Source organism: Primulina tabacum, chromosome 3, assembly GCF_025594145.1.
Source record: "Primulina tabacum isolate GXHZ01 chromosome 3, ASM2559414v2, whole genome shotgun sequence".
Taxonomy (NCBI): domain Eukaryota; kingdom Viridiplantae; phylum Streptophyta; class Magnoliopsida; order Lamiales; family Gesneriaceae; genus Primulina; species Primulina tabacum.
The window spans coordinates 3,906,475-3,963,703 of record NC_134552.1 but is presented as its reverse complement, the minus strand read 5'-3'; the positions used below and the strand labels follow the sequence as shown (position 1 = coordinate 3,963,703).

At 33.8% G+C, this 57,229-nt stretch overlaps 3 protein-coding genes across 6 annotated transcripts; 1 reads left to right on the top strand and 2 right to left on the bottom strand.

Moving 5' to 3' along the window:
- Positions 1 to 4,654: 4,654 nt before the first annotated feature.
- On the bottom strand, positions 4,655 to 41,239 carry LOC142539411 (uncharacterized). Of its 4 annotated transcripts, none has more exons than XM_075644848.1 (21): positions 41,138 to 41,239; positions 40,034 to 40,094; positions 39,874 to 39,933; positions 39,709 to 39,790; positions 39,306 to 39,383; positions 39,159 to 39,218; positions 38,910 to 39,014; positions 27,998 to 28,108; positions 25,214 to 25,255; positions 23,844 to 23,957; positions 23,639 to 23,712; positions 10,706 to 10,839; positions 10,518 to 10,627; positions 10,376 to 10,418; positions 10,132 to 10,223; positions 9,664 to 9,712; positions 8,156 to 8,226; positions 6,972 to 7,091; positions 6,460 to 6,551; positions 5,260 to 5,305; positions 4,655 to 5,055 (listed from the first exon to the last, which is right to left on the bottom strand). In XM_075644848.1, the coding sequence occupies exons 2-21, from the start codon at positions 40,051 to 40,053 to the stop codon at positions 5,023 to 5,025; spliced, it is 1,536 nt and encodes a 511-aa protein (XP_075500963.1). In that variant the 5' UTR covers positions 40,054 to 40,094; positions 41,138 to 41,239; the 3' UTR covers positions 4,655 to 5,022. The 4 variants fall into 4 exon arrangements, with proteins under 4 accessions (XP_075500963.1, XP_075500965.1, XP_075500967.1 ...); XM_075644850.1 differs by having other exon boundaries at positions 41,070 to 41,138; XM_075644852.1 differs by lacking the exon at positions 41,138 to 41,239 and adding an exon at positions 12,496 to 12,511 and having other exon boundaries at positions 10,706 to 10,790; positions 40,034 to 41,004.
- Positions 41,240 to 44,528: 3,289 nt separating this feature from the next.
- Positions 44,529 to 47,368, top strand: LOC142539410 (serine/threonine-protein phosphatase PP1 isozyme 9-like). Its single transcript, XM_075644847.1, has 4 exons — positions 44,529 to 44,856; positions 45,995 to 46,554; positions 46,619 to 46,798; positions 46,878 to 47,368. The coding sequence occupies exons 1-4, from the start codon at positions 44,667 to 44,669 to the stop codon at positions 46,899 to 46,901; spliced, it is 954 nt and encodes a 317-aa protein (XP_075500962.1). The 5' UTR covers positions 44,529 to 44,666; the 3' UTR covers positions 46,902 to 47,368.
- A 1,902-nt stretch (positions 47,369 to 49,270) lies between these two features.
- On the bottom strand, positions 49,271 to 51,956 carry LOC142539408 (pyruvate dehydrogenase E1 component subunit alpha-3, chloroplastic-like). The gene is made up of 3 exons (XM_075644846.1): positions 51,483 to 51,956; positions 50,410 to 51,187; positions 49,271 to 49,715 (listed from the first exon to the last, which is right to left on the bottom strand). The coding sequence occupies exons 1-3, from the start codon at positions 51,738 to 51,740 to the stop codon at positions 49,438 to 49,440; spliced, it is 1,314 nt and encodes a 437-aa protein (XP_075500961.1). The 5' UTR covers positions 51,741 to 51,956; the 3' UTR covers positions 49,271 to 49,437.
- Positions 51,957 to 57,229: the final 5,273 nt, after the last annotated feature.

The following is a 57,229-nucleotide window of genomic DNA, read 5'->3' as shown; positions in this document are numbered from 1 at the left end:
ATACTCGTAAATGTATCTCAAACCTGCCTTGTTTCAAGTTTTCCTCATCGGGGACTGAACCACGGAAAAATATAATCCTTCTTAAACACATTTAACTAAAATTACTATTAAACTTGAGTCAAATAGCATGTAATACGATAATATTGAATCTCATCATTCTCGTCAAACGATTCTGATTAAGAATTAATCAATGAGCCTTGGCGATGGTGAACATTATTGGTCACTCGTAAATATTATCTAAAGTTGTTGAATAAGAGATATATATATATTTGATTTTAAATTTCATCAAGTAGAGTTGTCTGTCCCACTTCTATTTTTCTCTTTTTTTCTAGGCTTACTTTAAGCATGTTATTATCTCCCAGAGATGCTGGTTTGTTGACCAAGAATACTGTGTGAGTTCAAAACAAATAAATTGATTTTAAATTAAAAATATTATAATTAATAAATTTGCACGTAATTTATATTATAGAATTATGGACCATGAGTTCTATTTTTTCATTGTGAAGAACAAAATCACCACAATAAAATACAGAACCAAAAGCCAACGTTGGAGATTTTATTTCAATTTAATTTTATTATAATGATTCTCATAATTAATTAAAATTTTCTGTTGTCCATTTACTTCGAATTTATTTTCAATTTCATAATTTAGATAAATAATTGACTCCTCTGGGATACACATTAATTAAATATATGGAAAAATATTATCCATCTGCAACAATCTTAGATTTTTAAAAATGAAAACATCCAACTTTCAATTATTTTTTAAAATAATTTATTCAATTGAAAATAATTATTTTAAAAAATTCAACGATCATAAATTTTTAATTTCCAATAAAATAGATAGCTCCCATAATTAATTAAATGAAAATAATAATCATCGAAAAAATAATTTAGACTACTAATAGACAACTCTAGATTTTTTCCCCAAGAGAATCATTTATTTCAGAAAAGTGGTAAATCACAAAAAAATTCCGAGTGAATTTCCATGAGAATATTGGATTAGATTAATTTCACTTTAGTTTGAATCAACTTTTTTCCCCTTTGAATCAACTTTTGTTACCTTATTCTCTCAAAAAAAAATAAAGGAATCAAATTAAATATATATATATACTCTCTATTCATCAGGAAAAAGCACTAAAAATAATATTTTGAGAAATACATATGGCTTTAACCCATTGACTTAAAATAGAAAAAATAAGAATAATTATCAGTAGAAGTATTCTTGATATATGAAAATTATGAATACAATCACGTTGCGTTTGGAAGAGATGATTTGATTTGAAAGATGAATTCGAGTGCATTTCAAATTTATTATAATTATCATTACATGTATACGGATTAGTTACTGATGAATTTTAAATCCACAAATATCAAATCATCCAAACCATCAAATAGATTTAAAATCTATACCTTCAAATCATTTCATCTGAGCGTAAATTGAAGAAAAAATATAATTTTAATAGTGTATGTTGACCTTATTGCAATCTTGGTAATTTAACTGGTCATATTTCGGCCATGTTGTCTTTGTTTTTTTACATTTGCTTTTGACGTTTAACGTCCAACGTTATATCAGTGTTCTCATGAAAAAAGATTAAAATTACTAATAAATAAAATATGCGAGATTAAAATTATATTTTGACAACACAAAAAACCAAAATAGCAATGTTGCAAACATGTAGAACGAATGTTATAATTTTCTCGTACACTCATATTCGACTAGAAATAGGTATTATGTTGTCTATATTATTATATTATTAAGTATGAGATCTTTAGAGTAACTACCTTAAATGATACCAAAATATTTAATTTCATAATCACCCTTCTTACCTTACTAAAAATTTGCTCAAATCACTCCATATTTTACACATTTCTTACCCTACTAAAAACCTTCTTAAATCATTCCATATTTTACATAGAAAAAAATATAAACAAAACTTCCATTTTAAATCGAACAACTCTTCTAAATTGAAAATAATTTCGTATTAATTGTTTAGTAATATTTGATCAAATTAAAAATAATAATAAGCGTGTGTATCTTTTACAAATCTATATTAATTTTTTTAGATCTATTTAGAACACAAATCATTGTTGCGTACTTATTGGTAGTATAATATAACTATGTCCAAAACTTAAAAGAGCTCGTGATTTTGTTTTAATTCGAAACTTTAGGTTGATGTATATCTATATTAAAATAATATAATCGCTCTAAAAAACTCAAGCAAAATATAGTTTTTTTTTTTTTTTGACGAGCAAGCAAAATATAGTTAAAATCTAAAAAATAAAACTCGAATTTAAATTCTGAAATTTTGCTAAGTTCTATTACATTATATTATATTGATAAAAAAAAAGTGAAAAAATACAGAGTACAGTTGAAGTTAGTTGATGACAATATACAAATGGATAAAGTCGGCAGCAGCACTAGAAAAAGAACATGACAAAATTAAATGTTGTTGATTGATTACTTTTTTCAAGTACTTGTTATTCATGTCATCTTATGAATTAATTTTGTGAGACGAATGTTCTACTTGAGTCCATAAAAAATATTATTTGTTTATCAAAAATATTAATTTTTATTGTAAATATAATCATGATTTATCCGTCTCACAAATAAAGATCCGTGTGATAGACTCACGAATAAAAATAAGTGAAATAGTCTCACAAAAGTTTCATGGCGAAATTGTTTGGTTCCTCTATGGAATTTTGACCTTTTTTGATACCTCACGTTGGTTTACCTAAAAAAAATTAATGGAAAATCAACCAAAATGGTTTTGATCCCACACAATAAGGATGACAAAATATAATTATATAGTTTAAAGAATTACCTAACTTTCAAACTGGACATGTTTTTTGCACTATTTTTCGTTATATAGATAAAAACGTCATATATATTTGTGCAAGATTGAAATTATTATTTTCCTTATATTTAATCTTGAAATGATTTCGATTATATATATATATATATAAAATGACCGGAAATGTTTCAAAAAAAAAGTAGACACATGACGTAGAAAAAGCTCATGTCCCTCTTTATCTCCGAAGATAGGGGCAGAGGGAATTTTCGGTGGAGCGGTGAAGGTTTTAGGTGCAATCTATATTTGGACTTTTTTTGTTTTTGTTCTTTTTTAATTCATTATATCAAAATATCAATTTAGTCTCACACTTTATCTACAACTCGTATTTAACCCGTGCGATGCACGGGATGATATTATTATTTTTTTTGCAAAAACTCTATATATATATATATATATATTATATGAGTGATGCTGAATATTGCAATCATTTGTATTGAAATTTTATTTATACAGTTTGTAGTACAAATTAAATATATCATAGTAACAAATCATATCATAAATTAAATTGATTGATATAATCAATGCAAAAATTTTAATATAGTTTATGTTTTCAATAGAGTTTAGTTTCAATTTGAATAAAAAATAATAAAATACATATAATACATAAATTATATTTGAATTAATATAAAAATGAATTAAATTCAAATTTGAACTAAATGAATTGATATAATCAATGCAAACAATAAATAAAATTACTATTTATTGCAGTACATATATTTCAATATTTATGATATATCTTTCTTTTTTTAGAAATGACATTTTGACGGTAAATTACTATTTTTAGTAAAATTCTGCTTTTATATATATAGATTAAGATACAATCTTCATTTAAAAATAAACTAAATTAATTATAAAAATGATTGTATAAGCACACAATACATGTGAATATTCGTGAATAATCATCGGTATCTCAATATATCAACACAGTTAAAGGACCTTAAATATATACTACATAATGTATAATTATTTAAGAATCTTTGAAAATAAATAAAAAACACAAAAATTGTCTTATAATTAATTTTGTGAGACGTATAAAAAATATTATTTTTTTATTATAAATATATAAAATTTTAAAAAAAAATCATACCATCATTTAATGATCGTTCACCCGCCGCTTTGGCCCACTATTTGTCAAAAAGCGAGGACACACATTAATAGAGAATACCAATTATTGGAAGCTGTGAATCATAAATCAATGACCATTCGATAATAAATTATTATTATTATTATTATTATTATTATACTTATTAATTTAACAGTTAGTAAGTAGGTGGCACCGCCATATGAACTCATCATTAAGATGGAAAAATAATATTTATCCCCCGAAAAAACATAAGAACTGACCAGAGTAAACACAAAATTTATGATGATGGGACGAATCTCCGATTTGACCGACATATTAATTAATTTTTATATCAAAAATATTGTTTATTAATGTAGATATAGACCGTTATACAGATATAAATCCGTAAAATCGTTATTTTTCAAATAATAACATTTCAAACCCTATAAAAATGTTAAAAAAAAAAAAAATCATAGAATCCCTTGTTAGATTAATGAGCTTTTACATCCCAAAATTTTAATTTTAAAAAATAAAACTCATACGTGTATATCCAATAAATTCTTATTCTAATAGATATTTTGGAATATATTCATTCACTTTGTTTTTCGAAAGTGAGGTATTGTGACCTCGAGTGATGCCAGTTAAACTAAACATAACGTTAAGGAAAAAAAAACATACAAAAAAATTTAACAAAAATATGCATTATATTTTCTCTAACACGGTAAGAGGTCATGAATTCAGACCTACCACAAACTAGAAAGTATGTTAAAAAATATGAACCTGTACAAACTTACAGAATTACAACAAAAACAGGAAAAAGAATATAAAAAATATTCATTTCTGAACTAAAAACACACACTCAGCATTCCTGTTGCAACAAAAAAAATCAAGAATGGCTGTAAGTTACTGCTTCCATCTATGCACCTAATCTTCCACTACACCACAGTATCAAGTCTTCTACAACAGTGAATATTCGTCAGTGGCTCATTTACAGACGGGGCATCCGTGATACATCTCGCAATAGGAAAGAATGGCGAAACCTCCGACAGTGTAGTAACAGAGAATTTGACAACAAATGTAAACTTCTGTACGTAGAAATACGAATCATGCCTTAGCCTTCCTGTTTTCATCCAAAGCCTGTGTCAAGTTGAAAAAAAAGATTAAATGAAAATCAAGTCAAACATTCAAATCCAAACACGAACCAATTAATAGTAGTATCTGCATGTACTCCATCAATGTATGGAGACAAGTATCAATGACTAATATGAAAAGGCCGATTATATCCCTTATCACTAGTTCTTCTCACCCTCATGTGGGGGTACAAAAGCCATGAAAGATTACCTTGCTCTGGAAAATTCTCATAGTCAGCACAACTTTCTCTCGCATTCTACATGAAACATATGGATCAGTTCTCATCAGAGATCACAAAACACTTAAAAAAGAATTATGTTCTATAAATTTAGAAATCCTTCCATTCAAAAAAGAAGTACAGCGGACAATACTAAAATGATTTTCCAATATTGAAAAAAAAAGTAAAATTAAAAATACATGTGCACATAGAGGAGCAATGAAGGTATAGAGCCTACTTCTTGACTGTTTTAAGTCCAAAATGACAAGGTAAAGTTAGAAGCAAAGGACAAGCACGACAGCTACCAAAATTGATATCCTATACAACTTGTTTCCAGAGTAGGTTCAGATTCTAAATTTATTTACTACCAGATGAGAAGCAATGTAACAAATTCCTGCATAAAAATTTGACATTTACTGGCAGAGGTGAAATGGATGGGAGTGGTTAACTATAACCCCCATCAATTTTAATAACAAACTTACGAAAATGAAACTAGGAGTAAGTTAAATTGAAACCCGAAAAATCATCATATGAACGTTAAAATCAGGATGACTACTAATAAGCAGCAAAAAAATTATGTTTATGTTTGAGTAAACTATTAAATGAGTCAGGACCACATGAGCTACAGGTTTCAAGTTTCAAATGTTGCCAATATATGAAAAACTATATTTATTATTGAAAACAACAGAAAGTTTCTGTAACTAATCAAAATTTTGCATCTGAGTCACCAAATCTTTAAAATTTCACGCTTTTGAGATGCCAGTTCAGAAACTGACCATCTTAATCAGTTCTTTTCCTTTTGTTTTAGTTCAACAATTTCCCTTTCTTCTGAATAGAAGGAAACTAAAAGAAAATTCCGTGTTCACTTGGGCCATGCAAATAACTGGATGAACTATCTCCCCTCAACACATTCAGTAAAATGAGGTAAATGAATAGGAGCACCCATGAAATGCCCCTCATCATCTCCATCCAGTGCAAATTATGAGATCGAAAACCACCTCCCAGAATGAAAATCAGCACCATTGAACAGGACAGAACACACATTTTCGTTGATTATACCACATGGTTACAGAAACAGAAGAATAGGAGCTCCTTAAGAAATAGAATGACAGGACCACTCCAAGATGTAAAGCTGTAATCATATGAAGCAGGTTTGAGCAGATATTTAATTTTTAAGTGAAATAGAGCATTACCGGATGTCACCATTAGTTGTGCTAAAGGGATATGATGAGCCATTTGCACATTTCAAAACAAATTGCGTGGAAGGTCCACTTGGTATTTTGATCTGCAAACAGAAGTGAAAAAAAAAAGAAAACAATGAAAAAGTTGCAGTCTAACAGGCTTAATAACAAATCTACCCACTGAATAGTCAGGAGATGCGTCAGTCCGTTTACGTTATTAAGAAAGCCCCAAACTTGATAGATATATCATTATTGTCCTTTCTACATCCATCAGTTTTACTTTGTTTCTAATCAGTGTGCAGTAATCAACCTGACCAACTTTGTAGCAAGAAGAAAGAAACAAACGCAAAATTTGCAACTGTGTATTTTCCAGTTATGCAGTTACTCGGTTGATAGATCTAATTGTATTAATGCTTAACTTCCACATATGTCCTGTTAGGAACATGAATAAATCAATAGAACTACTTTATGACTGCAGTTCAAAATCTTAAGATGGCTTCGGGTGATATAAAACAAGAGCATACCAATACTTCTTCAGAATATTTCTCCACAATCACAGCAGCCTGCGTTTTCTCAACCTTAACCTGAAAGCCTAAACGTCTCAAATATAGAGTAGCATGCTCCCAGTTCTCTGAGGAATCTAACTGTTCAATATTTAGAAGTCTGTGATCAGTTCAAAAAAGAGAAATCTAAAAAATAGCGAGTACAAGGAAACCAGACGCGGACTTGTGAAAATGAGGGCTTTGCATAAAATGGTCCAGAACATCATTTTGAAAGAGATTCAAAAACCTGAATTTTTAAATGTACAGGAATGGCAGGCTACAAGGAAATCAGAAGTAGATTTGTGAAAATAGAGCTTTACATGAAGCGGTCAAGCTTAAAAGTACATAAAGCTCTGATGGTAGCTTTATTTCAATATGTTTGTCATTTCAGACAATCTACACTTCAATGATTGGTACCATGTTATAATAAATATCTCACAATGTCCCAAAACATACCTAAGTAAATTTTCACAATTCCATTAACTTTGAAAATCAATAAAATAATTTAATAAGATACTCAAGGTTTTTGTTGTAAATTTGGGACTCAAGTTGGAAACTTATTACTTAGTTAAGATTTTGAAATCTAGGTTGGGATGTACTCTGTATCGTTTCAGTTTGGCTTGCATTAACCATGCACGCATGCATGAGGCATCCGTTCATTGGTCAGTAAGCATGTTGTGGAACCAAAAACGTGTCCTAGAGGAGGACACAAGTCCGTGATGATGCTTTATGAGTTGGGCCATTTGTTAAACAAAGACAATACACATGCACGTGCATGGGTCCCCCGTTAAAAGACAGATGGACTCGGAGTTATACACGTACTGGGCACGGATGTTGCCTTAGGTCCATGGTAGCACTTGGCGAGTTGTGTTTTTTAGTTGTGCAGGACCTGCACGAAATGTGGCTAAAATGTGCCTTGAGCAGCGCTTGAGCCACCGTATGTCACTATTTTTATCATGAAAATTTGTATATTTATCTAAATGAGGTTAGACCAATTGTATTAGAAAGTTTGATGAGATGCCTGAACTCCGAAAGGACAAGAATATGATGAGCAATCATCTTAAACCAGCGTTCGTAGCAGCAAAAAGATTAAATATATGAGATCCCACATTTACATAGAGCAAAGCACATTGAATTTATATTCATCAAGAAACTCAGCAACTTACAAGAATCATAACAAGAAATTTTGCTTGGCCTTTAGCAAGATATGAATCAATCTCCTCTTGCATCTCTTCATCTGCATTCATTTATAACACTCAATAGAAACACACAGGCAGAAAAATTAGCATTAATGAGTATAACTATTCACAAAAGTAGACCAACGACATCTCCTTTCTGACCTTGCAACCAAGATTTTGGTTTCTTTCATTATTTATTACTTTTTTGGGGTGTGGCAGAACAGGATGAGGATATATTTTATGGTATTTAAGTTGGTTTCAGATGAAAAGGTTGACCTTTATTTACCTAGCTATTTGTCATACAGTTACTTTGTCTTAAAATCTAATTGCAACTTATTATATTCATGTGCAAGTTAGCATACGCATAAAATCTTAACTTATAATCACAAATTAGAAGAATTACTTTAAAACTCAGCAGGTGAAAAAGCTTCTGAAACATCTTATTGAATGCAATTTTTTTCTCCGATTTAACTAACTAAATATCATGACAAGATAACAACCTGAAGTTTGCAAATCTATATGCCATAGACTCCTAAAAATTGATGGCGCTGAAAACAAAGACAATTTGCTAATACTTTCCGAGATAACATCAGGCAAAAGATGATAGAATACATACAAAAATTAGCCCATCTAAATTCAAACATCTTAGATTGACTAAAACGATGCAGGAAAGAAATTTTTTCCCACACAACATTTCCAAGTTTAATTATCTATATGGAATCTTCTTCTGGTTATAGAAATCAGAAGTGCTCATTCTTCCTGCAGGTTCACTTATTCTCAGAGGACAAGCTCCCTAGAAATATCAAATGCCTCCGTAGAATACATAGGATAAGCTGCCCATATTTACACATTTCTTTCAAGATCATCTAGTGATGTTTGGACGTATTCTTTTGGTGCGCTATGTAATTCACTTATATATTGTATTTTAGTTCTTGGGAAGTCTTGACCTAGTTCCCTTTGCATGCACGTTGCTTTTTTTATGTTAAATAAAGTCACTTTGCTCTTTCTGTTTCTAGGGGAAAAAAGTGATTACCTATTTAAGTACTCTAGATAAAGAGAGAGAAAAAGGGTGGATGAACTATAACTAGAATGTGAAATACGAAATGAGGACTTGCGAAATTTCAAATGAGAAGACAATAAAAGTTTAATCTCTTGAATAAATGTTAAGATCAAAGCTGAGAAAACACAGGCTAACCCAAAGGATTAAAAACCAGCCTAAATTAGGAAGAATAAAAGATTATTTGAATCATTATAGTTGAAGAATAAAGGAATCCAGTAGTGTCATAGAAGTATGCATGAAGCTGACTGGTAAAGAGGTTAGAATTTAGTTGAATCGAGTCAAATAGGAAACACAACTCAACATTTCAAATTTCAGCGAAAGCAAGTAAACCACAAATCCAATGCACCTGCCTGCGAAATTACTATCATTGATCAGCAGAGAGTCAAGATTTCAAGCACTAATATGAGGTGTCTTATTCCAATACCATTTCACTCACCACATGTTATTTTGTTGTGATCATTTGCTAAAATCCTGACAAGTTCGCCCTGAAAATCACATAAATTGAATCAGCGTGTGCTACAAAACTAGATTATAAATAAACACCAACTATTGACTCCACAGAAGTCCATGATTCATTGGGCAATATATGTTCAAGTTCATTTTTGTTTTCCCGTGATTCATAATTCTTTATTTGCTGTGTTATAATTGAGGTATCAAAAGATTTTTCTTAAAAAGTTAAAGAAAAGAATTGGAAGAAGAAATAATTTAATTTTTCACTTTAAATTTGGAGACTCAACCCTGAACATGTGGGAAGTTGGTGCAGGGAAAACGAAAAAGGATTATTGGGCCTTGAGGTAGTTCAAGGTGTGGAACCCACAAGGGGTTAGATAAGAAAGACGTGATTTCAAGTTTTCCACGGGTCAAACAGCTACTAACAGACCCTTGAAGTGACTTATTAAAGTACCTGTCGTCCTTGGTCATCCATCGGTATGCACTCAACAGCTATGATTGTATCGACATCATCAGCTGTCACTACGTAATCTGGATTGGTGGCACCTGTTACATAAGCAAGTGACCAAGGAAAAAGGTCGATTTCTTAAGCAAATCTAATACAACTTTTAATCAACACTATCGTCCACACCTATTACAAAATAGGCAATCACAGATAACAATTGTAACAGAAAATGAAAAACCGTTTGGACCGTTACCCTCAATATACTGCCTTGTGCCATCTGGATAATGACGAACCCACTGATACATCAATAAAAAGGTAACAAAAAAGTCATATACTAAAACCAAAAAAATTCATATGATAATGTAGCAACTAATTATTAATACCATTGGTCATACCTGAAACATACAGAGTGAAGTTCCACGTACAGGGAATCCACAGCCTAAGAGTTTGCATCCTGGTTTAGCATCCCCATTAATTTGAAAGTTCTCTATTCCAGGACCTTCCTCTGGGGGGAAGAATTTCATCATATGTCAGATAAAAGAAAGTATGTCCCTCTGCCAAGAGTGGCAAGTCGTGGTATTACCATCAGACACAAAAGAATCGACCCCGTTGTGTATTTTTGGACTGTGAGAAATTTGACCGGCTGTACTCTGCTCGACTCCAAAAGGATACGCATTTTTATTTAGCATATCGTCTACGATATGTCCTGCAACATTTCTGTAATTTCAATTCATCAGAACAAGGACATTTCTTTACGAAATTCTATGAAAAATGCCATATTACGAGCTATATAAGTAAATAAATAAGGTACACGTGTTTATGAGATGTGTCACAAGAACAAGGATGTAAACACAGAAATTTTAATTTGAAGATGCCGATGGCACGCAAAAGTTTCTGATTTTAAGCTTAAGGAACAAAAGAAGAATTGTTTGGACTCCATATTGAAAAGTAACTAAATTTGAAAACTTTGAATCACAATAATTTGGTGGAGACAGGAACCTTGGAAGCACTCGATATCCTCGAATGCCACTTCATCGCCGAAAAATGAACACATCGAGAACTCACAGTGCATGAAAAAAATTGGGAAACAAATGCCTTCAATTACCTATACAGTATATTAAGCATGACAGCATGAGATGTCACAATAACTACTTTGATATACCAAATGTGTGTGGCCAAAGACGTGATTTATAATTTTTTTGTTTATTCATGTAAAAAATGCACAAATATTGCACACATTGTCATGGAACATGTGCGTTCTGTGACTAATAACAATAACCAACTGGAATGGAAAGGAGGATAGGGCAGGTGCACTAGATCGGAATGCTGTTTCGACTGGATTTAAGCTTACATGTCCTATGAGGTAGTATGTAATAAATATCAAATTCTTGCACTGGTTACCAAGATGATTACAATTTCTTTCCATTTCTATGGTATCCGAAGTCTAAACTTCCAAAGGAAAGTATCAAATATCTTCAATGCATTTTCAAAGTGATTTATGGCTACCTGCTGCGACATAACAATGTTAATTCTCAAGTCGATTATAAAGAAATGACAAAAATAAGAAACTAAAATCACATGCAAGCAAACTCTCTTGCTTTACAAATCCATAACCATGAAATATAATCCAATATAAAACGGTCACGTGGAATGCAAAAGATATTTCTTAATTCATAGGAAAATATGTAATTCCAGTTAATATCGAAATATAAATGGCTGAACAAATTCAAAAGCGTGGAACTTGTTGAAGATATGAAGATATAATTAGAGATAATGGACATAACCAGATCATAGTAAATTAGGATAATCAGGAGATCACTTAATTAAAGAGATTACAATTCTGTTTCCTTTCTTTTGTTATCTTGGTGTGCCTATAAATTGGATATTAATGATCATAAATATTCAATGAGAGATAATGGAATTCATTATTTCCAGCAATTGTGTTCTTCCTCGTTTGACATGGTATCAGAGCCGTAAGGCTCGATCAATTCAGATCTAATACGCAAATTCATTTCCGTTGATTTAGTCTGATATGACAGGTCCTTCGATTTCTTATGATTGCAATTGTCAATGGCTGAAAGGCCGGAATTCCTGAAACCCTTCCAGCTGTTGGAGAATTACAGCAAATCTATTCTGTCTATCGGTTGAATGGAAAAAACTTTTAAAATTGGTCACAGCTCGTCGGGACCACATTGAAGGGGCGCAAAGGAAAGCTTAACCATCTGGTTAAGTTCGCTGGCTGGGATGAAGAAGACTCCCTTATTGTGGCTTGGCTATGCAATTCTATGATGCCTGAAATCAGCGATACATGCATGTTTCTCACCACTGTCAAGGAGATTTGGGACAGCATACGGCAAACATATTCCAAGAAGGGAGATGCTGCCCAAATCTATGAAATCAAAGTACAAACAGGCTTGGCTACTCAAGAAAATAAATTTGTAACAGAGTATGCTAATAATCTAATAAAAAAATTGTGACGAGAGATTGATCATTATCGATGCTTCGAGACCAGGTGTCCAGAAGATACAACAATAATTGAAAATTATATCGAACAAGATTGGGTTTATGACTTCCTCGTCGGACTCAATCCTGAATTCGATCAAGTCCATGTTCAAATCCTTGTGAGGGACCAAATTCCATCTTTGAACGAGGTTATAGCCATCATTCGATCAGAGGAAAGTAGGCACGGTGTCATGCTTAGACCTCAAAGTGTGGAGAGCTCCTCATTGGTGACTAACAGGAACAGTGACCATCTCAACCCTGGAAAGGCTACTGCCCCAAGAAATCTGTCCCCGGGCTCTAAAGACGAATTGTGGTGTCCCAAATGTCGCATAACAGGGCATACTCGTGATCGATGCAAACCATCATATAAGGATCAGGGCAATAAAGGAAAACAACAGAGGACTTGGAGCCAAGCCCATATGACTGTCCAGCAGCCTACTGAGCACACAGATACTCCACTTTCAAAGGAATTCAACAAGGAAGAAATTTAGCAGTTAAGGGCTTTCTTGACCTCTCTTGGGAAATCGCCAGGTACATGATCATTGACACTGTCTGGTAAGTTTCCTATTTCTATTGGATTTAATGCTTCCACTAGCCGTTTTGCCAACTTGTGGGTCATAGACTCCTGAGCCACTGATCACATGACACACTCATCACAAATTTCTGTTCATATACCCCTTGTCCTAGCACTACAAAATTACTACTGCTGACGGTTCATTAATCACAGTAGCAGGGTTAGGTGACATTGAATCAAGTCCTTCCATTACCTTAAAACAAGTGCTTCATGTCCCCAAACTGTCCACTAACTTTATCTCTGTACAGAAATTAACACTAGACTTGTCTTGCGATGTGATTTTTTACTCCTCTTATTGTGAATTTCAGGACCAAGCATCGGGAAAGACGATTGGGCGTGCCAAGGAAGGAGGTGGACTTTACTACCTTGACTCACCAAACAATCTGCCCAAGCAACCTAATTCTGCCTCTCTCTCCTCAAATCAAGAACAATCTGGCTTCAACATCATAGATTTGGTCATCCGTCCTTTCAAACTCTCAAAGTCTTGTTTCCTAGCTTATTTAAGGGATTAGATATTGAGTCTTTTTCTTGCGACGTTTGTGATTCGCAAAGCACAAGCGTATATCTTTTCCTCAAAGCAATAAAAGATGTTCAAACCCTTTTTATTTAATACATGGCATTTTTGGGGTCCATCTCCTATTCCAAATCTTTCTGGAACCCGCTGATTCATTTCTTTTATTGATGATTATAGCCGCATGTGTTGGATATTCTTGATAAAATGTAGAAGAATAATATTTATTTATTATTTAGATTTGATTAGATTTAGGTTATTCTATTTCCTTAGTTTGTTATTCTGTTTCCTTAGTTATTTAGATTTGATTAGATTTTTAGGTTATTCTGTTTCCTTAGTTTGTTATTCTGTTTCCTTAGTTGATGGGATCACATCAACTATATATAGTTGGACTGTATATTGTTATTGGAAGATAATAAGAAAACAGTCTGTATTGCTTCATGGTATCAGAGCCGATCTCGGTACCCTAGCCGCCTCTTTTCTTTCTTATTCGTCCGGCGAAGCCGTCCATAGCCGCCTCTTTTAATTCTTATTAGTACGGCAGCCCTCATCCCTTCTTCGTCCTTAGTCGTTCAGCCATACGCATGACTAAATACGGCACTAACTACGGCATGACATCGAATGCATCTTCCTCGGAAGTCACTTCCTTCGAAGTCAATTCCCCAATCTCCTCCATCCCTGACTTCTCCTCTAATATTGTTACAAACCACAAACTCCATGGCCAGAATTATCTTCAATGGTCACAATCTGTGTTCATGTATATTTGCGGTAGAGTGAAAGATGGACATCTCACGGGTGAAACTGCGGCTCCGCAGACTACGGATCCCAAACACCGATCTTGGAAGATTGATGATCACCTTGTTATGTCTTGGCTGATAAATTCCATGACTACTGAAGTTGGGGACAATTTCCTACTTCACAAAACAGCCAAGGACATATGGGAAGCGGCACTTGAAACATACTCAAGCACAGAAAATACCTCTGAACTACTTGAGGTTGAGACGAGACTGTATGATCTTAAACAAGGGGATATGAGCGTTACTCAATACTATAACACTCTCACACGCTACCGGCTGCAACTAGACCTATACGAAGTATATTCTTGGAAGTGTGTTGATGATTCTGCACTGTATAAGAAGATTGTTGAGCAGAAAAGGACAGTTCGATTTCTCCTTGGCCTAAATAGAGACCTAGATGAAGTCAGGGGGAGAGTCATGGGAATCAAGCCATTTCCTAACCTTAGAGAGGCCTTTGCAGAAGTTAGGAGAGAGGAAAGTAGGAAAAGGTTGATGTTAACAGAAAGTAAATCCGGAGTGGAAAGCTCGGCTTTATTCACCCACAATTCCTCTCAACCCAATAGGTCTGGCAAGGGACGGCCCTGGTGTGACCATTGCAAGAAACTGGGTCATGTCAAGGCTACTTGCTGGAAATTACACGGCAAACCAGTAGATTGGAAGCCATCCAACACTCGGGTTGAGAGAGAAACCCGTGCAAATAATGCCACCACCACAGAGATTAGTACCGAGGGTAGTCCTTTCACTAGAGAGCAAATAAAGGCACTGCAGAAAATGCTAAATCAAACATTGAGCCCCGGACAACCATCCCAAGCACCTACCGAGTCACACACGGTGCTTCTTGCACACCAAGGTATCATGTCCTACGCTCATATTGTCAAAAATAAATCCTTGCAGCCATGGATAATCGACTCAGGGGCCTCAGATCACATGACTGGAGACTCCAGCCTCCTAAAAAATTATCAGCCGTGCACGAATAATTCTGGAGTCCGAATAGCTGATGGCTCTGTATCACCTGTGGCAGGAATATGATCAATTCAATTGACAAAGGACCTTCAACTTTCTTATGTTCTTTATGTTCCAAAATTGAATTGTAATTTGATTTTTATCAGCCGACTTACGCGGGATCTTAACTGTGTGACTAAGTTCTATTCCAATCTTTGTGATTTTCAGGCAGTGGATTCGGGGAAGGTGATTGGCAGTGCTGAGATGCATGATGGCCTGTATTTGCTCAAAGGAAATAATCACCTCAGTAGACGAGTTCACTCACCGGGCCTTGGTCCTACATCAAATTCAGTCAAGTGTTTCCCAAATTCTGTGTCTTTTTCTAATTTAGCGTCTGTTGAAAGCCAAGTTATGTTATGGCATCTTCGCCTTGGTCATCCTAACTTTGATTATATAGGAAAGTTGTTTCCCCATCTATTCATTAATAAAGGTTCAAGCATTTACCAATGTGAATTTTGTCAACTTGCTAAACATACAAGAAGTATCTATCCAAGCTTACAATACAAACCTTCATCTCCATTCTCTATAATTCATAGTTATCTGGGGACCCGCACGCGTCAAGAATATTAATGGGGCTAGGTGGTTTGTTACATTCATAGATGATCACACAAGAATTACTTGGACCTTTCTCATGAAGGAAAAATCAGAAACATCCATGATCTTCCAAACATTTCACTCCATGATATCCACCCAATTCCAAAGCAAGATCAAAGTTCTTAAGACTGATAATGCTAAGGATTACTTCAACTCTGTCCTTGGATCTTATTTTTCCAAACACGGTATCATTCACACAAGTTCTTGTGTGGATACCCCACAACAAAATGGAGTGGCGGAAAGGAAAAATAGACACTTACTCGAAGTTGCCCGTGCTATCATGTTCACCAACAATGTCCCTAAGTATTTATGGGGAGAGGCCATTCTTACTGCAACTTACCTCATCAATAGGATGCCAAGCCGAGTCTTAAAATTTCAAACCCCCCGTAAGACACTTCTCAATGCATATCCTCACATTCAGTCCTTTTCTTCAGATCTACCACTCAAAATCTTTGGATGTTCTTCCTTTGTTCACATTCACCAACATCATCGCACTAAACTCGATCCAAGATCTCTAAAGTGTATATTTATTGGATACTCCTCCAACCAAAAAGGTTACAAGTGTTACTCTCCAATCACTCGAAGAGTATACAACACCATGAATGTAACATTCTTTGAACATCAGCCCTAGTTCTCCAAATCCGACTTTCAGGGGGAAACCCAGACTTCGGATCCTTTCCTAGATATCAATGATTTACCAGCCCAACAAATACCCGCTCCTGTGTATCTTTTCGAGCCTGAAATAGTTCCAGCACCAGCCCAACAAATGTCCACTTCTGTGTCCATACCTAGGCCTGAAATAGTTCCAACATTAGCTACTCCTACTACTGAAACTGCTCCACTTGATCTAAAACAACCACAAGTCGACACTCGAAACTCCGAACTACGTGTCTATAGAAGGAGAAAACCCATCGAGCATATACATGACATCATTCCAACTCAGAATTCTCAATCATCAGCACCAGACTCTCCTGCCCATGATGATTTTATGATTGATGATTTGGATCAGCCAATCGCCCACCGGAAACGTGTTAGAGGGTGCACTAATCATCCTATTGAGAAGCATGTTGCCTATGGGAAGTTGCTGCCTACTTACAGAACATTTATTTCAACTCTTGACAACATACAAGTGCCTAATTCTGTACAGGAAGCTCTAAGGATTCCAGCATGGAAGAAGGCAGTTGAAGAGGAGTTTAAGGCTTTAGAAATGAACAAGACATGGACTCTTGTAGAGCTGCCACATGGCAAAAACCCAGTTGGTTGTAAGTGGGTATTCACAGTAAAATACAAAGCAGATGGCAGTGTTGAAAGATTCAAGGCTAGACTTGTGGCCAAAGGTTTCACGCAGTCATATGGGATTGACTACCAGGAGACATTTGCTCCAGTTGCCAAACTCAACACAGTTCGAGTTTTACTCTCTCTTGCAGTGAATCTGGATTGGCCTCTTCACCAACTTGATGTAAAAAATGCCTTTCTGAATGGGGATTTAGAAGAAGAAGTTTATATGACTATCCCTCCAGGAATAGAAACCAAGCCAAACAGCAGGTTAGTATGTAAACTTAAAAAGTCCTTGTATGGCCTGAAGCAGTCACCACGAGCTTGGTTTGATAGGTTTGCTAAGGTTGTAATCGCTAATGAGTATCACCAGTGTCAGGCAGATCATACATTGTTCGTAAAAAGCAAACCAGGAGGGAAAATTGCTATTCTCATAGTATATGTTGATGATATCATACTGACAGGAGATGATTCAGAGGAAATTATCAGTCTCAAAAATATGTTGGCTGCGGAGTTTGATATCAAGGACCTTGGGAACATGAAGTATTTTCTAGGAATGGAAGTGGCTCGTTCCAAAGAAGGAATTATCATATCCCAGAGAAAATATATACTAGATTTGTTAAGTGAAACAGGTTTACTTGGATGCAAACCTGTTGACACGCCTATGGATCCTAATAAGAAGATGATCAGGAGTGAGGACAGCAGCCTTGTGGATAAAGGAAGGTATCAGAGACTAGTTGGTAAGCTCATCTATCTATCTCATACTAGACCCGACATTGCATACTCTGTCAGTGTAGTAAGTCAACACATGAATGATCCAAATGAGGATCATATGGAAGCAGTAATTCGAATTTTGAAATACCTGAAGATGACTCCAGGACACGGTCTTCTATTTAGAAAGTATAAAAATCGGGATATAGAAATCTACACCGATGCTAGTTGGGCAGGAGAACTAACAGATAGAAGATCAATCACTGGTTATTGTTCATATGTTTGGGGTAACCTTGTGACGTGGAGAAGCAAAAAGCAAGCTATTATTTCTCGCAGTAGTGCTGAATCAGAGTACCGTGCCTTGGCATTAGGAATTTGTGAAGGAATGTGGCTTCAAAGGCTGTTAAAAGAGCTCAAGGTTCAGACACAAGACAAAGTAAAGATGTTTTGTGACAGTCAAGCTGCCATCAGTATAGCCAAAAATCCTGTCCATCATGACAGAACTAAACATATTGAGATCGATAGACATTTCATATCAGAGAAGGTGAACAATGGAATTGTTCAACTCAGTTATGTTCCAACACGACAGCAGACTGCTGATATTCTCACCAAAGCACTTCCAAGAGCTGCTTTCAATGAATTAAACTCCAGGCTTGGTTTGCATAATATATACAACCCAGCTTGAGGGGGAGTGTAGAAGAATAATATTTATTTATTATTTAGATTTGATTAGATTTAGGTTATTCTATTTCCTTAGTTTGTTATTCTGTTTCCTTAGTTATTTAGATTTGATTAGATTTAGGTTATTCTGTTTCCTTAGTTTGTTATTCTGTTTCCTTAGTTGATGGGATCACATCAACTATATATAGTTGGACTGTATATTGTTATTGGAAGATAATAAGAAAACAGTCTGTATTGCTTCATAAAATATAAATCTGATGCGTGTTCTATCATTCCACAGTTTCATACCATGATTCAAAACCAATTTGGGGTCAAAATAAAAAGGCTCGGGTCTGATAATGCCAAAGACTATTTCAATCAGGTTCTTCACTCATATTTTCAAAAAGAAGGCATTATCCGTGAGTCATCTTGTGTTAATACTCTACAACAAAATGGACTTGCTGAAAGGAAAAATAGTCGCTTGCTCAATACCAAAACCATATGCCTGAGTATTATTGGGGAAATGCTGTCTTAACAGCTGCACATCTCATTAATTGGCTCCCCTCTTAAGTTTTAGGTGATAAAAGTCCTCTTCAAATGCTCACGACCTCCTTTCCTGATCTACACATTAATCAATTACCACCAAAAGTGTTCGGGTGCGTGTTTTGTTCATGTTCATGTTCATAGTCATAATTATGGTAAGTTGGATCTTAGAGCTCTTAAGTGTGTATTTGTTGGGTATTCATCAACCCAAAAGGGCTACAAATGCTATCATCCTCCTTCCAAAAAGTTATTTGTTTCAGTTGATGTCACATTCCATGAAAATGAACCTTATTTACCCACTCCTCATCTTCAGGGGGAGCATCCAGGTTTGGAAGATAAGGAGGATGATTCAGGTATGGAAGATGAGGAGGATGATGATCCTTTTATTTTACCTACCTTCTCCAGTCCTCATCTACCAAGCCCTCAATCTGTCTCAGAAAATGTCCAGAGATTGTTTAGTTGAACCTATTCAAGGCTCAGTCCCTGAACTTGTGCAAATCCAAGAGTCCGAACCGAGCTCTACACCTAAGGCAACAATTGAAAATCCCATCACACACAACGAACATACACCTCACTCGTTATATGACCCCTAGCTTAAACGTTCCTACTGCCCTTTGCAGAAGAAACAGAGATTGCATAAAACACCAATGCTACCCACTGTCCCATGTCGTAACATTTAACAATTTTTCACCATCACATAAAAACTTCTTAGTAAGTTTGAATAACATTCATATCCCTCCCACACTATCTGAAGCATTATCTAATGAAAACTGGAAACAAGCCATGAATGTGGAAATAGAAGCTTTGGAGAAAAATAACACTTGGGAGATTACTGATTTGCCTTTGGGAAAGAAATCAGTAGGGTTTAAGGTTATACACAAACTTATGGGGTGGACTATCAAGAAACATTTTCTCCAGTTGCTAAAATGAAAACATTTAGAGTTCTATTATCTTTGGCAACAAATTATGGATGGGTACTGCAGCAGTTTGATGTAAAAATTTCTTACATGGAAACCTTGACGAAGAGATTTATATGGGCATTCCATCGGATATGGAAAAAATGTAAAAAAGGGACAGGTATGTAGATTGAAAAAGACCTTGTATGGCCTCAAGCAATCTCCTCGGGCGTGGTTTTGAAAACTTACACAAGTAATGCAATCCATGAGATACAAACATAGTCAGGGAGACCATACTTTGTTCATTAAACACTCGAAATCTGGGTTAGTCAATATTTTACTTGTCTTATCACAGGGAACAAGGCCTTAAACAAAGACTAGCAACTGGCTTCGAAATAAAAGATTTGCAGAAGTTGAAGTACTTCCTTGGCATTGAAGTAGCATATTCGAAGCAAGGGATATTCATATCCCAACAGAAATACATCACTGATTTGCTCCGAGAAACATGGAAATTGGCTTGTAAATCAATTAACACACCTATAGAATTCAATAATAAGCTTGAAGAGGCCCGGGGATGACAAAATGGTGAATAGAGAGATGTATCAACGTCTTGTGGGAAAACTCGTTTATCTCTCTCACACAAGCCAGACATAGCATATGTTGTAAGTGTGATCAGTCAATTCATGCATGACCCAAAAGAGATATTACGTACAGTTGACAGAGTATTTAAATACTTGCACTCCAGGAAAAGGAATTTTGTTAACAAAAGATGGCAATATGGTAATTGAAACTTACACAGATGTGGATTATACTGGACCAATTAGTGACAGAAGGTCGACCATAGGGTATTGTACATTCCTCGGAAGAAATCTCGTCACATGGCGAAGTAAGACACAAGATGTTGTAGCAAAGTCAAGCGCTGAGTCAGAATTCATAGCAATGGATCAAGGGGTTTGTGAGTGCTTTGGTTGAAGATTATCTTGGACGATCTAAGAATAAAGAGGAGCGGGCCTATGAGACTATTGTGGCAACAAGTCAGCTATTGGCATTGCACATAATCCAGTGCAACATGATCGAACAAAGCACATTGAAGTTGATAAGACACTTCATCAAGGAGAAGCTAGATAGTGGCTTAATTTGTACACCTTATGTCTCTTCGGGTAATCAGCTTGCCGACATATTCACCAAAGGATTAGATGGTCCGTTGTTTCAAGAGATTGTGTCCAAGCTGGGAATGATAACTATCTATTCACCACCTTGAGGGGGAGTGTTGAAAATATGAACATATAATTAGAGATAACAGACAAAATCATATCTTTGTAAATTAAGATGTTTAGTATATCCCTTAATTAAAATGATTGCAATTTTGTTTCCTTTCAATTGTTTTTTATAAGAAACAAAATTTTATTAAATATTAAAAAGGTTTTAAATACAGAAATTGGACTAGAGGTCCACTATCGAGGAAATGTTGAACAATATCGTAACCAAATCAACAATAAACAAAAGCCCCGTCTCTCAGTAAATCTGATAAAGAAACATTCTCAAATTCTGAGATTCAATCCTAAGTATTTAATCTTGATATGTTTCCAACATTCTTCATCCATAACTTCAATATCGTCAAAAAATTCTCCTGTCTCTCTAGTCACACCGACCACAAATTCCATAAAGTACAACTCTCCAAAAAATTATGCCCCTCTTACCGAAAAACTATCCAAGATCCATAGCGGATAAATCTTACGTCAATTTTGGCATTCTTCCAAAGCCCTAACCAACAATCTTCTTGTGAAGGTACAATGAATCAACATGTGGTCTTGAGTTTCCGTCTACTTCCGACGCAACACGCACCAATTAGGGCACATAGCACAAGCTGGTCATCTCTTTTGCATCATCTCAGAGGTTTGTAAGTAACTCAGAACCGCAATCCATGAAAATACTTGAATCTTGGTTGGAATCCGAATCTTCCAAATGATGTTAAAAAACGGAAAGATAAGGAAGCGACCGTTCGAATAGAAGGAATCAAAGAATGACTTAACTGAAAAAGGACCTACCTGATGGATCCCCATGCCACACTCCGAAAACATCCATCCCTTCAATCAATCTGATCCGCTCTATAACTCCTCATAACGAACTCGACTCGTCTAACTCTTCATCCCTCAATGTTTTCCGAAAATGCATGTCCCATGAATGGGGAGATGACGAGTTCTCAAACGAAGCAAAATAAGATATAGGAAAACTATGAGCCGAAGAAAGCTGAAATAAAGATGGATAAAGATCCCGGAAGGAATAATCCCTCCACCACCTGTCCTCCCATAACCTAATTTTAGTACCCGCTCTAACCACTGATCTCACTAGTAGATCAAAAGTCGGATAAAATCTAGAAAAAAACTTCCATGGGCATCTGAACGTCACATTCCTAGCTAAACCCACATCACAACCATTCTCTTGTAACATATATTTACTCACTATAATTTTCTTCCACGTCTCATCTTGTACATAAAACCCCAACCACCATTTTCCAAACAAAGTCTTGTTTCTCAAACAAATGTTCCCAATTCCCAAACCCCCTCTCACTTTTGGTCTACAAATCTGCTCCCCAAGCAACCAGATGACAATGTGATTCATCCTCAGTTCCATCCCAAAGAAAATACCTCATAATCTTCTCCATCGCCTTTGCTTTGCCCTTTGGTACCCCGAAAGGAGATATGAAGTTCATCGACAAAGCATTCAAAACGGCTGCAATCAATGTTAACCTTCCCCCTCTTGACAGAAATAATTTCTTCCAACTTGCCAATTTCTTCCATAGCTTAGTCATGGTCGGTTCCCAAAACGGTTTTTTTAAAGGATTACCTCCTAAAGGCACCCACGAATATTTAATTGGCCATTTCTCCCTACCACATCCAATTTGCTTGGCTAACTCATCCACTTTTTCTTCATCGCAATTTAAACCCAACAAAGCACTCTTCTCCCAATTGATTCTTAGCCCTAACATTTCACAAAACGATCTCACAACGTCCACCAAAAAATTTGATATGATCCTCCTTAAGAAAAAATAGTGTGTCATCTGCAAACTGAATATGCGATATCTCAACCCTTTCTCGACCTATTTCCAAGCCTCTAATTAAGTCCGAGGCCTTTGACTTGTCAATCAATCTCCCCAACACATCTTAGTGTGCCTATAAATTGGATATTAAGATTGTAAATATTCAATGAGATATAATGGAATTCTTTATTCCAAAAATTGTGTTCTTCCTCGTTTGACATAACCATTTTCTTGAAAGTTGTCCAATCAAAGAAACAAAAGGAACAAAACTAAACCACAAAAAGAATTTAGAGATTTTTAAGCCAACCTATAAATTCCAGGAAAAGTTTTTAAAGGGTTCTCATTATTTGACAATCGGTGTGAGTGCGCTCTAAGCTTTTGATTGGTATTGGATCATATTCCTGACCATACCTTGGCACATCATCAGTTTGATCCAAAAGTTTCCCATCATGATAGTGGTTATAGTTAGAAAATCCATGCATGCCCTGCAGAAAGAATATCGAAAGCTAGTCAGAGCAATTAACTCATTAGAGGAAACTGGTATACACAATAGCAACCTGAAGTTGGTCAAAAGCAATAATGGGGGAAAATAAACAAAAAAAAAATAGAAAAATACCATGGAACTACTAGGAAGTTGACCACTCATGGGACTTGAACCAGGAATCTCATTACCACCAAAACCATTTCTAGTGTCATTTCCGATCATAGAGTTCAGCTCTGCTAGTCTGGCCTGCATTAAATTAACAGCTCCAATCAGTTTCACTGATAAAATGCTCCAGAAGTGCAAACCTACACAAGTTGATGAATGCTGGATTCAAATCAACCATAGTCGATAATTCCCGAGAACAATTTTTCTTTCTCAATGATATTCATAAAATTTTACCACAATGACCAAACAAAAGATTTCACTGCTAAAACACAACAAATTATAACTAAGTTCAAGCATCAGGAACAGTGAAGTCCACAACACATGTAATTTCAACTAGAAACAAATAATAATAAGAGAATCTAATTTCAGACTAATCATCTGCTATCATACATTTCATTAAACCAAGGAGGTAGTATTCTATCTAAGAACTTAAAACACAAATATAGCAGCTTCAAGGACAAATATTTAAATAACTGTAAGCCAACTTAAATGTAATAGAACTCATATCAAGACTTCAACAGAGTCCACAAAGTTAGTTAACAGCATCATCTGAAATCTCCTATTTGAGTTAATTTCTGGAAATTTTTTTTTGATAAGAAACAATACTTTTATATAATAATAATGATCGTGTTACATAAAAGCGGATGAGCAATCCGCGAATTCAAAGAAACTAATACGCTATCGTCAAGACAATACAAACTTCCAATCCCTAACAACATCTGAAATACAGAAATAGAAAGATGACTGAACTCTGTGATCTTCATTGTCGACGTTACAACCCTGAATTTGATCATCTCTGGAAATAGGTATAAAGAAGATTGGAAAATCCCTACTAGAGCTCTTACCATAATAAACTTGAAGAAAGGCAAATAAATATAATAATAAAACAGACCAAGGGAAGAAACTAAAGATTCTTATAACTTGAAGTGCCTGCCACTTTAAGACTCATAAATACAGTGTGTTACAAGACCATCCATGTTTTGAGAAAAGCATGAAAATATCTAACATATGTCACCCTCCTTCTACCTAGTCATTTAAGAGATATATATTCACGTGCTCTCAGTCCAAAGGCTATTTAATTATGCAGCAAATTTGTTACTCTTCGCTTCCTCATTGCTTGATCGCCAGGAATGATAATTATTCTGAGGATATATAGTGCGCATGTAAATCTGCTACATAAACCACTTGATGTATATTTGTTCATAATTTTTTGTGGAGAGCAGCCAGCCAATATAACAAACAAGTAATTCTCAATAAGGAGCAAAAATCCATCAGAAAGTTCATCATAAACCAAATTAACAGCATGGAAGGGTGTGAAATAAATTATATAAGCTTACATGTGAAGTTCTTATCCTAAACTGTAGTCGATCATGCAAGTTCTGCAAGAATTGAAAGAGATGGGTCATCAAATCATAGAAAATTGAAAACACAAAATCAAATCAAATTTCCGTCTTTGTTTCGTATTTGCATTGCGACCAATAGGCCTATCCGTCATTTTTTAGAGGTCGTCACTACTCAGGGTAGTTCTTCTTTCATTTGGGATGTGAGGTTCAGAAGAGATCTGACTGAGAGTGAAATTTGTGAGTTTACTGCTTTGCTCGAGTATTACAGAGTGTCAAACCACAGTTGGGTATTGAGGATTATAGAGTTTGGTTGGGGGAAACTTCAGGCTTTTTTTCAGTCAAATCATTTTACGACTCTTTTTTCCCTATCTCAAATTTTCCTTTATTCGTTTGCTACCATAATATCTGGAAAGTACAAGTCCCACAAAAGATTAAGATTTTCTCGTGGATCGTGGCCTTGGGGAAACTGCCTACGTGTGACTCGGTGCAAAGAAGGTGGAAGGATTGTGTGCTAAGCCCGCAGTGGTGTTGCTTATGCAGGACAAATGAAGAGAGTCAAGATCATATACTACTACATTTTTCATTCTCGAGGGGTATTTGGATTAATGTCTTACGAGTGTTGGGATTCCAGTGGCCTTTTCCGAGGCATGCCAAAGATCTTTTTATCTCCGACTCCTACTGCCCATTGGGGAAGAATTTCACTGATTTCTGGTTTCTGATTATTCATTGCATTTACTGGTCTATTTGGTTGGAAAGGAATAAGAGAATATTTGAGGACTCGTCCAAATCTATTGATAAAGTGTGGGAAAAGATCAAATTCAGAGTGACATCTTGGACTATTACCTTGCAGCGCTTTAATCATTTGTGTATCGCAGACCTAGTTAGGGATTGAAAATTTGTAGGGTACTGAGTTAATGGTTTTTATGCATTACTCATGAACTTTTAAGTTGAATTGTAACCTTGCTGCGGATAAGGGTGTGCAAAATTTCGGTTAAACCGAATTAACCGACCGAACCGAATTAATTCGGAAATTCGGTTCGGTTAATTCGGAAGTTCGGTTTTGAAATTTTAAAAAATCGGTTAATTCGGTTAATTCGGTTTGGTTTCGGATTAAATTTGAAAAATTCGGTTAAACCGAATTAACCGAATTATTATATATATTAATTTAAATTATATATGGGCATTAAAAATGATTAGAAGAAGAAGAAAGCTAATTCATTCAATGATTTTATTTTCAATTTTTTTATTTGTTATTGATATTTTTTGTTCAATGTTTCTTGTTATTTATAAGTTCTCCATTGTTTTTTTTTATTTTATTAAAATTTGCATTTTTTAAAAAAATATCGGTTATTTCGGTAACCGATTTGAAAATCGGTTCGGTTAATTCGGTTTCTATGAATTTTTCGATTGGTTCGGTTATTCGAAAATAAAATCGGTTAAATCGGTTATAGGTCTATTCGGTTCGGTCGGTAACCGAATAGACCGATTGCACACCCCTAGCTGCGGATTACTCATCCGCGTGAACTTTGTAATGCTCTATTTTGATAATAAAGTTAGTTTTCTATCAAAAAAATAATAATAATCGTCAATACTTCATATGTCAAAATAAAGCTAGTATGTTAACAAAAAATACACAACATAAACACTTTTTTCAAAAATAATAGATGCACATTCATGAAAAATAAGATCACAGTTTTTTCAGCACACATGGGGCCCATTACTGTTCTCTAACAGTTGAAAATTTACATGTTATGAGATTCCAATATCTTTTATGATATTCTAAAAATACTAATATATGTGTTGGAGAATATCAGCCCTGTGCAATACTGAAGTCTGATATTTAGAGAATCTGTTACTTTAGAAGTGCTTTTATATTTCTTGATAGTCTCCTTGCAGTTGGTATAAGAACATAAAATCAGGAGTTTCTTTCTAGAAATTTTTCACTGCAGGTAATAATTTAGCCTATGCATTGATGTAAAGATATATATTTTTTGAATGTGAACTCTTTCATCTTCACATGTACCAGAGCAGAGCATCTCTATGAATAAATATGCGTTTTTCTAATATTTCTTGTTTATTATTAAATACCAAAAAAGAATCAGCCATCCTTTACTTTTCTCCTGGAAAATCAGTGATGGTAAACACTGAGCTTCTCCAAAGTCAGCAGAGGTTATCGCCTCACCTATTACACCAACAGGAGAACTACATCATCTTCATTCATCTTACAGATTGAATGGAAAGAACTACATGAAATGGTCTCCATTAGCTCAAAACCTTTCACGGGGGAAAACGAAAACTCGGTCATCTCACTGGAACTGGGGAAAAACCTGAATATCCATGTTCGCTAGGGATGAAGAGGACTTGATGGTATTGGAGTGGCTTTGAAATGCACACTAGAAATAAGCAGTTCACACTTGTTCTTGAACATAGCAAGAAAAAAATGGGAAACGGTCAAACAAACATACTCTAAGAAAAAATATGTCTAGAGCCTTAAATGGATTAAAAAAAACATGCGTACATTATTGCAACTGAAGAATATTTTTGTTCTCGTTAATACATTAGGCATTTAGCATGAAAGAAAAAGAATAGTTAAAAAGACAACAATAAATCCAAGGAATGTAACTCTCACGCTCAGGTTTCTTAAATCAGAAACTTACCCGAATAGCTCACTTATGCACCAAAACATATCACAAAGTTCATGAAATATATCCTGACATCTTAATTTAACGAAACTTGAATGTAGCATCAAAAAACTATCAAGTGCCACAAAGTCCACACCTTTACGCTGTTGGACAGGGAAGAGGCATTGGTAACATGAGGCCACGCGCCATATTCAGCCAATATTCCGAGCATAGCTGATGAAAAGACATGCCTCTCATCTTCAGTGGCCTGTAGCACGCATAAATGTTCACATTCTGAACCAGATATAGAGACAAGGTGGGAGGCAAAGGGGAATGTCAGAGCTGCGGAAAAGGATATTGACCCAAAAAGTATATAATCAGTTTTAATGCTTCAAGTAGTTAGATTGAGAAAAATATTATGGGCTAAATCCAGGAAGCTGTAAACTTATTCAAGTTCTAACTATTAATCTTTCAATTTGACAAACAAGAAGCAGAAGTTAAACTGTTAGACAATGTTGTTAGTTTGTAACCCAATATCTCAGGCTAGAACTGCTTAGTTTAAATCCAAAGCAACAACGTATAAGTGTTGGCAATAATTACTGGAGAATTTTGGGCAAATGAAAAGCTCTGAACTTGTATCAACTGCCAATCGTTGTAGATTTAAACTTTTCACTTTGTGCTAAAAAGAGGACGCCTTCAAGGGAAAAGGAAGGCTTAGCCACATTAGTCAGTTTCTTTGACGTCATAATTCGAGCATTTCTACTATTGATATTTTCATCTCACGGCCTTTTCCAACCAACTGAGAAATAAATAATGATTTGTTTACCAACTTGAGACCAAATTATTTGAATACCAATGTCTCCATATTTATTCAGGGTGAACAACACACATCCTTGTGTTCATTCAAATAGGCAAAAAAACCTTGTATGAAAAATCAATAAGTTAAATTCTTGTTCTTTAATTGATAGCTGAAATCCCTGGTATGGAATTATTTATGTGATTCGTGTGCTTTTTTATCTGCATTTACATGAAATGGCCGCAAAATTAGTTATCAAAGTTGAAAATGGCATTCTAACTATAATATAAACATAATTATCTTTCTTTTCTTGCACATTTTGTACCACATTCAAACATTTTTACGAAGAGCTTGAGCTAAAACGGCAGTAATTTAAAAGAAAATGAAAGTTTTACTTCATTGATTTTCACAGTGGTTTTAACGTCTTTGAAATACCACAAGGGGTCTATTTGCAACTTACCATATTTTTTTAGTTAGTTTTTTTCTCTCATAATGATCTAGTTGGTCATTAGATTAGAATGACAAGTTTGCGTGAGACACGAAGAGGTAAGAGGATAGGAAACTACTGAAGTCGTATGCTCATAAACATATTGATAAGGCCAAATCTTACAAAGATTTAGGGATTTGATTTGATAATATTTGCCCTTATCTAGACTTTTTATCCTAATTATGTGCTTAATTTAATTAATAATTGTAGATTTGAATAAAAAGTGAAAAGTGTTTAAATTAGGAGATAAAATAAATTTGCTAGATTTCAAAGGAAATAAAATATTCTTATTCCTTGATGATATTGAATTTTTGGAGAAATCTATGTAAATCTTAACAAATATCTTATCTACACTTTCTTTACTTGATGTGGGCTTAAAAAGAAAAAAAGGAGAGGCCCATTGAGGAGAATAAAAGGGCAGAAGCGTACAAGAGAAGAAGGGCAGCCGAGAACAAAAGTACTGAAGGAGACGGAATAGGACAACAGCGCGGAAGAAGAAAAAAGAGGAGGAAGAAAGAAGGCAAAACCAGCGAGGAATTCCTCACACGCTACAAATTACAGAGAATCTCTTTCCATTCCTTCTTAATCATGTTTTCTGCATTGAATTTAAACAGTGAATTGCAATTTTATTTTAAGTTTATGGAGTAGATTTTTATAGACTAAGGCCATGATAGGGCCGAGACATATTATTTTTGATGTTTTGAGTTTAATTCAATTAGATTATTTATTTTATTCATTGATTGATGTCGTTTATCACGTGTTCTTTTAATCTGGCCAATTAAATAGAATATTTGTTGGTTAATCTAAAACCGGAAGGCGATAGATTAATATTTGCTTCACACATCAATCAACACATGGTTAAATTGACTAGAAATAGTATTCGATTTCAGTGTGCGACTTTAGGTTGAAAAACTGGAATTTCACAGCGATCTAATGCGGTTAAATCTAATTAAATTCAGTTAGGAATAATTGGACTGTTAGATTTAATTAGGTTTATTAATTCGAGGAATCGTTTAATAAATAATTTTGGGAATTCCGTCGTGAATTAAATAATTAATTTATTGAATTTAAATTTGACACGTAGATTATAAGTTTGTCTCGGTACCGTTGTGCACCTTAGTCGTTTTTAAATAATTTGAATTTTCGTCTAAATTAATAGTTTGGATTAGTTTTGCTTTAGTTAATTTATTTAAATCGTGTTATTTAGTTTTAATTAATTTATCTCCCATCATTTGAATTTTATTAGCCTGAATTAGGAAAAATAATTCATATTCTAGTAATTAAACATCGATCTCTGTGGGTATGATACCTGGACTCATCTCCAAATACTATAACTTGACCTAGTCCGCTTGCTAGATTTATTCCCAACCGAAATCGTCGGTCAAGTTTTTGGTGCCGTTGCCGGGGATTGAATTGTTTAATATTAGGATTTATTATTTTCTTGAGATTAGGTTTTTATTTTATTTTGTCGATTCTACGCATATTAGTACGTTTGAAGTTTGTTATTTATTTTCAGGGATTATCTTACTGTGCATGAGCCGTGCTAAAGGAAGGACAGAATTGGAGCCATTTGATCCAGAGATTGAGAATACTTTTCGACGGAGACGTAGAGCACAAAGGGAGAAATCCTCAGACTTTGACGTGGAAGAACAGTTAAAACCAGAGGACGAGGTTGAAACAGCAGGGATGGAAGTAATGGACAACGAGGAAGATGATCGCACTGTCTATGATCTCACTAGACAAACCACTGGAGGTTATGGTTCTAGCATCACTCGCCCTACTGTGGAAGCAAATAATTTTGAGTTGAAGCCATCCATCATTCAAATGATACAATATCAAGTGAGATTTGGAGGATCGCAGACCGAGGATCCTAATGCACATCTGGAGGGATTTCTATCTATCTGTGACACAATCAAGTTCAATGGAGTGAGCACGGATGCCATAAGATTGAGACTATTCCCCTTCTCTTTGCATGGTGAAGCAGCAGAATGGCTTAGAGATCTACCAACTGGTTCTATTACTACATGGAATGGTTTGGTGGAAATGTTCATGAATCAATATTTTCCACCCACCAAGCTAGCACAACTGCGTATGGATATATCATCTTTTCGCCAGAAGGATGGGGAGACATTAATACATCTTGGGGAAGATTTAGAAAGATGTTGAGGAGGTGTCCTCAACATGGTTTCTCTTCATCTGAACAAGTTCATATTTTCTATAACGGAGTAGATCCTTCTGTGCGTTCCATGCTAGATGCAGCAGCCAATGGTAGCTTATACAGGAAGACTCCACGAGTTGCACTTGAAATAATTTCAAATATGGCTGAAAATAGTGCGGGTTGGACATATATTAAACGAGAAAAGAAGGCTGGAGTTCTTGAAATGGATGTGTTGAATGCACTTACTGCTAAGATTGATGGGTTGGCCCATCAATTCTCTCAGCTGAAATCAAATCAAGCAAATCAGGTCCAAGGAATAGTCATCGAGGAACAACCCATTTTTGATGAAGAAGCAGTGAATTTTGTGGGGAATCAATGGAGACAACAATCAAATCCATACAGTTCCACATACAATCCAGGATGGAAGCATCACCCTAATTTGTCTTGGAAGAATACGGAGAATTCCCTTAATCCAACACATATTCCTCCACTGCCCATTCCTCAACAAGTGAGACAACAAGGATTATTGGTACCTGCAGCACCTCCAGGATTCAAGCAAGAAGATCAAAGACCAATTTATGAGGATTTTATGATGAAACATGTTGTGGGAATGGAGACGAGACTGCAGAATCATGATGCTATCTTACGAAGGTTGGATGCTCAAATGGGTCAAATAGCCAATCAATTACCAAATCGACCCCTTGGAACACTACCAAGTGATACTGAGAAAAATCCGAAAGGAGTGAATGCAGTGAGTACAGTGATCAAGGCCGAGGAAGAGGAACCAAAGAGGCAGAATTCTACAGACATGGAGGCAAAGAATGATGGAGGAATAAAACCAAAAATGGAAGATGCTAAGGAACAGAACACTCAGACTACACGGAAGACAGGTAAGAAAGGTAAGGAGTTTGATTCTAATGATAATATTGATATTAATACACTTCCTTTCCCTCAAAGAGCAAGGCAACTACAATTGGATCAACAATTTTCAAAATTTCTTGAAGTTTTTAAGAAATTGCACATAAATATTCCTTTTGTAGAGGCTTTGGCTCAAATGCCTTCTTATGCTAAATTCTTGAAAGATATTTTGACTAAAAAGAGGAAATTTGTTGATTTTGAAACTGTTAAGCTTTCTGAGGAATGTTCAGCTATTTTGCAAAATAAATTACCTCCAAAGCTTAAGGATCCAGGTAGTTTCTCCATTCCTTGCACTATAGGAAATTCTAATTTTAACAAGGCATTGTGTGATCTTGGTGCTAGCATAAATCTTATGCCTTATTCTTGTTTTGAGAAATTGGGGATTGGAGAAGTTAAACCAACAACTATTTCCCTTCAACTTGCTGATAGGTCTATTAAATATCCTAGAGGGGTTATAGAGGATGTTTTGGTTAAGGTTGATAAATTTATATTTCCAGTTGACTTTGTTGTGCTAGACATGGAGGAGGATCGTGAGATCCCCCTAATTTTAGGTCGTCCTTTCTTAGCTACTGGAAGAGCTCTCATAGATGTGCAAAAAGGTGAGTTAGTTTTGAGGTTGAATGACGAGAAGGTAACTTTTAATGTTTTTCATAGTATGAAATATCCTGGATCTTCTGATTGTTATAGAATAGATGCTGTTGATGAAATTGTTGAGTGTAGTGTGCAGGATACTTTGATTGAAGACCCACTGGAAAAGCTTTTGGTTAGCCCAAAGTCCACGGAATCCAGCAGAGAAGAAGTGGAGGAATGTATGAACTACTTGGAGGGATCAAAGCCTTTGCCAAGATCGGTGAATTCGAAGATTGGGGAGCTTGGACATATTCCAAAATCACTTAAACCTTCCATAGAAGAAGCCCCATTCCTCGAACTCAAACCACTTCCTCCTCATTTAAAATATTTATTTTTGAAGGAAGAAGATAAACTGCCAGTAATTGTTTCTTCTTCCTTGACAGGTGATGAGGAAGATAAGCTCTTGAGAGTGCTGAAGGATCACATATATGCCATTGGATGGAACATAGCTGACATCAAGGGAATAAATCCATCCATGTGCATGCACAAAATTTTAATGGAGAAGGAGCACTCTCCCACCACTCAACCTCAAAGGAGATTGAATCCAGCTATGCAAGAGGTCGTCAAAAAGGAGGTAATCAAACTCCTTGATGCAGGTATGATCTTTCCTATATCCGATAGCAAGTGGGTAAGTCCTGTGCATGTTGTTCCTAAGAAAGGGGGAATCACTGTTGTTGAAAATGAAAATAACGAATTAATCCCCACTAGAACCGTGACTGGGTGGCGTGTTTGTATTGATTATCGCAAATTGAATGATGCCACAAGAAAAGATCACTTCCCCTTACCTTTTGTTGATCAAATGTTAGAGCGTTTGGCAGGTCATGCCTTCTATTGTTTTTTAGATGGTTATTCTGGATATATGCAAATCCCCATAGACCCCGAAGATCAAGATAAGACCACTTTTACTTGTCCCTATGGTACATTTGCTTATAAAAGAATGCCATTTGGTTTGTGTAATGCTCCCGCTACTTTTCAACGTTGTATGATGTCGATTTTCCATGATATGGTTGAAAAGCATATTGAGGTCTTCATGGATGACTTTTCTGTTTTTGGTTCTTCCTTCGACTCTTGTTTGATTAATTTGTCAAAAGTGCTAAAGAGATGTGAAGAAACGAATCTTGTACTTAACTGGGAGAAATGTCATTTCATGGTAAAGGAAGGAATTGTCCTTGGTCACAAAATTTCTGAAAAAGGTATTGAAGTGGATAGAGCTAAGGTAGAGATCATAGAAAAGCTTCCTCCTCCCACTAATGTCAAAGGAATTCGTAGCTTTATTGGGCATGCAGGTTTTTATAGGCGATTTATCAAGGATTTCTCAAGTATTACTAAGCCTTTAACTAATTTGCTAATGAAAGATGTTCCTTTTGTTTTTTCTGAGGATTGTTTACAAGCTTTTCAGGCATTAAAGCAAAAGTTGACCACAACCCCGATCATTGTTGCACCAGATTGGCATTTACCGTTTGAACTCATGTGTGACGCAAGTGATATTGCTTTAGGGGCTGTTTTGGGGCAAAAGAGGGACAAATTCTTGCATGTAATCTACTATGCAAGCATGACACTTTCAGGAGCTCAATTGAACTACTCCACCACAGAAAAAGAGTTGCTGGCTGTTGTTTTTTCTTTGGACAAGTTTCGGCCATACCTTGTAGGGAGTAAAGTGATAGTCCACACGGATCATTCAGCTTTGAAGTATCTCTTAAACAAGAAGGATGTCAAGCCAAGATTGATAAGATGGATCCTTCTACTGCAAGAATTTGAAATAGAGATCGTGGATCGCAAGGGGACTGAAAACCAAGTTGCTGATCATCTATCGAGATTGGAGAAGCCCAAGGAAGGTAAGTATGTAATTAGAGATGAATTCCCTGACGAGAAACTTTATGGCATCTCTAATTTACCATGGTATGCTGATTTTGTCAATTATTTGTCATGCAAATTTATTCCTTCTCATCTTACATATCAGCAGAAAAAGAAGTTCTTTTCAGATTTAAAATATTATCTTTGGGAAGATCCTCTTTTGTTTAGAATTTGTGCAGATGGCATTATTCGTAGGTGTATTCCAGCGAAAGAGGTAAGTTCTATACTTTCTCATTGTCATAGTGGTCCAACTGGAGGACATTTTGGGGCAAGTAAAACGGCCACAAAAATCCTTCAAGCTGGATTCTACTGGCCTACACTGTTCAAGGATGCACACACTTATGTTTTGAATTGCAATGAATGCCAACGTGTTGGTAATATTTCAAGGAGACACGAAATGCCATTGAATAATATTTTAGTCTGTGAATTGTTTGATGTGTGGGGAATTGATTTCATGGGGCCATTTCCAGATTCCTTAGGAAATAAATATATTTTGGTGGCTGTGGATTACGTATCCAAGTGGGTGGAAGCAAGTGCTTGTAGAACCAATAACTCTAAGGTTGTGATTCAATTTTTAAAGAAAAATATTTTTGCAAGATTTGGCACACCTAGAGCCATTATTAGTGATGGGGGAAAACACTTTTGTAATCGTTATTTTGAGTCTCTGTTAACTAAGTATGGGGTCACGCACAAGGTGGCAACACCTTATCATCCTCAAACTAGTGGTCAAGTAGAAGTGTCAAATAGGGAGATTAAGAAAATTCTTGAGAAGACCGTTGGATCTTCGAGGAAAGAATGGGCTAGTAAATTGGATGATGCATTATGGGCATATAGAACAACATTTAAAACCCCTATAGGAACTTCCCCTTTTCGTTTGGTTTATGGAAAAGTTTGTCACCTCCCTGTTGGACTAGAGCATAGGGCATTATGGGCTACCAAATTTTTGAACTTTGATGTGCAAGCTACAGGTTATCATTGTCTTCTACAACTCAATGAGCTGGAGGAATTTCGTCTTGATGCATATGAGAATGCGAAAATCTACAAGGAAAAGACAAAGAAGTGGCATGATGCAAGGATCGTGCACAGGGAATTTGAGTCTGGACAAAAAGTTCTTCTTTATAACTCTCGTTTGAAACTCATGCCAGGTAAACTTCGCTCCAAATGGTCCGGGCCTTTTACTGTTACTGAAGTTTTTCCCTTTGGTGTTGTAGAAATCCGTGGAGATTCTGGAAATCCCTTTAAGGTGAATGGACATCGACTGAAAATTTTTCATGAAGGAATTGTGGAGTAAGAGGAGCCGAGTACTCCTTTGCACGATCCAACCTAATCTATAAAAGGAGTTGTCTAGCTATAGACAAGAAATTTAGCGCTTGCTGGGAGGCAACCCAGTGATTTATTTTATTTCGTTTCATTTTATTTTTTTTATTTTTTTACTTTTTCATTCTATTAGGTTAATTCTCTGTGATTTTGGTGTGTGTAGGGAATATTGGAATGAGGGAATATTGGAATGAAGGAATATGATTTAGATTCTGGAAAAGCTAAACTTTTGAAATAAAAGATTTTCAGCACTGAGGAATTCTACCATCCCCATGTAACAGTCCATGGAATTTAAAGCAACACTGTCAGAGAAGTGTTCTCTTGCTATTCTGCACCCAACTTTTATATTCTTTTTGAATGGCATGACAGTGAGGGCGGTGTAAATCTAAAGTGTGGGGGGGAGATTTGATTTGTGTTTGTTTCACGTCACCACACTTAGCATGTGCTTCAATGTTTAATCCTCGAGCATGAAATTTTTTTTTTTTTTTTTTGTTATTCTTTGAGAAACTGCACTTGTGATTACATGACACACTAATTGACTTTCTAGATTTTTGAAAACTCAAGAAATTACATCACACCTAGAATTGATTGAGATGAGCTGTAGTTGTAGCCGAAGGATTTGAGCACAAACTAGTTTTGTATCATAATTTGAGACATAATCTATGCACTTTAGGTCATACTTATATGAATTAATCGTGAATTAGTAAAAGGTGAGCTCATAAAAAAAAAATTGAAAAAAAAAAGAGAAAGAAAAAAAACAATCTAGAACTTGTCTGATTATCTTTCGAGGCGAAAATACGGAGGAGAATGACTTAGGGATGATTTAGGCGATCTTTGGACCGTTTGAGCCTTTCGAGCTATTGACCGGGTCATATTCCTTACATTATAAGCTTAAAAGACCTATTGACCGGGTCATATTCCTCCAACATTTAGTGGAGAAAGATAAGCTTATGGAGAGTTTCTTTATTTAAAAAAAAAAATCCAGAAAATATGAGCATTCCTTGAACTAAAACACCTTTGAGGAATATGAGTTTTGACTTCCACACTACACACGTCTCATTATCTTGATCTTTTCTAGTGAATGCTTGAGTTTTAAAGTTGCAACGAAAGTGAATTTTACGATTTTCGAAGTGTGATCTTTTGATTGAGTTTGACGGAATTTGGTAGGTTGAAAAGTGTTGATTGTGTCATTTGTTGTGGTGAATCATTGAATATTCCTCGGTTATATTTTTATTCTCTGATTTGCTCGAGGACGAACAAAGGCTTAAGTGTGGGGGGATTGATAAGGCCAAATCTTACAAATATTTTAGGGATTTGATTTGATAATATTTGCCCTTATCTATACTTTTTATCCTAATTATGTGCTTAATTTAATTAATAATTGTAGATTTGAATAAAAAGTGAAAAGTGTTTAAATTAGGAGATAAAATAAATTTGCTAGATTTCAAAGGAAATAAAATATTCTTATTCCTTGATGATATTGAATTTTTGGAGAAATCTATGTAAATCTTAACAAATATCTTATCTACACTTTCTTTACTTGATGTGGGCTTAAAAAGAAAAAAAGGAGAGGCCCATTGAGGAGAATAAAAGGGCAGAAGCGTACAAGAGAAGAAGGGCAGCCGAGAACAAAAGTACTGAAGGAGACGGAATAGGACAACAGCGCGGAAGAAGAAAAAAGAGGAGGAAGAAAGAAGGCAAAACCAGCGAGGAATTCCTCACACGCTACAAATTACAGAGAATCTCTTTCCATTCCTTCTTAATCATGTTTTCTGCATTGAATTTAAACAGTGAATTGCAATTTTATTTTAAGTTTATGGAGTAGATTTTTATAGACTAAGGCCATGATAGGGCCGAGCATATTATTTTTGATGTTTTGAGTTTAATTCAATTAGATTATTTATTTTATTCATTGATTGATGTCGTTTATCACGTGTTCTTTTAATCTGGCCAATTAAATAGAATATTTGTTGGTTAATCTAAAACCGGAAGACGATAGATTAATATTTGCTTCACACATCAATCAACACATGGTTAAATTGACTAGAAATAGTATTCGATTTCAGTGTGCGACTTTAGGTTGAAAAACTGAAATTTCACAGCGATCTAATGCGGTTAAATCTAATTAAATTCAGTTAGGAATAATTGGACTGTTAGATTTAATTAGGTTTATTAATTCGAGGAATCGTTTAATAAATAATTTTGGGAATTCCGTCGTGAATTAAATAATTAACTTATTGAATTTAAATTTGACACGTAGATTATAAGTTTGTCTCGGTACCGTTGTGCACCTTAGTCGTTTTTAAATAATTTGAATTTTCGTCTAAATTAATAGTTTGGATTAGTTTTGCTTTAGTTAATTTATTTAAATCGTGTTATTTAGTTTTAATTAATTTATCTCCCATCATTTGAATTTTATTAGCCTGAATTAGGAAAAATAATTCATATTCTAGTAATTAAACATCGATCTCTGTGGGTACGATACCTGGACTCATCTCCAAATACTATAACTTGACCTAGTCTGCTTGCTAGATTTATTCCCAACCGAAATCGTCGGTCACATATAATTGAAATAAACTCCTCTTGGCTAAAAGGAACTTTATGTTTTTGGGCAGTAACTTTATAGGTAATGATTCATTTGCTTATGAATTTCTGTTTCACTCTTGGAGCGTGAAGTCTACTATCTAGTCTCTAAGGGAATAGACAAAAGATATCTTGTTAATTTTGAATGCTTCCAAACCGACGTATACCATAAACTATAGTATCTACATACATTTACGCCAAAAAAAATATTTGCATACTTCAGAGTCGGGCTGTATATTGTTTTTGGTCCGCAACAAAGGTGAAGGCTAGTTGTCATAGGAAAAGCCACAAGGAGTGCAAATTAGATGTCCAAACAACGAGTTTACCTTTAACTCGCTAAGCAAGTTTAAATTCACTTCAAGATCTCCTTTCCTACGGGCCAACTCATGTGAAGCAGCCGTGATAGCTTCATTTTGCTTTTCATCCAGAGCCTTCAACCAACAAAGAAGAAAACAAAACGAGGATAATCTCCAGGGATAAGGTGTCCCAGCAGTAACAACAAATTCATTAATATAATATGTAAATGAAGTAAAGTGATAAATGGGAAAATCGATCAAATATGAAAATATACAAACCACTCGCAATTCAGAAAATTTCCTCTCAAGTGAGTACTTTTCATTCAAAAGTTGTGATTCCTAAAATGACATACAAAAGGTCATAAGTTCCAGAATGAGACCTTCAACTATGAGAAACACAATATTTCCTGAATGGATATGCCTTACCGTCATGCTGGCAAGAGCAATTTGTTCCCGAAGATACATAATTTCCTTCTCTTGAGCTGTAGCACGTGCATGAAGTTCCTGATGATATGCTCAATCAGGAAAGGAGAAGGGTACATCCAAATACAAGGAACGCAAATCCAGAAGGTTGTACATGGATTCGAGAATTTCTCTTTGAGAAAATGATTTAAAATTAGTATTTCAGATTACCCCAATTTAGGATTATTTGAAATCCATTAAAAATGGGCTCATAAATTTAAATTCTCATGGAAGGAACCGAAAATCGAAACCAATGTAACTCAACAATATCGAAACAAATCCCTTAATCCAAACATACTCTAACGGAAACCGGTAATGTTACAAGGATAAGTTCTAAACGAATCACACGTAAATTAAATCTCATTACCATAGTTTCTCGGTCTTCAGAATAATTTACACTTTCTTTCCCCGTCAGAGAATTGAATGCATAACTTGCTTCTATGCTTTTCCTGTGGAAACAAAAATGTTGTCGTGTGGAAGATTAAGTCATAATCATGAACTACTCACCTCCCAAAGTAGATAAATCCATTACCTGCTTGCAGATTCCAAGCTTTGTTCCTGAATCTTGACGTCCTTTTGACTATTCATAGAACTGGTCCAAAAAGACATTACATTTTTTATTGAAATTGTCAAAGAAACACGATGATAAAGATTTATTCATCCAGTAATAATAACAATCCTGCATCTCTTACACTATCCGTGTGCGTGTCATGGACAACCAACAAAATGAATCGGAATTTGGCTAGCTGTGTCCTGGTTAGAGTACAATCAATACCATGCATTAGTACTTTCAAAACTATCAATGTAGTGATTATATGTCCTCTCAAGCAAAGATGACCAATGGAAATATAATAAATATAAATCCTGTAAAAGCAGAAAGGAAAGAAGGCTTTCAAAATGTTTAGTTTCACAGAAAATGCGGCTCAAAATCCTTACACGTGTCATGGTAAAGAAAATAATATTTGAGTTCATGATGTTTCATGAAATATTATATAAGCATTTTCGAATTAAACCAAATTCTCGTATTGTGGAAACAAGTAACCTTGAATATTTAATAGCTAACATTTGGCTGACACAGATAAATAACCAGGGCTAGAGTAAAAAAGAAGAACCCAGTCCACACCAAGTTGAAACTACGCAGCATGATTAAAAAGCAATTGCAAGGATGTATAACATGCGTTTTCTCATTTCAACAATTATCAGATAAAACAAACTGCATAAATGTAGGATGAATATCAGCATGTGTTCCAATAGTAAAAAGATTTCACACCAGAGAATAAGAACCGGAAAACATACGATAATATTGATGTTGCAAAAGATTCCATACATCCAGAGAATATACATCCCAAAAAGATCCAATAAATCGAACTCAATGACCATACACAAAACGGGAAAAGTCTAAGGCTAGTTACTCTGATTAGAAATACGTCCATTTAAAGCAAGTAAAGAAACAAGAAACATAAATCCAAGAAACACAAATCCAAAACAGATGGAACAAAAATATAAACAGCAAACGGGCAAGTTAAAACAACAAACTCAAAATAAAACAAAATTCCAATTCAAGAATCAAGATTATCTCAAGTTCAAGAAAGTTTCACCCCTGCGTCGCACAAAAAACTAATTCAAGCAAACAAATGAGAAAAAAACAATTAAAAAAGCATTTGATAATCAACTACAGTAAATGAAATCCAATCACGATCAATCAATGCAATCAAGAACTTTTCGTACCATATCTTCACATCCTAAAGAGAACGAAAAGAGATTCAAGAAGAAAAAACTGTTTCTGGGCTCTATACCTGGGTAATTTAGCTGAAGGCTATGATTGGCACCAGGGACTTGCAGATCAAGAAATAAAACGAATTCGGTTCGATTTTTCACAACGTTGGCATTACTATATATATATATATATATATATATATATATATTAAATGTGCGAGACAAGAATCTATATACATGATTTTATTTATTTTTCTTTTTTCGAAATTAAATTTTACAATATTCGTTTATTTCATTTTTGAATAAATATATTGTATTGATTTTTTTTACTAAAAACTCTTATTAATTCATAAATTCATATCAAATCATAAAATTCATATCTTAAATGTTTACAAATTAATTACACAAAGTATAATAAATTTCAAATGATGTAATTATTGGATAAATTTGAAATGCATCCTAATTAACGTGAAATATAACATAAACATGCGAAGAGGTGAGTTTAAAATCATGGTCTTGTTTATCTACCAACAACAAAAAAATCTTTGAATACCGTCTAAACTCGTGGATTTGAAATCTATCGTTAACTATTTCCGAAAATTAATGAAACAAAAGTAAAACCCGAAAAACTGATTAACAAATTATAGAGGGTAAATAACATCATTCCTTATGTAAACAATTTAGTGATTTTGACTATAATTGTAATATGTCAAATTTGGTAAACTCCATAATAGAAAATCTACCTTATGTTCATAAATGCCCCTTCTAGTAGCTCAACTAACTAGTCGAGACTAGCACTAGTGTAACTAATTATAACATGTTATATTATCAATTTTAGATATTTTATCGGGAGACGTTATTGTTCCGTTGAAAAAAATACTAAAATCACAAATAAATAAGCGTACAATATGACAGACTAATTATAAAATTTGATAACACGCAGGACAAAAATCTCAATTATCAAATATATTGGACAACAATTTTTCATGTTTTTAATAGATTTAAAAGAGGTGGAAATCTAATTTTTCGTTTGATAATAATATTTTTACAAATTTTCATACATTGAAACTTGAATACAAAAATAATAATAGTTTGAAAAGTAAAAAAAATGCAAGCACCTCATTTTTCAGCAATTGAGTTAACAGTCACTATTTATGAGAACATCAATCATAAAAGAGCAAACAAAATATCATCAACCAAAAAAAAAGCAAGCCTAAAAAACTCGATCTTCAAACTATATGTTTCGATGATTGACTCTATGGAATATGCAGATTGAATCGAACGGGATGCTATCAATTGCATGTATGGATGATATATATAGTTCATGCGTGTTATTACACTGTACTTATATATCTCGATTTTCTACATATCTTTCGATTGTTATAATCGAGAGTCTCGATCTAGTTCTCCTCTCATGTATGATGTATCATTTCAATTTATTGCATAAAATTATTTTTTGATTAAAAAGGTAAGCACGCAAGTGGGGTCACATCTTTACCTTAATGAATAAAGTCAAGTCTCTTTGAGGCCATGGAACTTTCAAAGTCCAAACACAGGAAGGTTTCCAGGAAATGCTAATGCTAGGAAACCCACCTCGTTGACTTCAAGGTCGTAGAAAAAATATTTTATAGATGCATGTACTCGGTTAGAAGACCAATTCTTGCCCCGGATAAGAATTCCTCCGACTGTCAGAATTTGTGGAATAGATAAGTGATTGACCAGTAGTTAGAAATTTAATTCATCTATCGACATCTTTTTGCACGAGTTTGTCACACTAGGCTTACCCAATGTAGTTTATCTGACTAACATGATTTACAGACTATTGAGTCACCGAACGATAATGGACGTGGGTAAAAAAAATTGCTAACTATTTTATTCACCTTTCTTTTACACTTTCCTCACTATATGGGCACATCGTTCACTGCTATGGAACCTCAGCGGCTGGCTGGTATGTAGCTAGAAAAATAAATATAAATATAGTAACTAACAAGTACACACAAAACAATAACTATCGAACAAAAAGGTGATAATAAAATAATTTTAATTTAGTAAAGTAAATTTTTTTTAATAACAAACAAAATTTTAAAATATATTGCCTTAGAATAGGAGTAACAAAGTTGATCCATAACATATTTTATAACAATCTAAGTCTGCAAAAAAAAAAAACATAAAAATGATACTTTAATAATTGTAATCTGATTGATGATAACATTAAAAAAAATAGTGACAAAAAAATATATGCAGAATCATAAGTTATTAAGTAATTTATCATTTTTAACTGTTTCAAGTTGTTCTAGATTAATTCCACATTCTTTTAACTTCGTACTTATCATAACCACCGTTTTAAGCTTGAAAACGTATGTATATCAATTAGTTAAATGTTATTAAAATTCAACTCCTTGAATCTAACTAACAATTTTGATAGATTAAGCGATATTAACTAACCGTGTGATCACAACACGTTTTGATTTTTAGAGCTAAAATAATTTACTCTTTTGTCTAACAAAATAATATATTTATAGAAGTACAAAAATTGTAGTAGGGTTCATGTGTTGATTTCATCAAGAATACCACTGAGTGTTTTTTTTAATATTATTATTATTATTATTATTATTTAATACCATAGGGATGTTTCCTCCACCATCATCTACCCAAGCTGTTTTTTGTATGAGTAGGTTTCTTGTGAGACGATCTCACGAGTCTTTATCTGAAAGACGGGTCAATCCTACCGATATTCACAATAAAAAGTAATACTCTTAGCATAAAAAGTAATATTTTTTCATGGATGACCCAAATAAGAAATATGTCTCATAAAATACGACCCGTGAGACCATCTCACACAAGTTTTTGCCTTTTTTTGTAATTGCAAAAAAATTGTAAATTTAGTCATCTGAGTTATTTTGTTTTGATATCTAGTCTTGTTACTTATTAAAGTTTGATTTTCGCTCATTAACTTGAATTTGTTTTTGTTTTGGTTTTTTTTTTTCCGAAATCACAAAATTTATCGAATATTGATTATTTGACATAATGCGCTTCTACTAGGCTCATTTGACAAAAATAACTAAAATTTAATTTTCATTTTCAATAATATTGAAAGATATATCTTATATTTTTAATATCTATTATTCTATACTATATCTAAAAATCCAGACCCATATAATAACCCCGTTCCACATAAATACCATTATTTTTAAAACAAAATTAATAAAATCAAAAAAATTAATTAATATAAATAAAATAAATGACTCTAAAAATCATTATTGCATGAAAATTACTCCTAAATTTTTGTTTCATATTAGGCATATATTTAGGTAAAAAATCCATGTAAGATAATTTCACATATCGTATTTTGTGAAAAAAAAATTTATTTAAATCATTTATAAAAGATTATTAATTTATATACTAAAAATATTAGTTTTTATTTTTTGAATATCAATAAAATTTAGCCGTCGTCTCACAACACAGCTCTTCGTAAATTTATTGCACGTTTGCTGACACTGACGAAGAAATCCACCACACCAGGATAAAGAGATTTCAGAATAAGCAAAACGAATCCCATCAATTCTCCCAGGATTAGAGGATTATCTGATCCAATCCGAGAGAAAAAGGATGATGACAATGGAGGGAATGATGGATGGTGGGGTGTTGGATGATATCATCCGGCGTTTGTTGGAAGGGAAGGGCGGGAAACAGGTCCAACTTTCGGAGACGGAGATCCGCCAACTATGCATCAACGCCCGCCAAATTTTCCTCTCCCAGCCCACTCTACTCAAGCTCCGCGCCCCTGTCAGGATTGGCGGTATGTGTTGATTGATCATGATCGTGTTTTTTTTCCCTAAATCATTGACGTTATCTATCTGGAGAAGCAATCCGATTTCTATTTTATTTTTGAAGATTTTTATATGACATTCGAAACGACTGATGTTTTAGGTTGATTGAAGAGAAATTATGTCCGAAGTTGTTGCTTTCTTTTGGTAATTTTGGTGAGCAAATTAGATTGAGCAAATGTCTGGACAATTCAAACCTGTGTTGGCTGTTGTTGAAAAAGATGTTCTTGTATGCAGTTATTTGGATGAGAATATATTTCTACAGGTTTTTTTTAAATAGATTTTTGAAATCTGAATTGATCCTAGCTAGTTTATTTTTTATATATAGTCATGCACCTGGTGACTGAATCAGAGGCAAGCTAATTTGTAACTGATGTTTGAATGGCTAAATTCGAGATCACGAAGATCATCTTCCTTCACCTAATATTTTCTTTTAAAAAAATATGCACGAGGACCTCGCTTTCCTCCAAATTCCATGCCCTTCTATGTTGGTGTTATGGAGCAACCTGGGGAATGCGATCAAGACGTGGTGTTTGGATTTTTACATATTAAAATTTTGAGTTTATATATTGCAAATGTGGTGTTTGGACTTCTACATATTTACATTTGAATTTATATATTACCATCAATTACATCTGTTCAGTCCCGCTGCTGATACGATGGAAGAGTAACATCATAAATATGGCGTTTATTTGACGATGTCAACAGTTTTTCAATTATTTTGATGAAACTTCTATGCTATTAATTTTTTTATACAAAAATTCTTCACTGTTTGTGGAAAGGTGACTGATATCATAAAATCAAGCAGAATTTAATAATGTGCTTGTGGTGATATCTTGGCGATGTAAATAGTAAATACTCAAAAAATTGTTAGAATGGGAATCTATATATATACCCTTAAAAAAATTGTGTATGATGACAGTACTTGTTCAGTTCCTCAGTTGCGTTTACTGATAAAGGTTGTATATTCTATAGATTATAACTTGAAGAGACGAGCTATGTTGAATGTGCTGGACTCTGTACTCTAATAAGTGGTTATTAGCCATTGGTCCACACTTTTAATGCTTAATGTGCTTATGGAGGTGTGTAATTCGAACTCCTTTCTTACAGGTGATGTACATGGACAATATCAAGACCTGTTGAGGCTGTTTGAACATGGTGGTTATCCCCCTCATGCAAATTACTTATTTTTAGGAGATTACGTTGATCGAGGAAAGCAAAGTTTAGAGACTGTATGCTTACTATTGGCTTATAAGATAAGGTACCCGGATAAAATTTTCCTTTTGCGAGGGAATCATGAAGATGCCAAGATCAACCGTATTTATGGATTTTATGACGAATGCAAAAGGAGATTCAATGTTCGATTGTGGAAGATATTCAGCGAGTGCTTTAATTGTTTGCCTGTAGCCGCAGTCATTGATAAAAAGATACTGTGCATGCACGGAGGGCTTTCTCCAGAGCTAAAACAGTTGGACCAGATAAAAGAGATTCCAAGGCCCGCTGATATTCCAGACAATGGTCTTCTATGTGATTTGCTGTGGTCTGATCCTGATCCTGGGGTAGTCGGCTGGTCTGAGAGTGATAGAGGTGTTTCGTGCACTTTCGGGCCTGATGCAGTCGCCAAATTTTTGGATGATAATGACTTGGACCTCATTTGCCGGGGTCATCAGGTATGCATTTTTTTCGATTACTCCCTTATCACTTTACTTGGTGAACATGAAATGCATGATACAGGTTGTGGAAGATGGATATGAGTTCTTTGCTAAAAGAAAACTTGTCACGATATTTTCTGCTCCGAACTATGGTGGAGAGTTTGATAACGCTGGTGCCCTCATGAGTGTCGACAAATCGCTGGTTTGTTCTTTTGATATACTAAAACCTGCCGCAAACACGTCGAAGTCACCTCTCAAAAAGGTATACATCACCATCATTATTTCACGTTGCCTTTTTGTATTCATGGGTAATTTTCAATTTCTCCTTTCCATTTTGACAGCCACCTAAAATCAGAACCTTGTGATACATTATGAAGTGCAAGAGGAAGTTTTTGGAATTGTACAAGAGGAATGAAAAGCATGATACCTCTTGCTTTTCTTTGTTCATAGCCTTGTATAGAGAAAGTTGTGCCTCAAGCAGGGCAGGGCGGAATAAATAGACTACCATCCTCAAGTGGAATTTTTTATTTTTATTTTTTCATATGTAAATTTTATTGTAAGTACATATTTTCGCCCTCTCTTGACTGAAGAGATCGCGCCCCAGCCATCCTTTGGCCCCTCGAGATGAACTTTCTTGGTCCGCTCCCGCATTCAACCCTTGTTAAAGCTACGTGGTCTGTGAATCTGTGTAAATTGTACAAGATTTGAGGTGTTTGCTTATACTGGGGATCATTTGTGAATCTTGAAAGTTTTCTTTTATATTTGTAAGCATCCTTCAAGGGAGACTATTTTACATTTGCTAAAAGGTATCTGTAATAAAAAGATTCTTCCATCAACTTTTTTTTTTTATCTAATAGGCTTTTTGACACCTAGTTTTTTTAGATAAAAATACTTGATCTCCTAGGATTTTTGGATTAAAAATTTTAAGAACTGCTTTTTTAAGGAAAATATAATATAGTTGAAATTGTTGATTATGTTTATAATGTCTTGTAAATATCTTATTTTTTTATTTATTGTTTGCTTATTTGTTTGAAATTTTAACTATTATAGATATTAGAATAATATATTATATTTATTATGTAATCTTAATATATTAATTTCTATCGAAGAGATTTCTTCACATAAGAATTCATAATTTTATATTTTTTTTTACTCTCAAATAAAAAATGTTAGTTCCATCTCTACCCCAAATTTTTTTCTAAAACTTCTTATTTCAAAAGCCTCAAAAATAAGTATTGCATAAATGTCTAAGATATGTAAATGAGTTAAACAATATTTTTTTCATTTAACAAAAATTTATATATATATATATATATATATACAGTTTTGATATGCTGCACACCTACCGTACACATCTACGTGAGCACCGATGAGACGTCACTCACCCATTGGATGCGCAATTTTTTCTATATTTTATCACATCCAATGGGTGAGTGACACCTCATCGATACTCACATAGGTGTGCACGGTAGGTGTGCAGCATATCAAAATTGATATATATATATATATAATATATATATATATATATATATAATATATATATATATATATATATATATAATATATATATATATATATATATATGTATATATATTCTTAAATTTGGTTATCATCTGAAGTTTGAGAAATTTATTTGCTATCATTTTAGAAGTACTTCTGAAATCAATATATTATTGTAATATTGTGTCCTTTTAACAAGTGTTTGACAGTGAATAATTGCGCCTATCAGGTAGTGGTAGAAATGTAGTGCTTGAAGAGTTCATGTTGCTTATTCTTTTATTGGGAGTTAAGGCAAGGATAATTGTAAAGTGAAATGGTAATTGATATATTGAGAAGCTTATTGATGCAAATGACTTACCTATGCGGTCACATGTTAACTTGTGTTTTTATATGCATATCTCATTAATTAAGGTAAAGCATGAGAATTTGTTTGTTGGAAAGCAATAATTATCTTTGCGAAGAAAGCGATCGAACTATAATGCTTGAGTGATTGTATTGTTTAAGTGATTAAATTTGTATCGTTACCACCAATTATAATTTTTGATAAAAAATAAAATAAAAGCGACATATGTTCGATCCTACGTACGTTTTGGAAATGAATGTGTTAAGAAACATGACATCGATCGTTATCAAGTTATTCATGCATGAGCGTTGCTCAATGCGTATTGAGCTTGCATCTTCTTGATAATCATTCTTGCTCTGAGTGAGAAAATGGAAGCAATCATGTGTTTGAAATATGTTTCTGTATAGAGTGACAGACTCTATCGAGCATTGTTATTGTTGAGCATCTCAGTTGTCAAATGGAAAACCTATGATGTAGATGATAAGCTCATCGGGCAAGAGGTTGCGTTTGGTAGTTGACTGGTTCACATATTACTCAGGAATGACGTGAGATTGAACGAGACTACACATTATGATTACCGATTTGTTTCTCGTGAAGCATCATTTATGTGCCTCTTGTAGGTGTTAATTTCAGGATAAAAGTTTTGCTTGAAGGTCGAAAACGAGCATGATGTGTAAAATGAAAAGTGTAAATAACACTTCACATGTCAAACTAAGAATCCACCCAGGTAAATATATGTATGAAAAAACTGTGAGGTCATGTTTAACTCATGAACCGGCTAGCGAGACAAGTTTGAGCACAAGCCTCTCTTCATGTTGGTTGTACACTTGAAAAGATGTCTCTTGGACTGGAGATTATACCCAAGGGTATAAGTTAAACGAAAGCAACGAGTACTAGGATTGCTTCCTTCAAACATGCAATCCGGTGAACAAAAATAATATAATAAAACATAAGATCAAAACACGTACGACCTTCAAATTCATGAATAACAAAGAAAAACATATACTGCAATAATATAGAGAGGAATCTAGATGCATTCTTTTCTTTTCAAATTGGGATTAGACCTGAGCAGTGCCTTCTGTAAATTTAGGATCCTCACATCTGTATCTTCCATCGGGCCCGATACCAAAGCCCCGAGGATCTGCAAATACATTCTCTAGCAGCTGACTGCGAGCTGGAACTGGGCTTTTATCACCGAATTCAACAGCATCTTCAACCACCTCATCAATCTTCTTCTCTATGGCCTTTAGCTCGGCTTCATTTACCAAATTGTTTTGCATCATGTACTTCTTCAATGCAGCAATGGGGTCTCTTGTGGCATAGTGAGCCTTCTCAGCTGCACACATAAACAAGTAACATTCCTAACTGCCAGCTAAAATGAAAAAATGCATATGAAATACAAATGCTTCATTGTACAATTATCATGGACCTACCATGGCATTACTCGTCCCTGAAATTCACTAGAAGCCGGACACACGCAAGTGTGTCAAGTACAACTCATAATTTCGAACATTGTCTTTTCAGATATGATTGACACAATCTTGGTTTAAAAAACATGGGACCTTAGGACGGCAACATATGTTAATACATTCTCATTTTACATGGATCCAAAAGGAAAAAAAACAAGTCCAACAAATCATTGTATAAATTGAATCTAGGACCTGCCAGACAATTGTCTTCAAAAAAACATAACGTGTTTCTGACTCATCATGAGCGTCCCAGAAATGTTCTTCCAGCAGTTTTACCCGGATAAATAAATTATATATGATCCATGCAACTGGCCATCATAAAAACTACTTTTGGATGCACAGGTTCAAGAATTTGGATCATATAGTGTCATATCATTCAACTGGATAGTTAATCAAGTCACTATACAAGCTGATGGTTCAAACCAAAAACAGAATTTCACTGTCCACTACAAAAATTAGTCAGAAAAAATAATGGGGAAAATCAGGTATGTTTATCATATATTCAAGATAAAACTAATGCGAACAAGGATGAGAAGAATAAAAGTGATTCAAAACGGTAACCTGGATCACGGAGCTCATCGGGATCAGCCAAAGAGTGTCCTCTGAATCTATAAGTTTCACATTCAACCAACGTCGGACCCTCGCCTCTTCTAGCCCGGCCGATAGCCTCCTTTGCAACCTCCCTCACCTTCAACACATCCATGCCATCAACATGGATCCCAGGCATTCCAAATGCAGGCCCTTTCTTCCAAATTTGAGGATCAGAGGTGGACCTCAAATGAGACATACCTATTGCCCACAAATTGTTCTCGACAACAAACACAATGGGAAGCTTCCACAATGCGGCCATATTCAAGCATTCAAAGAACTGGCCATTGTTGCAAGTACCGTCTCCAAAAAATGCCAACGTCACGTCATCACAATCTTCCTTCAAAACCTCCCTCTTGTACTTGCTAGTGAATGCAGCTCCCGTTGCTACAGGAATGCCTTCACCAATAAAGGCAAAGCCACCAAGCATATTGTGCTCCTTGGAGAACATGTGCATCGACCCACCCTGGCCTCTGCAGCAACCTGTAGTCTTGCCAAATAGCTCGCTCATCACGGCCCGAGCTGAGACCCCTTTGCTCAATGCATGTACATGGTCGCGGTAAGTACTGACCACAGAATCTTCTTTTGTCAAGAGCTTGATGAATCCGGTAGATACAGCTTCTTGACCATTATATAAATGAACGAATCCAAACATTTTGCCACGGTAATACATCTGGGCACACATATCCTCAAAGGATCTACCAAGAATCATGTCCTCGTACAATTCCAACCCCTCTTCTTTTGTAATCAGCTGCATGAGAAGAGATAAATAGTAATATATAGTTAAATTTCCAAAGCCTTACCAATCTTTCCTATTTAAAATAATAATAATAATAATATACAAGCCGCGATCAAATCAGTATTAGCTAAAATTACCTGCGTAAAAAAGGTGGAAACGGAAGACAATTCAAGGAAAAAATTACTATAAAGTTTTCTAACAGCAGCCAACATATATTAACCAAAATCGGCTAGAAACAGATGACGAGCAAACATCAGCATGCTCAAAGAAACCAACTTCGGAAATAACGAAGACGTTAACAAGATACCAGATTGGGCGCCGAAAAGGGGGCGTTCTTAAGCTTCTTCTCCTTCACAACATCAGAGGATACTGCCACCACGGTGGCTGATCGGCGTCTGGGAGACGAAATGGCCTGGCTAACAGGAAACAGCTTGTCGGGGTGAGACGTAAATCCAATAAAATATGATGGGCTTATGATTTTACGGGTAGAATGCAACTTGTGGGCAGATCTAGCAGAATTGAACGAGGGTGGTTGAATGATCTTGCCTGCTGCTGAACAAGCCATTTTGCGCGAGAAAAAAAAAACAAGACAATGAATGCTCGAATTTCAGCGGAAACAGGCGGCGCAAATGGAGAAACAAGAATTGAATGAAGGGAAATATAGACGGGGAAGGGAAAAATGGGCGGAGAAAACGAGAGTGCGTGGATTGAATCGCCTAGATTTGTTTTTGGGTTGATTTGGGCTTCTGTTCTTGTAAGCGACGATGAGGATGGGGGGGTGGTGGGGGGCGTTTTGTGGGTGCCTACTAATTTTATTTAACCATTTATTGGATATAATGACTAATTAATTAATAAAATTTCAAATTTGCTATTCAATCAAATTCATTGTTATAATGAATTTCCAATGATTTATAATTTATTATTATGTTAGATTTGATTATTTTGGAAAATTGATTTTAAATTATTTTGATAAGTTTGATTGAGTTAGTTATGTTTTTTCTTCTTAAAACCGACTAACTGATTTGTTGGGTTAAACATGATTGGGTCGTAACCTCTTGAGCTTCACATAGTAAGTTGCTTCAACACGTTGAGGATGTTGTACGATCTGGTTGATTGTGTGAGTTGTAAAATAGAGATTGATGGACGTCAGATGTTATTTGATAAGACTAATATATGATGGAGACGACACCATTAACAAGAAATGATAAGATTGACATTGGGAATGAACCACCATCAAAAAGTCGTTATTCTCTTCGAACTAATGAGCCTAATAATATGATACATTAACACCCAATTAAATGTAACCACTTATGTCTACTCATTGTTTGGTAAGAGGCTATGTGTTAACACAAATTTAAACTAAAAAATTTGTGCATATGCTAAATGCTATAGTGGCTTAGTCATGTGTGATTAATCCTCGCACGATTTTATTTTTATTGGAAAAACAAATTATATACAACTTTTTGACTCGATTGTTTTGATAATTTTGTTATTCAACTGCTATAGATTTTTATAAATTTGGTAAGGTTTCATGAGTCAGATCGAGTTGGAGATCAATTTCACAAAATTAATCAATGAAACGATCTCATAGGAATTTGTGTTCAAATAAAATTAGATAGTCAGAATTTAAAGGATAACATCAATGTATGGCTTTTTCATTAAAAAAATTGTGTTTATTAAAAATATACTAAGACTAAATTTCAGTTTAAAAGTTGAGCGATAAATTAAGTTTTTTTCAAAAATTATAGTTCATACGTTAATTATAATATATATACGAATCGTTCTTCTTAAATTAATTTTATATATATATAATTTCTTGAATATTTTATCATTTTCAGCGATAATTCTTATTTTAAAACCAATAAAATATAGAGAGAAATTTTTTTATCTAATAAATAAAATATATCCATACTTTAAATATACATATTTAAATTTAAGAGAATAAGGCAAACTAATATTTTTTTAAAATAGCAATCGAGTTTTGAATGCTCCGAATTCTCTTTTATTTTAATTTATTTGTTTGACAAATTAAAATGTAAAAAAATTGGGAAAAAATTGGTGTCCGAATACTCAATCCTCAGATTCTAAAGATCTTTCTTTTTTTTAAAAAAAAAAAGAAGATTGGTATAATTCTTAAATTAAATTTACGTAAAATAGTTGTTCTATTTTATGTTTTATAATTTTCATATTTTCAATATTTTTGGGTTTGAATTTCCAGTTTCGAGTCTTGTACACTGTCTGTAGAATCGGGATTTAAACATCATCCAATTTTCGATAAAATAGTACAGTCCGAATTTTAAAATTACATTTATATTAAAAAATCTAACTAATTATATTTATATTAGAAATAGTTATTATGAAAATATTAAAATATTGGTCCCATTAAAAATTATCACTATTAATAACAACGATGATGATAATTAAAATAAAATTAGTGGTTATAAAAAATTATAAATATTGTGGTAATTTGACTAAATAAATAGTTATGATATTTACAGTATAACTAAAAATGAGATTACGGTCACTGTTGTCATCAACAATTATTGAAAATAATGATGAACAGATAGGCAGTAATTGTTGAGCAGACCTATTAAAACATGTTGAAAATGAATGAGAGATGGTAATTAAAAAAACACGTCTCTATAATTAGGTGATACATGTATATTAACACCACCAATTTAAGACTAAACTCTATCGAAAACGTAAACTATATTACATTTTTGCATTAATTATATCAATCAGTTTAATTAAAAATTGTATAAATAAATTTAAAATACAAATAATTGCAATGTTCAGTATCACTCATGAGGTAAATTATTCAAAAATATATTTTGCTATTTTAAATAATTTTCCTCCCAAATTACTTACTAAAAAAAATACAATATTTAATTAGTTTATTTAATTTTTCTAAAAATTAAATTGGTTGAGTGTTAAAAGTTATCACTACAACAAGGTTTTTCAATAGACATTAAATTATCATTTAATAATCATAAATTTTTTATCTAAAATATATATTATTTCGAAATTATTTTAATTTGAAAGAATTAGTGCATCGTAGTTTTCTTACAAAACCATATGTATATTGTATATCTTGAATTGTCTTCTTAAAAATTCAAATAAGAGAGCACAAGAAAATTAAAAGAGATAAATTCAAAATAGTTTCAAATGAACATTAAATTACTCTCAATAAACATGCATATTATTCTCAATAATAAAAATGCTTGACATTCAATACATTCAATTCGAGATTTCCATAATTTTAAAGAGTTAATGTATGATATAATTATGTCAGAAGCATCCAATGTATAATTTTTGTCCATTGGGATGTCTTATTTGAATTTTAAATTATAAACAATGCAATATTACATATTATATTAGAAATCAATTTTATTATATTTAACTTACTAAATTTATCTACTCCAAAATTGATTTCTGAAATGACCCATCTTTCAACACCATATGTGAGTTGAATCCTTCCAAGATATAATGTTCATTTAAACTTAGATTTGTTCGTTGTTAAGAACTAACTGCATATGGAAACAACGAGAACAACGAGACATTAAGTTTGAAATCTATCTTTCATGATCGAGAAGCAAAAAATATTATTCTTCTATTTGTACAAAATTTTAATTATTACGTATTACTAATGTGATAATTTTCTTCTATATTACAAAGTTCACATATCGATATCGATATTATAAAATGTCTCATAATAAAAATGATTAAACCAATTCTAAAGAAAGTAAGCATCTTATTAGAAGACACCTTATAAAATTTATTGACATTGTTTTGGAATACACATAGTAAATGTTAATAAAATAAATTTTTTGATTTATACATAATTTTATTTATGATCACATGTTTCATTTTTCTTTCGGAAGAATAGCTGTTATGTATATTTTGAAGAGATTTTGTAAATAAAATCACAACACATTTGGATAAAGATATTGATGAAACAATTATTGTTATCATCAAATGTGTCTCACGTGTCATGTCACAAAATTGTTTGTGAACGTGAATTTTGACGAAATTACGAATTTTTAAAAAAGTATTTCTCATTAATTTTATTGAATGTGATTTTAAAAAAATATTATCACATGTTAAAACTAATAATACATAACTTCTCGAAAATTAAAGAATTAAATATGTATTAAGGTTGGTGGTCGACATCAATACACTAAACACGATAAGCATCGTGTCATTGTCTTAGGCTAACACAATCTAAAATTTTGATATATGATAGTGATTATTAGCCAAAAAAATTAATCGACATGCGTTGTATTTAAGAAAGTTTTTTAAAATTAGCGAAAAAATAGTTTTTATTTTTATTTTTTATAATTATATTATTTTTTTCAATTTAAATATCTATTTATTTTTCACTAATTTTTAATAATATCATCACGTGCATCGCACGGGTTAAATACTAGTATATATATAAGCAGAGTTTTTGCCAAAAATAATAATTTCCCGCCAAAATGTCATTTCTAAAAAAGAAAAAATTTATTATGAATATTGATATATTGTACTGCAATAAATGACCACTTCAATTATTGTTTGCATTGATTATATCAATTCATTTAATTCAATTTTGAATTTAATTAATTTTTATATTAATTCAAATGTAATTTATGTATCGTATGTTTTTTTATTTTTTTACTCAAATTAGAACTAAATTCTATTGAAAACATAAATTATATTAAAAATTTTGCATTGCTTATATCAATCATTTTAATTAAAAACAGTATAAATAAATTTAAAATACAAATGATTGCAATGTTCAGTATCACTCGTTAGGTAAATCATTCAAAAATAAATTGTTCTATTTTAAGTAATTTCTGCTCAAATTACTTACTAAAAAAATATAATATTTAATTAGTTTATTTAATTTTTCTAAAAATAAAATTGGTTGAGTGTTAGAAGTTATCATTACAACAAGATTTTCCAATGAACATTAATTTACCATTTAATGATCATAAATTTTTTTATCTCGAATACATATTATTTCAAACTTACCTTAATTTGAAAGAATTAGTGCATTGTAATTTTCTTCCAAAATCATATGTATATTGTATATCTTGAATTGTCTTCTTAAAAATTCAAATAAGAGACCACAAAAAAATTAAAAAGATAGATTCAAAAGAGTTTCAAATGGACATTAAATTACTCCCAATAAACATGTATATTACCCTCAATAATCAGAATTTTTTGACACTCAATGCATGCAATTCGAGATTTCCATAATTTGAAATAGTTAATGTATGATATAATTCTGTCAAAAGCATCAAATATATAATTATCGTTCCTTGGAATGTCTTATTTGAATTTAAAATTATAAATAATGTAATATTGCATATTATATTAGAAATCAATTTTATTCTATTTATCTTACTAAATTTATATATTCCAAAATAGAATTTTGAAATGACTCCTCTTTTCAGCACTATATACGAGTTGAATCATTTCAGGATGTAATGCTCGTTTAAATTTAGATTTATTCGTTGCTATGAAATACCTACATATGGAAACAACGAGAACAACAAGACACTTTGAAATATGTCTTTCATAATCGAGAAGTAAAAAATATTATTCATCTATTTGTACAAAATTTTAATTAGTACGTATTACTAATGTGATAATTTTCTTCTATATTACAAAGTTTACGGATACATGATAGTATAAAATTTCCCGTAATGGAAATGATTAAACCAATTCTAAAAGAAAGTAAGCATCTTATTAGAAGACACCTTATAAAATTTATTGACATTGTTTTGGAATAAACATAATAAATGTTAATTAAATAACTTTTCTGATTTATACATAATTTACTAATGATCATGTATTTCATTTTTCTTTCGGAATAATAGACTGTTGTGTATATTATGAAGAGATTTTGTAAATAAAATCACAACCTATTTGGATAAAGATATTGATGAAACAATTATTGTTATCATTCAAATGTGTCAAACACGTGTCATGTCACAAAATTCTTTGTGAATGTAGATTTATACGAAATTACTGAATTTTTTAAAAATTATTTCTCATTAATTTTATTGA

Coding starts and splice junctions, on each gene's coding strand:
- LOC142539411 (XM_075644848.1), bottom strand. CDS start 40,053: ATGACACGCACACGGATAGT. Junction 9,713..10,131: donor TGGATGACCAAGGACGACAG/GTACTTTAATAA, acceptor TGTGATTTTCAG/GGCGAACTTGTCAGGATTTT. Junction 5,056..5,259: donor TGAGAATTTTCCAGAGCAAG/GTAATCTTTCAT, acceptor AACTTGACACAG/GCTTTGGATGAAAACAGGAA.
- LOC142539408 (XM_075644846.1), bottom strand. CDS start 51,740: ATGGCTTGTTCAGCAGCAGGCAAGATCATTCAACCACCCTCGTTCAAT. Junction 51,188..51,482: donor CCTTTTCGGCGCCCAATCTG/GTATCTTGTTAA, acceptor CTTCTCATGCAG/CTGATTACAAAAGAAGAGGG. Junction 49,716..50,409: donor CGATGAGCTCCGTGATCCAG/GTTACCGTTTTG, acceptor TTATGTGTGCAG/CTGAGAAGGCTCACTATGCC.
- LOC142539410 (XM_075644847.1), top strand. CDS start 44,667: ATGATGACAATGGAGGGAATGATGGATGGTGGGGTGTTGGATGATATC. Junction 44,857..45,994: donor CGCCCCTGTCAGGATTGGCG/GTATGTGTTGAT, acceptor CCTTTCTTACAG/GTGATGTACATGGACAATAT. Junction 46,799..46,877: donor CGAAGTCACCTCTCAAAAAG/GTATACATCACC, acceptor CCATTTTGACAG/CCACCTAAAATCAGAACCTT.